The following is a 71,559-nucleotide window of genomic DNA, read 5'->3' as shown; positions in this document are numbered from 1 at the left end:
GCTACAGAAATGGTTACATCATCAAGGAAAACTTAGACTAATTAAACAAAGCAGGCTCCTAGATATGAAATGTAAGGATTATACACAAGGAATCGCTCTTACAGATGGGTTGATCTGCTTACCAACCATAGATGGGATTTTCTACCTGTGGAGGCAAAAGGTTAAGGTCTTTGCAATGCTGCTTGTCATAGTCACGTGTGCCAGGGATCGCCCCAGTACAAATTCTAAGAAATTCATTCCCGGTGAGACAGTAATGGGCAAATGCCAACCCTCCATCAAATATCTGACTCAAACTAGGTAATGAAACTGATTTCTTAACGATCTTTCTATTATTTCTGCTGAATTTTGCACCATCTTCAGTGTTATTCAAGACTTTGTTAAGCTCAGAATACTCAATAAATCTCTGGGTGGCAGCTTCCCATGAAAGGTTATATCTTTCCTCAGGAGTAAGAGGTTGAGGTTCACTTTCTAGTGCTTCTTTCACTCTGGCAATGAAGTCCTCAGATGTTGTGTAAGTCAAACAGTTGGGAAATGACCTAAAGAATTCATTTGATGGGTGTTCCGCACATACTACAAATTTTCCCATTGCAAGTGCCTCAGCAGTAGCTGTGCAGAGCACATCGCTAATACTAGGATTTATGAAGACTTTGTACCTTCAACAACAAAGAAATGTCCAAAGGAGGCCAACAGTTAGCATGGGAGGGTGGGTGTGCAAAAAACAAATTCAATCAAATTCATTGATTAGGTGTTCATATACCCGATAAAAAACATTTTACTAGTTTTGAGGTCTTGCCAACCTCCATTGTAATTTTAAGTTTAAATCCAGAAGGAAAGGAAAAGAAAAGGGGAGAGAAAAGTAGGGCGGGGGGCGCACACAAACAATGCAGTGTCAACAAAATGAGTTCTGAAAAATCCTTACCCGTGAAGAGAGTCATCTGCATGGTCTCTTCCTCTTAGAAAATTGAGATTCAGATCCAACCTCTTAGCTGTACTCTGAACTTCATGGGCATCCTCTCCATTCCCATACACGTCCAACTTGAAGCCATCAAGATCATTCTTGTGCTTTGCTAAGAGATCTATCAACTCCCTATATCCCTTTGCCCAGACCATCTTGCCTAAGAAATATGCTCCTTTTGAAAAGGCTTGCTGCCCAAGTTCCCTTTCTGCAGCAACCTTTTCTCCAATTTTCAAAAATTTAGGATTCACACCATGAACATTGCAAATCACAGACTTTGGTAAATTCTGAGTAGCAGCAGAAAGACGAAGAACCTGTATAAGGATTACAGAAAATTTAGTTTTTTGCCATGCAATAAACACCCTATGATACAGAAAGAAAATATATCAGAAATTATTTAGAACTCTTTCTGTTCTTAACCAGTTATTCACAAACCAAGCTACAACATAGCATAAACAAAAAACAAAAGTAACAGATAATTAGAATATGCAATAAAATAGACTAATACCTTGTGGCAATATGCTCTTGTAACCCAATTGTTTATGTGCTTTACGAGGAATGCTTGGATGGCCCCATTCTTCTCCCTCTTAATATATTCCAAGTAATTTGTGTGGACAACGCCCACAACATGGTTAAATTTATCAGTCCAACGCTTACCGTGATGGTACCAATTCAGGTGCTCTGGCTCTTCTAGGATAGCAATGTCAGCATCCTTGGACGGGATAAACTGAGAAGTATCTCCGGCAGGTATTATGCTTCTCCTTTCTTTTGAAAACTGAAAAATAACCAGAACAAAGATGTCAGATGTTAATTTAAACATTATATGATACAACAAGAAAGTGAATAAGCTGATATATTCAGAAGCTACCTTGCCAGGATAAAAAGAAATCTTAAAATCAGCCTTAAAGCCAATCCTTTCCTCGAGCCAGTTACGTATATAAGTTTCCTGCTCTTCTGGTGAGCTAAAAGTGAGACTGTTTGGATAAACTATTTCTTGATCTGATCTACAAAGCCATGGAACCAGTAGGGTAACATTTTGTTTTGCAGACTGCGCTAGATATGCAGCTCGAAACAGTGGATTTACAGCTGTTCCTGTCATCCAAGGAAGACTAGCAGTTGTGACAATGGCAACATGCCTTTTCCCATTGGATGGGTCATGCTTTGCATGGTCGGTCCAAAATCCACCCTCATAACAATGACCTGTACTTTGGAGGACACTGGCTATCCTCAAATCCAATTCATCATTAATGTTATCATTCCCTATAACAGAGGATTCCCCAGCAGATGAAGAGTGCCGTAAAAGTTGGTTCTTGCGTTTGCTACACAAGCTTTCCACTATCTTATCGCATATATCTGCAACCATTTAGAATAACATTAATAATATAAGAGAAGCTATAACGATTCAATACATTTTCAATTGTTAATAGAAGCTACAATGCATAGAGGATGTAAAATATTTGCTTGGTGGAGATGACAAAATAGGTAAGGGACATTTCGTGAGAGGAAAAAAATAGAAACATGTGGAATTTAATTTTTTCCAATCATGCAAACTAAAATCACGTGCTGATCTCCGCAATATTTTTTGAATAATTGAAATAATGGGCAGTGTTTGTTTCTAATAAACCCATCACTTGTCAATTAATTCATTTTTATATCCAGGTAAAAAGTCTAAAAGGCAGAGTACGGAAAATGGACCTTTCCCCAAGGATGATAGTACCCTAAGAGGTCAGCATCAGCTATCATCAATGAGAAAGGATGCCATCTGTTTGATTGAGATTTTTTCTTGCTATTTAAACGAATTTTTACATCAAATGTTGTATGCTTGAACAGGGCAAAACTTAGATACAGTTCCTTAGGTACCCCTTTTATAATTCAGCCACCTGTCTAATACTTGACAGAGCAAACGTCCGACTCTTCCTCTGTTTTTTTTTTTTTTTCCTCCTCTTTCTCTTTGATGCTTTACTTAAAAGTTAAAAACTAAAAACCATGGAAAACCAGCAAGAAAACCCAGAACCACAACCTCCCTAGCATCTCACACTCTCTCAAACTTCTAAATTTTTGAAGAAATCAAGATTTCAGATGGATGGAGGGGTTGGCTTGTGCATATCGTGTCTTCAGTCAAACAGTTTGTTAAACGCCTGATCTCCGCTTCTCTCCATCCCTCTCTTTTCTGATTTTTTTCGTTTTGTAATTCTCTTTCCAGATCTAACATACTCTCAGACTCTTACCCGGTGATGCCTTTTGATTCTACTGGTAATGATGGGAAAGGTGTTTTGTTTAACCTGATATGGGGATTCCATGGTGGCTTTTGATCTCAAAGATGAGAACTTTAGACATGATTTCATATTAGAGTTGTGCAGTGGCGACTCCAGGAATTTTTTTCAGGGTGTTCCTTAAGAAGTATAAATTACATAATCTAATAATTTGTTATATTGTTGTTTCATAAATTATAAAATTATTAATTATTATTTAGCCTAACATAATTTAATTTGTTTGTCTTTTATAATATATTGGTTAATTAAATTATTAATTATTGCTTATTAGTTGCTTCCCTTAATTAATTATTAGTTAATTAAATTATTGTTTATTAGTTGCACTAGTACACATCCTATGTGCATTTACTTCCCTTAATTCAAATATTCCACTGGCCCCATGTGCCCATTCACCTCACCCCACTCAACAGACAAGTCTCATACCTCCAATAAAAAGCATTCAATTTTAATTAAATAAGTTGTAATAAACCGTCAACAGGGATTGAACAAAAAAATAAATGCACATACAAGGAAAAAAAAAATCATTGTTGCATTATGTACACAACACAACACTACAATTCACTAACTTTATTATATCTCAACTCCCAATTAATTTCAAAGTTTCAAACAAACTCAATTTTTACTTTAAAAAAAAAAAAAAAGACACTAACAGACAAGCATAACTATTTACCATTAAAAAATCTGCTATTCATAGCACAAAAACACAAAGAAAAAAAAAAAAAAAAAAAGAGACAAAATTCAACTCATAGAGCACAACACGTGGGAGGAATGGAGGGTATCAATCCACCACTAGACTCTAGACACTTCTACCACGTGTTGTGCTCAAACTCACCAGAGACTTAAACTCACCAGCCCCGCCCCTAGACTTATATCAATCCACCACTAGACTCTCTCAGTACACCAAATTCAACTCAATACTCTCTCACTCTGTGTCTTTTGTATCAGACAGTTTAAGAGATTTTTTTTTTTTTTTTTTGTGCTCGTAGCTCACTTGCTCATGAGAGAGAGAGATACCAGATTTGGTGAGTTTGGGCTAGGGGCGGGGTTGGCGGCTCTGCTGCTACCATGCTGCTGCTGCCTCTCCCTTCACTGCTTTACTTCAACCATCATCCGCTAAGTCTCTTGGTTAGGCTTAGGGTTTTATTTGTTTGTTTGTGTTTTTTCTTTTTTAATCTTTGATGGAATGACAGATTAGTTTTGTTTTAAAATTTTGAAAGGCCGGGCTATTTGTTTTTGATAAAATTTGGTTGATTGGGTTAAATTTTCTTTAGCTTTACTATTTTTGTGATTTATGTTGTTGTGCTAAATTTTTTGGGCTTGCTAAATTTTCTTTTATAGATTAGATTCATAAATTCTTTTTATGGCCTTTTAAAGTGCCAATAATATTGTTGGGCTTTTTGTGGGTTTGCTCTGTTACAAATTTTTTTTTTTTTTTTTTTTTCAGATTTTAGTTCAAAATTTTTTTGGGCTTTTATTTTTTATTTTGCTTGAAAGTAAAACAAATAATTTTTTATATATTTTATTTGAGGGTGTTCCTAATTTTTCTTGAGGGTGTTCCTAATTTTTTTTAAAGGATAAACAAATAAATTTTTTATTATTATTATATATAATTTTTATTTTTTTTCAGTTCAGGGTGTTCCTGGGAACACCCTGAGCTTAACGTGGCGTCGCCACTGGAGTTGTAGATTCTAAAAAATTACCACAATCATGTGTGGGTTAAGGAGAATTTCTTCCAAGAGAAAAATAATGAGAAAAAGAAGAAAGAAAGAGACCGTTTTCATGCTTCCAAGAAAAAAAAAAAGGAAAAAATAGAAGCAAAACTAAGGGTATTTAACGCCATTTGCTCTGTTAAGTATTAGACAGGTGGCTGAATTATAAAAGGGGTACCTAAAGAACTGTATCTAAAGTACTGTATCTAAATTTCGCTCGCTTGAATAATAAGATGAACAAAAGAAGATCAACAGAGCAGGGGGCCTCTCTTTTTTTCATTTAGTTCAGAGTTTTAAATTTCTCTTCTTCAGTTTTTGATGTTAATTAGTCACAAAAATATCCAACCATATCAGGATTGTTTCCTCAGATCTCGCACCAACCTTGCCCAGAAATAGATACACTCTCAGTGGCCTGCAAAATCTTTCATCCTCCTAATTATGTTATTGCCAATGAATAAGATTGGGTCAGACCACCTTAAGGAGTTCCAAAAAGAGTTTCCAAACAACCCTAAGTCCTAAGATCTGAACCAAAAAGCTGATTGCAGCTGCCTATTAATTGACCTGACTATCCCTCTCTCTAAATGAAATTGAGTAAATGTCGAAAAAGACATCCACCAATTCACAATATCATTCACAAATGTACAATTGCAATGCATCCATTAGATAAGAAATGAGGATGGTCCCAAATATCCATTCCCATTCAAGAGAACTAACATTTGTCAGGGGTGATAAAAAAAATCATTCATTCCATGCCAACTAGATTTTGTTAAATCTAAATGATATCTGAGAAATAATATCTAGCAAAAAATAGAGCACTTTTCAATTCTACTGATTGGCTAGAAAACATTAATGTCTAAATATGCATATATATTAAACCCTGAACATCAGGTGAAATTGGGGAAAAAAAAGCCTATGCATCTATGCATTTCAAGGTACCAGATTAACAGAATTAAAAGATTTGTTTTTACCTTTTTTAACACCAAGTTGATCCAAAAATGGACCAGATTGCCTTACAAAATATGCCAAAAGTTCTGGCACATCAAGTGGTGGAACCTCCTGTAACAGAAATAAAAAAGAAAAGATCTCAGCATGGTAAATTACTCCATTTACCAAAATTTCAAGTTTCGTTCCATAGTTTATGCAAATGTTGTCCCTCTATTAGGCCAAAAAGCAAATATCAAAGACTAAATTCTTTTTTTTTTTTTTGATAGGTAGTAGAAATTTTATTGATAAAAAAGGTATGTGTTCACGATGATGAACACTCTAAACTTGAAACAAATCCATAAAACAAAAGGAGTAAAACTAATAGAGAGAAGAAAAGCACGAATAAAAATACATTGCGTATAACCCAAAACTCGAGACCACTAAAACAAAGTACCAAAGAAGAGATTTTAAGAGATCTAAAAAGATCTCTCTTTATCTTCAAAGGTACAGGTATTGCATTCCTGCCAAACTAACCACATTAGACACCCCGGAACCATAGTCCAAATCTTTGACTGGTGCTTTAATGGGGTGTAAACATGCCCAGGCTTGCAGCTGGAACCTAAGCAGTCTCATGACCACAAAACAAATTCCCTAACCCCAACACAAACAGAAAAGTGTAAAGTGTAGCTTACCATTGTTAAAATTTTAGAAATGCCCTTGAGCACAGTGTTGTTTAGTTTTTCAGATTTGAATATTGTATTGCTCAACAACATTATTTTTGTCTTCAAACACATGAACGTATGGACATGCAAGGTATGATGCAGCTGACACATTGATGATAAGATGCATTCAAATACTTGCAAGTCTGCAAGACTATAACTGAAAGTAACTGCATAAAACAAAATGGAATCCTTATAAACCTTGACTCGCTTTCTGAAACAACCACCTCTAAAAACTTGGATGTAATATTTTTATCCAAAAAAACAGGTTTCAAAATCCAATGCATACAAAAGATTCTTCTAGCAAGGTTACATAAAGAAATGAAAAATAGGAGGATCCTTATCATAGCCACCAAATACACTAAAATGGCATTCCACAGTACTTGAGTCCTTAGGCTCCATTTTTGCAGCACCTCAAACAATTATGTACCCTCCATTGTCACTACTAAAGTATAGTTCAGATAAGATGCATGAAATGTGACAGCTATGGTATGGAAAAAAGCATACCAACTCAATGATGCTTTAAATATAAGAATGATCACTATGTTTGGCAGCAGGGAATTGAAAAGCACCATTGGAATTGGATAAAAGTGAGGGCTTCACTACATGAATTTCATAATTTTCTACATAGGAGGCCTCCTTTTTAATGCAATTAGAATTCCAAACCTCAAACTGCATACCACTAAAGACAGCAGAAAAATATTTGAGGAAGACTCAAGAAGAAGATAGAATGCTTGATTCATATAAAATTTATGAAAAGCATGTTGCTTATTAACACATGAAGCCAAAAGAAATCATCCACATGGACCTACCTTTGATTCCTGAGACTCCTTGCACATTGCTTTCTGCAAAAAAAAAATTATATATATAAATATCAGATGTTGTGATGTATGGATATATTATATATAGGTTTAAGTCTATATGCACACATTAACAACTTTAGACAGAAAGCGTACAACAACCACAGAATATATACAAGCCCCTAGAAATAATTATTCAAAAAACTATAGGTAACTTTGTACAAGTTAAAGAGACATGTCTAACAACTCATTCACAAGAGAAAATCCACTTATTAAGTAGTCAAAGTATAACAATAACATTTGTATAGTTCCAAAATCCTCGAAAAAGCTTTAATTAAATAATTAAAACAACCTCTCATGGCATCATAGATAAGACGTATAACATTCACTACTTGCCACATAATTTAAAAATAAAATAAAATAGAACAAAAAGTTAAAAACCTCCTTTGCTAGGTGGAAGCATTAGCTCCATGGTTGAACACTTGGTTGAGGGATCTACATCTTATGATGAGTGCATATGTCACAGGATACAACAACTACTTCTTTATCAAGCTTCAAGTGATTTAATGCAACTTAATACACATTTCTGTGCCTATAAATGTTCTGCAGCTCCCATAACATATATTACACACATGTAACAAGTGTGGAAGCTCATAGCAAGAACCCTGAAACTGCACCTAGAGAGGACATGGGAACTAACTAATATGACCATCAATATACTTTTTCTCCATTTTTTGTTCTAACATGACTTTAAAAAAGGTCATACCCAAAGCTTCCACTTTTGCTGGGTCTAACATGACTTTATACAACTAAAATAGTTAAACACACCACCATCAACTACAAATTAGTTAACAATCACATGACTATTGAGAATAAAAGAGCAATACACCCTTTTAATCGGTAACCTCTCTCGAGCTCCAAATTTCAAAAGCTTACTTTCACCAATAAGACACAACCATCTGAACCCCGAATTTGAAGTTCTAAGCGACTTTGAAGTTCTCAGGTGAATAATTGGAAACCCATGCATACCCAAAAGCTTTCAAAACTCTTTGTAGTAGTAACAATTTGAATATAGTCAAAAGAAAAAAATCTCTATTTGACAAGACGTCTTCCTATACCTATACATTTCATTGGACCCAGAATGATATATTGAAAAAATTTCAAGTATACTAAAGTGAATATACTACACTTCATTAGCTCTATAAAAATCACAAGCTCAACTTTCCATAGCTTTGCTTCACTTGTTGTTTCAATTTTTCCACTGAATCACTAATTCAGTACCGACTTATTAACAATAAAATAAAGACAACTAATATTTTATAGAAATTCATGCTCAAAACAAAGAAAGATAGAACATACCAAGCTTGACTTCAATTTCTCCACAAACTCACTGTTCTTCAACCCACCGAAAATCTCGGCCGAAGAGCTTCGCTTCTCGAACTCTCTGAGTCTCGTCTTCAACACACGAATTGGCTCCCAATCGCTAGACTGTGCTGCTTCGTCTCCTTCAACCTCACTCTTCCACACCCCCCAAAACTCTCTGAAACTCACCACGTTCCTCTTCCTAACCCTATTGAAATCAACAACTCCATCCCCATCCTCCACCTCCGCCACAATCGCGTTCCTTATCGCCGACAAATCGATCCGAAGCCGCGACCTCGGAGTCCACTTCTCCAGAACCTTCTTGCTGAAATCCGGCGACGAGTACGCCCGCCGGAACTCCGAGAGCTTCGGCTGGAGCCTCTTCACGAAATCGATCTCCGCCGGAGGCGATCGAATCGCCGACACAGAAAACGAATTCGAAGCCGAGTTGATAAAATTCTCAAGCTCTCGGTCGAACGACGTCGCTAAGTTCTTGAACGAGTTGGCTCGGTGGCGCATGAGTTGGATATCCGCGTCCGCCGAGTCACGAACCTCTCGCCAACCTTTGGATATGAAGGAGAACGCGCTCGAATTCGACGAAGAAGAAGACGACGTCGTTGCTCGATTCTCGCTGCCCATCGCTGACCCTGAAAATGCTAAGGTTTCTCTTCGTTCTTTGAAAATTTCTAGGGCTTGAAAGAATTGAATTCTCTCTCTCTCTCTCTCTCTCTGAGAAAGAACGAGAAAATGCTGAGAAAGAACTAGCATTGTGTTTATGTATGTGGTTTTTCTTTTTCTTTCTGGATTGTACACGTGTGTAGCCACGTGGGATGGGTGTACTTGTCGACGAGATTTGCGGGTGCTGATGTGGAGGTAGAGTCACGTGATAAGGTGAGGTGGCGAAACGTGATTGGGTGAGGATTGTACGGGATTGGGTATATTCTAATAGAAAAGAATATGCTGGACAAGAGTGGCGGGGATCGCATGTGTGGCCTTTACTTTTGCACCTAAATTTTGATAGGACCGAGTGGTTGAAGCTAAAGATAGATCTATGAGCATAGCTTAATGGAGAAGACGACTAAATGAGTTAGGACTCTCTCGTCTCACGTTTCATGTGAACGGTGGATCTCATTAAAAATTTTTAATTTTTATGCTCATTATCATATAAGATCAATTGATGGACCATTGTCTAACTTTATGGTCAGTTTAGATATTTATTATTTGTTAAAAATTGAAAATTTATTACTGAAAATACTGTAACAAAATATTAATTAAAAGGTAAAACATTGTTCACTTGCTACAGTTCACACATTTTTGTATTTTGACTGGTCTATGAATAGTGTCATAGGAATAGCCAAAAAACGCAGACATAGCAATAACACAGACACGTTGCTAAACAAACACACACTTAATATTTTTTTTTTTTTAATTTAGATGATAGTCAAACTATCAACATTTATTAAATCACATTTTACATGAAAATTAAATTATTTGACTTGACACAAATAAAATCGATTTGTAATTAAATTTCTATTCTTAGTTCCACGAATATCCATGACACAAATTTTTTACCTACCCGTCATAACTTTTTTCCATATAAATCTAATCCTTTATTATAGGGTTGAAATTCTAAAGTTGTAAAACATATGTGACCAACCTTTATATGTGTGGACTTTTCTTCATGTATGCAGTATACTTAAAGAGTTTGTCCCGAATCTCCAAGCATAACTTCACAAAGATACCATTTGATGCATTAATTTGGATTAGCTAGCCATATGGTTAGCTACATTAAGTCAATACTGTTTGGAAAATACTTTAAATTATCATAGATTAATCATTTTCCTAAATATTGGATCACATATTAATTTCATATACAAAGTGTATTTAGAGGTTGGATCTTGATAGGGGCACAATAGAGATACAAAATCTCCCAACATATATATAGCAGCTTCACATGGATGCAATTGATGAATTTTGATTGAACATGGTTCTTCACATCAAGTTATTACCATTTGTATTAATCTTTAAAAAAAAAATTAAAAAAGTTACTACCATTTCATGGGTTATGAATATATAATTAGATCACATGTTATGTTATATAAAGGCCTTACTCATGCATATACCTTATATAAAATTCTAAATTAATAAAACACGTGATCGATAACGTATAAATTAGGCCATTTGCAGTACTTGAATAATTGGGTTAGGCACTCGCTGTCTACATCACAAGGTGCAATTTCTTGGGTCATAGGCACACGTAATTTGCATATGATTAATTATATGCATAAAATAATTTGACTAGCTCTTTTCTTTTTCTTTTTCTTTCTTCTCTAAAAAAAAAAAACAAAACCATGCATTGGATAGACCAATCCGGCAAAGTATAGTGGTTGGCAATTATTACGTGTGAACAACAATACATGCTTCTTTGAGGACTTGAGGAGCATAAAAACTCTAACAAATAACAACCACTGCACATAGCATACACCATATATAGTATATCCTTGCTTGCACTGCCTGTTAGAGAGTTTGTATCAGAATGAAAATCGTGCTCAGCCACATAGCGTATATGCATCTTTCTAATATAGCTTGCAGTAATATACAAGTAAATCCTAAGTTCTCCAAAAGCAAAACTAGTCTGTATATGACAGTAACAGCAACAACAAAGAACAACCCTAAAAGCAAAAATTGGAAAAGCAACAAACTATATATTTTGTCCCTTTGTATGACCCTCTAGTACTCTCTAGTCTCTCTTCTAAGTTATCGCAATTAATGTTAACAACGGCCAATGAAAGACGTTTAGGAATCAAGCAAGAGAATCACATAAGTCTTGGTTGTCCTATGACTATATATACGACAAATTTAGTCGACAATTTTGAGGCTATCCATTACGTTCTATTCCCATCCAGAAAAATTCATATACTGCTAATTTGATTTGACATGGATGAATGGTTTTGCTAGCTGTTTCTCTCTGACTTGTGGGCTTGCTGCGAATGTGAACCCACCCTATTTTGTATCCTATGTTTTTCACCGCTCGTGTCATGATCCAGGTAATTGCTTTCATTCATGGGAATTCACATGTCCCGATGTCCCCTGTCCATGTGACCGACGGTCCCCAAGCCACATCCAACTTGACAAGATAATCTGGGTTCTGAAAAGCCCCAACCCAAAGTATAGAAACGTTATCTAATGGGCCTCACCTGATTATGAAGGATACAAGGAGGAGGTATACCCGTTACAGGAGCATTTACAGTAATGTAACTAAATAGCTATACTAAAACACAAAAAAGTGAGTTGTAGTAGTAAAGTTATAACTAAAATTTTTTACTTTTTTGCTACAGTGCACATCTATTTAATGTGCACTATAGCTAAAAAGAAAAATAATTTTTTATTCTCCCTCTTATTAAAATATTATTTTGTCCTTTTTTTTTTTTTTTTCTTTTCTTCTCAAAACTCTCACAACTCTCAACTCTCTTTCTCAACTTTTAGACCTCTCACGCCGCCGCCTCCCGACCCACACTGCTGACACACGCCACCACAGACCCAGCTCGCCTGCCCAACTCCGACCCACCCCTTCTGCCGCCCCAACTTGCCATCCCAAGCCCCAAGTCCCAAGCCGAAAGAGAGATGTACGGATAGAGCGATGAGATCAAAGTGTAATCGAAAACCAAAGCACGGCGAGGATGTTGACAACATGGGCAGCATCGATGCAGGGTTGATTCTCCACTGAACCCACAGTAACATCAGCTCCAGCTCGTCGCAGAACGTTAATGGTAATTAGTAACATCGCTCGTCCCTACGGTGCCATGGTCAACGACAGTGGGAATTTTGGGTTCATGGGTTTTGGATTGCTGGGTTTGTGGGTTTCCGATATATATATATATATATTTTTTGCTGGTGTTTTTGGTTCTTCTTCGCATGGGTTTTTTGGTGTTTGATTTTTTTTTGTGGGTTTGGTTGTGACCGTGGATTGTGGTTGAAATGGCGGTTTGTTGCTAGTGGAGTGGTGGTGGAGGTGGATGTAGTTAGCTGAAAGGTTTTTGTGGGTGGTTGTTCTTGGCGGTGGTTGTGAATTGTGTCATTATCAGTTTGTGGTGTTTTTTTTTGTTGTGCGATGTATTATTTTATTGTAGTAGATATATTATTTTATTGTAATGTTTATATTATTTTATTGTATTGAAAGCTAAAATAAATCCACTGCTGCAGCATGTTTTGTAAAGTGAATAGATAAAATAAATAAAGTAGTTTTTTGTGGTGTCAAATAACTATAAAAATAGCTCCACTGTTGTGGATGCTCTTAATAGGACTCACAAAAAAAATGGTGGTTCCCACCAATTGTGAGGGGAAGGAAATATACACCCAGGGTATATTTTTCCATTGAGTACAGATCTTAAGATCAAAGAGTGGAGATCCAAATATTATTTTATTTTTCATAATTGCTAATATAATTTGTCATGCTTGGTGTTCAATAAAAGTGGTGTTAATGGTGCACCCACTTAAAAACCACCTTAACAACTCTGGCATGTTAGAAATATTTTAGTGAATAAACAAGTTTTATACAATTGATAATTAATAACTCAAATAATTTACAAGAATATAAAATAAAAAAGAAGTCTAGAACAATCTCACAATGCTATAGAATCACGCTACAAAAAATATTGTCTTTAAAGGTTGATTTGTGCCACTTAGAGCAAAACTCAGTGTGATTGGTACTCTTGGTCAAATAACCTCTCAGGATTTGATTATAGCATAAACCTCCATGATGGATGCACTTCCACTCATGGAGGTTTAAGAACAACTTTCTAATATTGTCTTTCCATAAAATTATAGAAAAATATGTGGGAGAGAAAGATAATAGAAATTGTGTATTTGGAAATATAGAGTAATAGAAAAGACTTGTACGAAAGGGTGTAGTGATGACTGATGGGTACTATACAGGCTATTCAAGACCATAGTTGTCAAAACGTGAATTGTATCGTGAATCGATTTTTAATTTTTCGTATCGTATATTGTATCATATCGTATATCATAAGATACACAAACACTTAATAAAATTTATAAAAAAATTATAGATATACATATATAAAGAGTATATAAGTATATTTATTATAAATTTTGAATATATTCAGTTAATGGCTAATTTATTCATCACTTATGTAATAATATTTAACAAGCTAACTAAATAAATAAAACTAACACGTGTTTATAACATATGCATTCAAATTACTTAAATTCAAAAGTGATAATTGTGGGGCCAGAGAACTTGTGACCCCGGCCCACTTTGCTTTAGGGCCCAAGACCCGAGCCGAGGAGGGATATTGCCGAGGCCATACAGTGAAGATCCAAATGGCCTAGAGATATAGCCGAGGATGATTCTATCCTCGGCATCCCAATGCGCTCCTGAAAGAAAAGGCAAGTATGGTATATGAACAGTTTAAGGAAAAGCTGAACACCTCCACATTGATGGAGAAAGGACCCCTGGACAATATGGCGACAAAGGACAAAGGAAAGGCTGCCATTACTGCAATTAAATAATCTGCGCTAGACAGAGCAATGCTTTTCAGCTTTTACAACCACTCCCAACCACTTTGGGTATGGGCTGATGGGACAAGTATCAGTCCTGGAAAGCTGAACCTACACATGGACGTTGGAGGAAGGGTAAAGGCTAATATAAAAAGAGAAGTAAGCAATCCAGAAAGGGGGCTAGGAAAAAATGCCAAGAACCAAAACCTCTCAGGCCATGCCGAGGAAAAAGATTTTCGAGCAAACATGGTTCACCTCTGTATGAGTACCATGACTAACCACCATCCGATGACCAAGGCCTAGCCTTTCAAGCCCACGCTCTACAAATTTTATTGTTTGGGCCTTAAACGTGCGAACCCAATACCAGTTTGGGGTCGTTACAAATTGAGTCCTTACAATTAGCGTCGTCTATGGGAAGGCTTGTGCGTTGGCACGGGCAATGGATCGAGCTCCTGTCAAACAAGGGCCTGCGAAAGCCCCTCCATCACTTCCAGCAGCTCGTTGTTGTTACCCTAATATGAAGTTCTACTAGGGGCTACTCTTCGAAGCACTAGTGGCACGGGCAGTTCTAGAGGCTTCCAACGTCAGGTCAACGCCCCACACCTTGGCCGAGGGGCTAATCCTCGAAACTTAAAAGAAAATTCTAAGTTTTGGACAGAACCAAGGTATTGCATGGTCCTCAGACTCAAACCTATGGGGAAACCAACTACTTAAAGAAAATTCTAAGTTTTGGACAGAACCAAGGTATTGCATGGTCCTCGAACTCAAACCTATGGAAAAACCAACTACTTAAAGAAAATTCTAAATTTTGGATAGAATCAAGATATTGCATGATCATCGAACTCAAACCTATGGGGAAACCAACTACTTAAAGAAAATTCTAAGTTTTGGACAGAACCAAGGTATTGCATGGTCCTCAAACTCAAACCTATGGGGAAACCAACTACTTAAAGAAATTCTAAGTTTTGGACAGAACCAAGGTATTGCATGGTCCTCGGACTCAAACCTATGGGGAAACCAACTACTTAAAGAAGATTATGAGTTTTGGACAGAACCAAGGTATTGCATGGTCCTCGGACTCAAACCTATGGGGAGATTAGTCATTAGAAAATGGATTAAGTCTTAGACAGAATGGAAATCCCATCCTGTCCTCGGCTCCCCAGCTCTAGGGAAACTAATGTAAACGAGTATTTAGGCCCAGTACAATCATACCTCGATCCTCGAACCGGATGCCAAAAATGGTTAAGGCTATGAATGTTGTCAGGAACATGGCAAAACACCCTAGCGCTCGGTGACCTTCTCGGATAGTTCATTTTGGGTTACCCATCCTCGGATGATCACCTCATATGCAATACAGAGCATTCAACTGTTATCTTAGTTAGTCTCGTATGTATAACCTTTTTCAAGTTGGCATTATTGTGCTTGTTAGTCTCAATGAATTCAAAATAATAGCTTTTTGTTAACAAGGGTTTTGGCCCTAAGTATCGTTCAGAATTTAAAAAAATAAAAAATAAAAAATAGCACATCCGTTCACAATATAACTATTGCAGAAAAGAAAGAATACTTAGAATAAAATAAAGCCATCTTTTATTAATACAAAGAAATAGTACAGCGTACAATGAAGAGTTTAATCAAGCCTATATCAGAAGCTAACTACAAAAGCAAAAAGGAAAAAGATACAAGGGAACGATAAATCCTTCAAAATTCTGCTCTTATGGCGACTAAGCGTGTTAGGATGACTCCATTGATGGAAGGGGAGAAGAGGCAGAAGAAGAAGCAGAAGCACCAGGATGCCCCTAGTGATGGAAGAGAAGAAGAAGCGAAGGCAAAAGGAGGCACCAGAGAAAGAGGAGAGGAGGAAGCGGGGATGCCTAGTCCCCGTGCCAGCTCTGACTCCCATTAGGCCAGTGCCATGTTAGCAGCGCTCAAGAGAGAGCAGATGGTGCCGACGATGAGCAACCCCAATGCTATCGCACCAAAAATCTAATACGACCAGCACCTACTTCGGATTTTGACTAAAGGAAGAAGAGGCTTCTTTCCCGCCTTGTCAAGGGGGAGAAATGCTTTGAGTCTCTGTCTCCCTTACCCTGATCGGGCTATCTTGAGTCTCGGAGAGACCCAGTGCTTCTGGAGAGGGTGTGGTCCCCTCACCGCCATCTTCGCCCCAACCATATCACTCCCTAAGGATTAATCCCACTGGCAGTGAGGACTTTGAGCACAGCAGGTGGTTTAGGAATTTGAAAAGATTGAGGGGTTTGTACGTCAAGGAAATGACCTCCTACCTTGCTTCTTATATGGAAGGCAAGTCTGGTGGCATTTAATCTGTACAAATTTCTAAGAAAAGCTACAAACGAGATAATTCCCACTCAACTCCCAACGCCGTCTACAACCGTTGGATTGGCGTTGCCTCGTAAAGGGAACTTATTAAAGACGCGCCTCATGTAATGAAACGGCAAAAGCACGACGTGAGTAAAACTCAAGGAATGTCTCATAACCAGGAGCATCTCCCAAGCAAATGAAGAGACACCGACATTAATGAAGAACAAAGTTTGGCAAGCCGTGACATAGGCCCGACGTCACCAAAACCCTCCTCTCCGTCCGAGGGGCCGGACAACAGGATTTTGAGGGGCTATTGTGGGGCCAAAGAACTTGTGACCCCGACCCACTTTGCTTTAGGACCCAAGGCCCGAGCCGAGGAGGGATATTGCCGAGGACATACAGTGAAGGTCCAAACGGCCTAGAGATATAGCCGAGGATGATTCTATCCTCGGCATCCCAACGCGCTTCTGAAAGAAAGGGCAAGTACGGTATAGGAATAGTTTAAGGAAAAGCTGAACACTTCCACATTGATGGAGAAAGGACCCTTAGACAATATGGCGACAAAGGAAAAAGGAAAGGCTGCCATTACTGCAATTAAATACTCTGCGCCAGACAGAGCAATGCTTTTCAGCTTTTACAACCACCCCCAACCACTTTGGGTATGGGTTGATGGGACAAGTATCAGTCTTGGAAAGCTGAACCTACACGTGGACGTTGGAGGAAAGGTAAAGGCTAATATAAAAAGAGAAGTAAGCAATCCAAAAAGGGGGCTGGGAAAAAAGACCAAGAACCAGAGCCTCCCAGGCTATGTCGAGGAGAAAGACTTTTCGAGCAAACATGGTTCACCTCTGTATGAGTACCATGACTAACCACCGTCCGGTGACCAAGGCTTAGCCTTTCAAGCCCACGCTCTACAAATTTTATTATTTGGGCCTTAAACGTACGAACCCAATACCAGTTTGGGGTCGTTACAAATTGAGTCCTTACAATAATATATTACAAATGACCCAAAAATTAATTTATTTTCATCATATTGGCTAATCAATCCTATCTAAGTCAATGCTATCATCATGTTTATCATTTTGGAAATTTATTTCTTCATCATCACTAATATTTACTATCTCTTCTTGTTCTTTTTATTTTAATAATTAAAAAAAAAAAATTCTTCTTGACATTCTAGTTTCTAGGACTTATAACAATAATGAAAAAAAATAAAAAAATAATTATATTTTCAATTAATATCTTATTCATAGTATAGAAAATAAATTTGTAAATATTAAAGTGAAGTGTAAGTGTGTAATGTGTTGTCTAAATTTTGTAGAAAAAAGAGAGGGAAAAAAAACTTAAGAATATGTTATTTTATTAGGTTAAATTAAGTAATCTAATAAGGACAAAGTTTAGTTACAAAATTAGTTGTAACTTAAGGTTACAAACTCACTCAATAAAATAAATACTACAACATATTTTGAAAATCTAACCGTTGGATTGCATGTTCTTTACGCCCTTAATACACATATTAAATTTTGTGTCAATCGTGTATCATTTACTATGTGATCTGTAAGGTTATATTTTGTGCATAATTTTAAATTATAAAAACTTGCAATTTAAAAAATTTATTGATGACATAGCTATTGATTTTTAATTTTCTTGAAATTTTGCAAGTATGGAGGATATAAGAAGAAGATGTAATCCAATGGTGGATTTGTCAAAATTCACATCCAATAAAAAGATATTAAGTAAGTTTATAGCCTAAGGCTACAACTAATTTTGTAGCTAAACTTTGTCCATCTAATAATTTTGTGTTTAAAACAAGTCTAACAACTTGTTAGATTCAAATAAAAGTACAAATTTTAACAAAAAATCTCATTTTAAAGCATTTTTCTATATATCGTACGATACGTACGATTTTACGATACGATATGATACGATTCATACAATACACACACTATATCGAACGATTCATGAGCACTTACGATACGCTGATAGGATACAGTACTTTTTACATATGATACATATCGCATATCGTACGATACTGACAACTATGTTCAAGACAATAATAGCCTATAACTATTGGTTACTAAAAACTCATAAAAGTCCAACAGCTAAATTACCCATTACTATCCAACCACTATTTTTCTCATCATTGTCCAACGGCTATTTTATCCTTTATTGCCCAACTTCCAATCTAGAAAATAAAGAATAATAAAAGTGTTTGAAATACACACCCACACCAACATGGCATTATTCTAAGAGAGAGAGACTATCATACCTATCACATCCTAGCAAAATCGATTAGCTACTTATAAAAAGATTAGAAATTTTGGATCCAAATCTGACAAAGCCCACCTTACTTTTTTTCTTTTTTCTTTTTTTGAGAAAACCTCACCCCTCTAGGATTCAATAATGACTTGAATATAATTTTCATATAAGTCAAGTTGTTTGCTTCATTTACTTAAACTCACCTTTTATTTCAATTTTTTAACAAATAAGCTAGTCAAACGCACGCTTAAGAATCCACAAATCAGTATCTTATTATCATCAAATGCTTGAAAGTTGAAACTTATAAGCACTTTGGTAGAGATGGTGGTTCATATTTTGAATTAGAAGTAATGTTGGTCTCTAGTATATTGTAGATGCCTCATGGAAAATTCAATATATTGGGTTAGGTTTCGTTGGTGGCACTACAAACTAGTCGCTAACCCGTGCGATGCACGGGAAAACTATTAGAAAATAATAAAGCATGCATATATTAAAAGACAATTTAAGTTCATGTGTGCTTGCAAGGGATACATACCTAAATAGTTCTTGCGGTAGAAATAAAAGCCTTATCTTTGAGATAAAGAACTGATGTAAACAAACTAACCTTACATAAAACAAATTAAAAAAAAAAAAAAAAAAAAAAACATAAAATTGATGTCACGGGAAATTCAGCCACATAGTAGTAATATATAAATCTCTTAAAACCTAAACCTAAACCTAAACGTAAGGACTAAATATTTATGCGCCTTCTCTTACTTTCCAGATATATTTGGTTAAAAACATAAAACTGATGTCACGAGAAATTCAGCCACATAGTAGTAATATATAAATCTCTTAAAACCTAAACCTAAACGTAAGGACTAAATCTATACCGTGAGTTGTAGATCTTGAATGCTATACCGTGCGTTTAGGGCTTCCTACATCTGGAGAGAGAGAGAGTTTGCAGAAACCAAAGAAAATCTCTCTATAGCTTAAGAAACACAATATACTAAAATCAAAGAGATAAAATTTTCAGAGGACAAAATATTATAGATAATTTAAAAGAATTTTGGTTTAATTCTTGAACATCGCAACTCCATAAAATTCATACTAATAATAATATTTTATGATAGCGCAGTTAGAATTTTGGTTTAATTCTTGAACACTGAATTGGAGATTGATTATATGAGTATTCAATGGTGAACAAAGTACTATGTATTAATTAATATATAAACAAAACTAACCTTACAAAAGCAGAACTTTATAAGCTAAAATCTATACTGTGCATTGTAGATCTTGAATGCTTTAGGGCTTCCTACATTTGGAGAGAGAGAGTTTGCAGAAACCGTGACTTTATATTTCTTAACTTGAGAGAGGGGTAAGGTTGCTAGGATTTTGTAGATCTTGAATGCTTTAGGGCTTCCTATGTCTAGAGAAAGAGAGAGTTTGCAGAAACCGTGACTTTATATTTCTTAACTTGAAATAGGGGTAAGATTGTTAGGGTTTTGAGGAGTTATAGTTTTTATTTACTTATTTATTTTTTAAGGTTGCTAGGGTTTTGAGGAGTTATAATTTTTATTTATTTATTTATTTATTAAATATTGTGCTGACGTGGAAAATTGTGGTGCCAGTAAAGGCTTCGGTTTTATATATATATATAGACTAATAGTGAATCCTTTACTAAGATCCAAAATCCACAAACACTTGCACCGAGAAAAGTTGAAATCTTAACATAAAAGATTCTCACTCGCTCTCTGTCGTTGGTTCTTTAATTCAATTGTAAAATCTATCATGTCCTCATTAAATTCTTTTTGGGTTCATAGACTATATAATTATATAATGAAATAGAAAACACCCTCTTCTTTTAAAATCTCCATCATTGATAACTCAATTTTAAATTTAGGACTCATTTGTATATTTTGTCTTTATTTTTGCTCTTTCTCTTCAAGTATTAAAAGTCCAGATTTATTCATTTAATTTTATGTTGAACACAAGTCAAACTAAAGCTCATCATCGAACGAGATTACACGCTCAAACTTAATTCATTTTCTTATCAAACAAGTTCAAGCTTATTTACGAAATACTTGATTAATTTATTCTTTTCCTTTATATAGTAAAATCATTACTAAAATTTTTTAGTCTTCACAACACAAATTTATGAATTTTGATTAGGAATAAATCGTATAAATTATCAACAAACTATAAATAATAATTTGATATGATATGAACCTATTTACAAACTAACATAATCTAGTCTATAAAAATGTATCTTTACACAATATTTTTCATGCAAAACTCTGATTTTTTTTTTTTTTTAATATGCAAACCACACAGAAGATTACCGTTAAAGTCCAATTGGGCTGGACACATATAGGCCCAGAAACAACAAGCCCACATTTATCGACGCGCAAAAAACACGATGAAACGGTCACTTCAACAAATACTGCCACGTGTAACTCCTATAAGAGCACAATCGTCATTCCATTAAAAAAAAATAAACGCCAACTTCGAAACTCGTCACACACGGGAAAAGCGGTTTCTTAAAGAATCCAATTCCGAGGGAAAACAAAATTTCACACACAGAGAGAGAGATGGGGCTGCTTTCTAACAGGTATTTTTTTTTTTTGAAATTCCCTTTTTTTTTTCTTTTTCTCGGATTTACGCGTATATGAAAACCCGTTTGTTTACCGAGAACTCTTGGGGAAAACAAAATTTGGGGTCTCTTTGATGCTGTAAAAAGATTTCAAATTCACTGTTGCTTGAGTTTTCCACTGGGTTTTCTCGGCAACCAAACGGGATCAAGGGGGTATCATCGTAATTTATACAATTTGTTGAAATTTACAGAGTGCAAAGGGAGAGCCTGAAACCAGGGGATCACATATACTCGTGGAGAGCTGTTTATATTTATGCTCATCATGGTTATTATCTTCTTCTTCTTCTTTTTTATTTATTAATATGATAGAATTTCATGCTTATAAGCTTTGGATGTCACTGAATGATTTGATTAATTGCTTGAAAGTTGAAGCACATTTGTATGTATATTTGTGTGAATGAAGAAAAGATTAATTTCTCTTTGCTCTATGAAGATTTGTAATTTGTTATTAGCTATGCGGGTACTGTTAATTGTTAAATGGGTATAACTACAAAAAGAAACAATATTCATCCATTATTGGTATTGTGTTTTTTTTTTTTTTTTGTTTATCTTGACAATATATTGATTCTGCATCTTAACAAAAAACAGGTATCTATGTTGGAGATGAAAAAGTCATTCATTTTACTAGACGTGGCCAAGAAGTAGGAACTGGGACTGTGCTGGATGTCCTCTTGACTAGCTCAGGACCAGCCCGATCTCGTCAGCCCTGCTCCACTTGCACTCCACCAGAAGAAGGGAGTGGGGTCGTGTCCTCATGCCTGAACTGCTTCCTTTCTGGTGGTGTTCTGTACCGTTTTGAGTATTCTGTCACCCCTGCTCTCTTTCTTGCTAAAGCACGCGGTGGAACATGCACTCTTGCCGGCTCAGAACCAGATGATGCCGTGGTCCATCGAGTAAAGTACCTGCTTGAAAATGGCTTTGGCTGCTATAATGTGTTTAAGAACAACTGTGAGGACTTTGCTATCTACTGCAAAACCGGGCTTCTTGTGGTGGAACAAGGAACAATTGGTCAGAGTGGCCAAGCTGTTTCTATTATAGGGGGGCCTCTCGCGGCTGCTTTATCTACACCTTTGCTTCTTGTTACCACCAATGTGTATGGAATGGCTGCTATCACTGTTGCAGTCTACTGTGCTAGTAGATATGTTGCTGACATTGGCATGAGAAAGGATGTTGTGAAGATGTCTGCAGAGGATCTGACGAGGAGGCTTGCGACAGGCTTACTTCAGGTAGTTGAACCCCAAATTTCAGCTACTCCTGCCCGTGGATCTCCCTTGCTTCTCACTCAATGATGTAATGTAATCTTTGTTTATTTACGGATTGTGTTTGATTGTGAAACAAGGCATTTGTTTCACTTGTCTCTTCTGGTTTGAATGTAAACCGTTTTCCCATTTGTTTAACTAGTCTGAATTGTCATCCACTGTTATTCTACAGTACTTTGAAAACTAAATTGGTTTGTGAACTAAACTGTGTTGTCGATAAATAATTAAGTATAACAATTGGAGAGTTGAATTGTGATGGTCCTTGGAGGGAAAAAAGGGGGAATCTCAAAGCTAATCGTAACGGACCCATAGATGATGGAACAAGCCCCTGGGCCAAAACCGCAGCTGTGGCTACTCCACTTCAACGTGCTTTAGACAGAATTGAGGGAACAATTCTTAACTTCCATTGTTACCTCAATGGGAGTGCTCGGTGCAAGCGACTGAGAAAAATCATTGGATCTATCATGTCAACATTTATTATCCTGATCATTGTCACCAATTTTACTTTAAATGCAACAAGACTGTCACTGTATAGGGTTGGATGAGCACCTTAAAAACTTGTACCCTCAATTTACCTAAAAGGATGGTGTGTTGCAAGAAACCCCACACTTTATAAAGAAACGGATCAGAATGAAGAATTTTAGAGGCAACCAATAGCACACTTAATATCTCAACTTGTTGGCTTGTGCAATTAGGAGTGGAGACATTTTTTATCTTGTGCAACTCACCACTCTACATTGCCCACTCACAATCTTATAAGTTAGCAAACTGTAAAATTGAGTGTGGGAATGATTGTGTTTGGCGGACTAGATCACGTTTCCTATCAAAAGAAACCTTTAAAATATCCTTTATAAGCGAAAAAAAAGAGGTATATTCTTTTCGAAAACTGCATTACAGTTCATTCCAAAGATTTCTCACTGATTTAACCTTCCTAGGTTCGCCAATCAACCCCATCAATTTATCAAAAGTCTGAAATGTAGATCATTAAACTATTGTAAGCTCCGATTCAACAAACTTCAATATGCCTGACACCTTGCTCGATTGAAATCCTTAGTGTTGTTCCTCTTTCATGTGGTGCTTGCCAACTAGTGTCGTAATTTGAAGGCCTCAACCACTATATTTTGCAGAACTCGAGTTATTTCTTTTGCGTCAAAAGTGTGGATGGCCTTTGTGAATATTTTCGATATGCCTATTTGTTAACACTTTCTTAAGTTACACTTTTTCAAATTACAGATATTTAAAATTTCACTTTCTTTCCCTTTCCCCCCTAAATACGGCATTTTCAAACATCCTCATTTTCAAAAAACTAAAATAAATTTGTACCAAACAGGTGATAACACACCAAAAGAGTCTATTTAAGAGATGCACAATTCATAAAAACAAATTACAAAGAAATAGGAATAACTCAAAGAAGACAACTAGTACAATTCATTTCTTGGATGAATAGTTTCATAATTGTGTCATGGGAACACTAAGAAGAAAGAATATAGATGGATAGTGATTACTTATAGAGACTACTCAAGAGAAAGATGTGTGATTTTTCGCTCCATAAAGTAAAAGAATAAAGATATATTTTTTCCAACAACTAACTGTAGGCGTATAATATGAGTTGTCCATTTACTGTTTACAAAAGTCTATCTTCTTGCATGCTCTTCTTATCTCTTCCTCTAGCTCAGGGGACAAACTTACTCCACAACACCCAATAATTTCAAATCTAGAAAATAGAAAATAATATGTCATTTCTTGAGGACAAACTTATGTACGACCATGCTGTAGGCATTTAGTTTGTTCAACTGAACCATAAATCCATGTTTTTCCCACCAATTATAAGTCGGGATTTTCTTAATCATGTTGGATTAGAAAAAGTATATCATGCATCCAATATAAGCATCTCCCTTTCACTGAGTGTAAATCAGACAATGATAAGGTTCACACTATGAGTGTGAAAAGGAGAATGCATATACAAAATGCATAGCATTAATTATTGGTATCATTGGAGTGCAAGGCCGTAAATGCTGCTCTTTAAGGCTTAAATGTTGTTATTCAAGAAATTCGGTTAATAGTAATTAATAAACAATTATGAAACATAAGGTTGACAAGATCAGATAATCTATCCCTTGATACAACTGTTATTTTACCAAAGATGCTAACTCGCCAAAAACAAAGGGGCTCTATAACAAAAGTGGGTTACACATAAGACTTTTCAAGACTCCTATTTTGGGCTTAGAACCCTGCTTCAAACATCATTGATGTTCGCACCCAGATTTCTACCGTTGTCAATAAACCTCTTAAGACAAGCAAAACAACGTTTATACAACCATCATTCTCGGGGTTATTTGTCACCTGAGCATATTTTCCTGTGTAAACCACAAAACTAATGAGGCATGCACTGATGGGAGTTGAAAAAAGGTGTGGCTAACAATGCCAAGGTATAAAATCTAGAGGATAGTCTTACCCCATACAACTTTCCTAGCAGATGTAACCAGACCCAACTCATTAACATTCACCTGAAATTCACAGTAATGGGGGAAACAACCATGTAAGCCTACTATGTTGACTGTTTTTCAATGGACTAAAGAAATTAACATTTACAGGAAAACAATACCTCAATGATGGTTCCCCTTGTCATCACACCAAGAGAGGTATACATCTGACCATTAGGATTTTTCTTTACTCCGATAATGTCAAGATTGAAAGTGCATTTGAGTTCAGGTTGTGTCACATGAGCTTTGGTGAACCGTAACCCTGAAGGACGGATAAAGCGCTCATACTAGGAGGGTTTTCTTGTAAAAGCAGAACCCACAAATGTCACTTTTGTGATCATCCACTTCCATTGCTTGGCTACAAAAGAGATCAGGCTTAAAGTGTCGGCAGCTTTGCTAGTGACTTGATTCATGTTTTCATCATAGGAAAACAAAGATTTTTTTTTTTTTTTTTTTGATAATTCGATAGTTGGGGCTGGGGGGGATTTGAACCCATAGTCTTCATTGACACCTCTTAGTCTCAAGCTCAATTGGTTGACGCCTCTTATAGGTGTCAACCAATTGAGCTTTAGGATGCACGAACGCGGCAAAATGGGTGTCGCACCCGCGTCTAATGTAGCCTGATGCAACAATGCGCGAGCAATGCCGCTGGCCGCGCATTAGTGCCGTGTCCAGTTTTTTTTTTTTTTTTTTTCATTTCCCAACTCACATTGACTCGACACCAATTCGCGCCGACTTAATCCGTATCAGGCGAAACCTCCGAAACACATCGATCCAGGCCATACCAGCACTGAACCAGCCGATTCAGGTCGAAATTCAAAAAAAAAAAAAAAAAAGTGCAACATGCACCGTTTGAACTTAATAACAAAACCCTAAACTATCTCAGTTCTCAAACACACACCATTCTTCAATCTTTAGCTCTCTCTCACTCTCTGTGCTCCCTAGTCCCCTCTCGACTCTTTGCTCTCCATCTCCCCTCTCTCACAAACACACTCAGTCACTCTCTAAGACACATTCTTACTCTCTTATTCTTTGCATGACTCTCGGTCTCAAGCTCACCTCAAGTCTCAAGTCTCAAGCTCACCTCACCTCATCGACCCACTCTCAACTTGGGTATCAAACTAATTAAAGCTTTCAATCTCAAGCTCATTATACTCTCACATGCTCTGACTATTACTCATTGTGAATTTGTGATCTGATTTTTTTAAATTTTTTATATAAGCTATAATGTTGTGACTTGGATTTTATTTTTTATTTAGTTAATAGCTATTATTTGTAGGTTAAATTGAATCTATTGAATTTGCAATGGATGAAGTTACTAGCACAGAAACTTCACCTTCATCTAATGAAGAAGTGCTAAATGATGAAGCTCCTCTTTGGCAGTATGTGACTAAAGTAGAAAAACCACCTGGTTCTACTATTAAATCAAGTGGAAACACACAATTTAAGTGCAACTATTGTAATGGAGTTTTTTTGGGATCCTATTCTACGGTTAAGGCTCATTTATTGAAAATTACTAATAAAGGTATTCAAGCATGCCCTAAGGTGACATCGAGCCATAGGTTGGAAATGCAGTGAATGCATGATCAGATTGAGAATGATAAGTTAGAGAGAGAACAGAGAAGTCAAATTCCCTTACCCCCACCTCCCCCAACCATGGGCCTATACCTATTCCTTCATTTCAAAGACAGGAAAGGAGTGATAGTACAAATCCGGTTGATGGTAAAAGGAGGAAGGTGACTATGAATTCTCCTTTGGAGAGAGCATTCCAAAATAATGCTAGACATGAATTAGATAGTAGAATTGCTAGGATGTTTTATACTGGTGGCCTTCCGTTTAACTTTGCAAGGAACTCATATTATCATAGTTCCTATTCATATGCTGCTACCCATAGCATTCAGGATTATGTTCCTCCTAGATACAATACCTTGAGAACAACACTTTTGCAAAGAGAAAGAGTTCATGTTGAAAGACTTTTGAAACCAATTATGGACTTTTGGCTCGAAAATGGTGTAAGTATAATTTCTGATGGATGGTCAGATCCACAAAGGAGGCCTCTTATTAATATTATGGTTGTATCAGATGGGGGTCCAGTGTTTATAAAGGCAATTGATGGGTCAAGTGAGTTCAAGACAAACATTATATTGCTGGGGTGTTGAAGGATGCTATAAAAGAGATTGGACATGAAAAAATTGTCCAAGTCATCACTGATAATGCTAGTGTGATGAAGCCTACTGGAGCTCTTATTGAAGGTGAGTATCCTAAAATATTTTGGACACCTTGTGTCATGACCCAAACTTGTACTTCAAAGTTTAGAGCATGATCGGCATGTTAATATCAAGTTTACCTCAATATTAACACGAACTAACCTAAACTGAAGGTACTTATCAAGAATTGTTTCTTGAATTCCTGCTTATTTTCTTGCATAAAAGCCAAAATATACAAATATGATGGAAACTTGAAATTTCATTTCCTTTGAACTTGGAAACTTATCACCTGACTGAAACTTAAGGTATCCGTGTAAATATTACATAGCTAAACGTTTAGTAAAACTCTTATTACAAACCTAACCCCAAAGACATACAACTGGGAAACAAACTAAGGTACTGAATTACATCTGTGCTCAAATGATCAAATACATCTTGATTCCTCCTATACAATAAAAGAGCTAACTGTTATACAACAAAACTCTACATTCTAACAAACGAGAAAACACAGAATCCTTGCCACCTCTAATACTCTCGCTACTTTCAGGAAGAACCTGTGCACTGAAATATAATAAAGTGAGCTGCGAAGCCCAGTAAGGTTTTAAAACTCTATAGGCTTTTAATAAGAATGCATGTAAATCAAATATTTTATGGATATGCCAGATTTGATAAAATAGCCTTCATACTGTTCATATTGTTCATAAAATAACTTAAGAGCTTTTAGATGAGAATACTTTATTTTCCTTTCATATAATAAATAAAATGACATAATAAGGAACTTAAATATAATTCAGTAATCTTATCTTTGAACAGACTTTCAAATACTTTATCATAACTTCTCATCAGACTTATAACACATTCAATATACATTTCTTATCATCATACTCTTCTTATAATTTCCAAATAGCTTAATAGCTCATTTATAATACATATTAGTTAATTCATTTGTAAGTCTGTCACAACTTTGAGAGGCTTCCAACACAGAGTGTCAGGCATCCAACATTCCCTACAGTGCCAGGCATCCAACATTCCCTACACTGCTAGGTAATTCCGGAATCATATCATAATACATATTTTCAACCATGGGAGTAGGTTGGCATCCTCCACAAGTTGGTTGTTACCAACAAGGGTGGGTACAGCAGAGCCAGTCCCACTTTTAATGACCAATCAAAATCTTCATGGAAATGCTAGTACTATAACCCCTATTGGCTGAGTTCAGAACATAACAATGGAATAACCCAAAAACTATATTTTTTTGATAAATTTGCTTTTACATAAATGTTTCACAACAATAGCATATCCACTTCATTCTTAAATATTATGTTTGTGATATAAATAATAGTATCAATATGCTAAAATTATTATGTATATAAGATTGAACAACTCACAAACACATATTTTACTTAAATCATGCATATATGTAATATCTATAATTAAAAGCTTTAATGCATAATATTTTTCTAAACAATTTTTATACTTATCAAAGGCACATGTCACAAATCTCTTATCTGAAAACAGAAGGCATGAGAGATTGTACAAGAGGAGCTCAAGTGTCCATGTTCTCGTTCTCGCCACCTAAATAAAAAAACCAAAACTTATTACAGACAAACTCTTCCTAATATATAAACTTATACCTCAATCACAACCTAACTCTCAAACTCAAGAAAATCTTAATTCCCATCACATAAAGTTCCCTAAAGCATATAATACAATTATCAAACACATTTTGCAACCTACTTTCTTGTATTATGATAGCAAATCAGCTTTGTACATTGTTGCAAATCTCGTTTACCATGAAAGAATAAAGCATGTTGAGGTAGATTGTCATTTCATTAGGGAGAAGATTCAAGATGGTGTTATCAAGACTTTCCACATTCCAACAAGGCATCAAATTGCAGATTTCTTCACTAAAGCTCTTGGGAAAAAGCATTTCTTTCACCTTCTTTCCAAGATGAACTTGATTAATATATACAGTTCATCTTGAGGAGGAGTGTTAAACTGTGTGGAAATGAAGAATGGAAGAAGAACTGCATAAGCTACAAGTAGTTTAGAATAGATATGCTTAAACTGCAAGTAGTTTTGTTTGTAGATAATTAGTTAAGATTTCTGTTTTGACAGTTGTCAATACTGTATTAGCTGGACTAGAAGTTAGTTATAGGAGTTAGTTGTTTTCCCTCCTCTGATCCTCATATATAAAGAATAGAGCTTAGTTATTTATGTATAGAAGAATTCTTTCACATACTATTTTCTCTCTCACATGGTTTCCTTGATTTCCACCATTGTTGAAGATGTATGTACTCAAATTCTAACAAAAACTACCTTAACAACTTTAGCATGTTAGAAATATTTTAGTGAATAAACAAATTTTATACAATAAATAATAACTCGAATAATTTGCAAGAACATAAAATAAAAAAAAAGAAGTTTAGAACAATCTCACATGTTAAACTCGATATGATTGATACTCTTGGTCAAATAACCCCCAAGATTTGATTATAGTGTCAACTTTTATGATGGACGCACTTCCACTCACGGAGGTTTAAGATCAACCTTCTAATATTGTCTTTCCATAAAATTGTAGAAAAATATGTGGGAGAAAAAAATAATAGAAATTGTGTATTTGGAAATATAGAGTAATAGAAAAGACTTGTAGGAAAGGGTGTAGTGATGGGTACTATACAAGCTATTCAAGACAATAATAGCTTATGGTTATTAGTTACTAAAAACTCATAAAAACCCAACAGCTAGATTACCCATTTTGCCCAACAGCTATTTTTCTTATAATTACCCAACGGCTATTTTATCTTTTATTGCCCAATATAAACTCCCAACGGCTATAAAATAAAAAATAATAAAAGTGTTTGAAATACACACCCATACCAACGTGGCATTATTCTGAGAGAGAGAGAGAGAGAGAGAGAGAGAGAGAGAGAGAGAGAGAGAGAGAGAGAGAGAGAGAGAGAGAGAGAGAATCCTACCTATCACATCCTAGTAAAATCAGTTCACTACTTATAAAAAGAGTAGAAAATTTTGGATCCAATTATGACAAAGCCCACCTTTCTTTTTTTTGGAGAAAAACTCACCCCTTTAGGATTCAATAATAACTTGAATACAGTTTTAATATAAGTCAAGTTGTTTGCTTCATTTACTTAAACTCACTTTTTATTTAATTCTTTTAACAAATAAGCTAGTCAAACGCATGCTTAAGAATCCACAAATCACTATCATTGAATGCTTGAAACTCATAAGCATTTTGTTAGAGATGGTGGTTCATATTTTGAATTAGAAGTAATGTTGGTCTCTAGGGTAGATGCTTCATGGAAAATTCAATGTATTGGGTTAGGTTTCGTTGGTGGCACTACAAATTCATTGTGATTCCTTTACTAAGATCCAAAATCTACAAACACTTGCACCGAGAAAAGTTGAAATCTTAATTCTTAACATAAAAGATTCTCACCTTGCTCTCCGTTGTTGGGTCTTTAATTCAATTGTAATATCTATCATGTCCTCATTAAATTCTTTTTGGGTTCATAGACCATATAATTATATAATTGATATAGAAGACCCCCTCTTCTTTTAAAATCTCCATCGTTGATTACTCAATTTTAAATTTATGATTTATTTGTATATCTTATCTTTATTTTTGCTCTTTCTCTTCAAGTATTAAAACCCCAGATTTGTTTATATAATTTTATTTTGAACACGAATCGAACTTAAACTCATCATCAAACAGAATTTACATCTTTAAACTTGATTCATTTTCTTATAGAACAAGTTTGAGCTTATTCAAAAAATAATTTATTAATTTATTCTTTTCCTATATATATATGGTAAAATTATGACTAAAATTTTTTTAGTCTTCACAACACAAATTTATGAATTTTGATTAGGAATAAATCGTATATATTATCAACAAACTATAAATAATAATTTAATATGATATGAACCTATTCACAAACTAACATAATCCAATCTCAAATCTATAAAAATCTATCTTTAGACAATATTTTTCATACAAAACTCTGATTTTTTTTTTAAATGCAAAGCACACAATAGGTTACCGTTAAAGTTCAATTGGGCTGGACACATATAGGCCCAGAAACAACAAGCCCACATTTATCGACGCGCAAAAAACACGATGAAACGGTCACTTCAACACATACTGCCACGTGTAACTCCTGTCGGTCTTTAATCCTTAGCCACGAAGGATTCCTGAAAGGGCACAATCGTCATTCCACTAAAAAAAAAAAAAGACGCCGACCCATTTGTGAAAATTCGAAACTCGTCACCACACGGGAAAAGCGGTTTCTTAAAGAATCCAATTCCGAGGGAAAACAAAATTTCAGAGAGATGGGGCTGCTTTCCAACAGGTATTTTTTTTTTTTTAAATTCCATTTTTTTTCTTTTTCTCGGATTTACGCGTATATGAAAACCCGTTTGTTTACCGAGAAATCTTGGGGAAAACAAAATTTGGGGTTTCTTTGATGATGTAAAAAGATTTCAAATTCACAGTTGCTTGAGTTTTACGCTGGGTTTTCTCGGCAACCAAACGGGATCAAGGGGGTATTATCGTAATTTACACTATTTGTTGAAATTTACAGAGTGCAAAGGGAGAGCCTGAAACCAGGGGATCACATATACTCGTGGAGAACTGCTTATATTTATGCTCATCATGGTTATTATCTTTTCTTTTTTTTTGAAATTTTGAATTTATTAATATGATATAATTTCGTGCTTATAAGCTTTGGGTGTCACTGAATGATTTGATTAATTGCTTGAAGCACATTTGTCTGTGTATATTTGTGTGAATGAAAGAAAAGTTTTTTTTTTTTGCTCTGTGAAGATTTGTAATTTGTTATAAGCTATGTGGGTACTGTTACTGATAAATGGGTATAAGTATAACCCGATCGATGTTTCTTTATTTTCCAAATAATTGTTTGTGGAATTCAAGCATTGGAAGGAAAAAAAAAAAAAAAAAACACTTTAGTTTTAAGCTGATTTGTGCTAACCGTTGAGGTTAACATTTATGATTTTCATTTGATGGTATGTCGTTTAATGTACCTAACCAAGTTAAAGAGAGGGGGAGAATGATTTGTCAAGTGGTTTATGTGCCGCAGTGATTGATTCGTGAATGACGTGTTGTTTTTGGTATTTGTTGCTTGATTGAAATTTAGTAGTTTAGCATTAAGGGCCCATTTGGATTGAGGGGGAAGTGGAGGGGAGTAGAGTACTACACTACTCTACTCTCACTTCCTCCCTCCCTCCCTCTCAATCCAAACGGGCCATAAGATCTTATCTAGAACTGCATTGTATTTAGAGAAAGAGTGACTTTTTGGTGAGATGAGATTTCGAACAGATTTTGTATATAAGGGAACATTGCCATGTATTCCTTCAATCAGCATCTATAAGGTCTTTGGCAATGAGCTATAAAGTGACACTTGCTCCTTCCAAAAGATTGAAGGATGAAAGGTGAATTCTTTCCATGGCTGCATTGTCTATGGCTCTATGCTTCAGTCTGTATTAGGAATTATTGCTCCCTGACCCAGAAGTTCCTCCCGAATGCGCATTATGACACCATTTTCTCCTCTTCTTGTTAGTTTGTGACTGATATGCAAGTCGTATTCGACTTTTGGACTGTTTAGTTCTTATGGCTTGAATTGCAACGTTAAGAATTTTTTATTATGATAAATTTGCTAATAATTCCTTAAGTGAATATGCTGAGTATAGATTTTACCTCTTTTTATTTTGAGAGGGACTTTCTACCCGAACACAAGTTATTAGAGCTTATTTATTGGAAATCTGGGTTCGTGAAATTGTTTCTTTACCTCTTCCGATGACATGTCTCCAACTTGTGCTTTCCGTCTCCTAGTGTTTGCCTATTCCTTTATTTGGCTAGGCTACTAGAATTTGATATAACTACAAAAAGAAACAACATTCATCCTTTCCTGGTATAGTATTTTTTTTTTTTTTTTTTTATCTTGACAATATATCTATTCTGCATCTTAACAAAAAACAGGTATCTATGTTGGAGATGACAAAGTCATTCATTTTACTAGACGTGGCCAAGAAGTAGGAACTGGGACTGTGCTGGATGTCCTCTTGATTAGCTCAGGTCCAGCCCGATCTCATCAGCCCTGCTCCACTTGCACTCCACCAGAAGAAGGGAGTGGGGTCATGTCCTCATGCCTGAACTGCTTCCTTTCTGGTGGTGTTCTGTACCGTTTTGAGTATTCTGTCACCCCTGCTCTCTTTCTTGCTAAAGCACGTGGTGGAACATGCACTCTTGCTGTCTCAGACCCAGATGATGTCGTGGTCCATCGAGCAAAGTACCTGCTTGAAAATGGCTTTGGCTGCTATAATGTGTTTAAGAACAACTGTGAGGACTTTGCTATCTACTGCAAAACCGGGCTTCTTGTGGTGGAACAAGGAACAATTGGTCAGAGTGGCCAAGCTGTTTCTATTATAGGGGGGCCTCTCGCGGCTGTTTTATCTACACCACTGCGTCTTGTTACTACCAATCTGTATGGAATGGCTGCTACCGCTGTTGCAGTCTACTGTGCTAGTAGATATGCTGCTGACATTGGCATGAGAAGGGATGTTGTGAAGATGTCTGCTGAGGATATGACGAGGAGGCTCGCAACAGGCTTACTTCAGGTGGTTGAACCCCAAATTTCAGCTACTCCTGCCCGTGGATCTCCCTTGCTTCTCACTCAATGATGTAATGTAATCTTTTTTCATTTATCTGGTTCAATAACTTGTTGGGATTATGGTCCCAATTTACGGATTGTGTGCCTCTTGCCGTTTAATTGTGAAACAAGGCATTTGTTTCACTTGTCTCTTCTCGTTTGAATGTAAACTGTTTTCACATTTGTTTAACTAGTCTGAATTGTCATCCACTGTAATTCTACAGTACTTTGAAAATTTAATTGGTTTGTGAACTAAACTATGCTGTCGATAAATAATTAAGTATAACAATTGGAGAGTTGAATTGTGCTGGTCCTTCGAGGGGAAAAAGGGGGAATCTCAAAGCTAATCCTAACGGACCCATGGATGATAGAACAAGCCCCTGGGCCAAAACCGCAGCTGTGGCTACTCCACTTCAACGTGCTTTAGACAGAATCGAGGGAACAATTCTTGACTTCCATTGTTACCTCAATGGGAGTGCTCGATGCAAGCGACTGAGAAAAATCATTGGATCTATCATGTCAACATTTATTATCCTGATCATTGTCACCAATTTTACTTTAAATGCAACAAGACCGTCACTGTATAGGGTTGGATGAGCACCTTAACAACTTGTACCCTCAATTTACCTAAAAGGATGGTGTGTTTTAAGAAACCCCACACTTTATAAAGAAATGGATCACAATGAAGAATTTTAGAGACAATCAATAGCACACTTAATTTCTCAAATCTCAACTTGTTGGCATGTGCAATTATGAGTGGAGACATTTTTTACCTTGTGCAACTCACCACTCTATATTGCCTACTCACAATTGCATAAGTTAGCAAGTTGTGAGATTGAGTATGAGAATGATTGTGTTTGGTGGACTAGATCACATCTCCGCTCAAGAGAAACCTTTAAAATACCCTTTATAAGCAAAAAAAAAAGGGTATATTCTTTTCAAAAACTTCATTACAGTTCATTCCAAAGATTTCTCACTTATTTAACCTTCTTAGGTTCTCCAATCAACCCCATCAATTTATCAAAATTCTAAAATGTAGATTATTGAACTATTGTAAGCTCCAATTCAACGAACTTCAATATGTCTGACACCTTGCTTGATTGAAATCCTTAGTGTTGTTCCTCTTTCATGGGGTGCTTGCCAACTAGTGTCATAGTTTGAAGGCCTCAACCACTATATTTTGCAGAACTCTTGACTTATATCTTTTGCGCCAAAAGCGTGGATGGCCTTTGTGAATACTTTTGATATGCCTATTTGTTTACACTTTCTTAAGTTACACATTTTCAAATTACATATATTTAAAACTTCACTTTCTTTCCCTTTCTCTCCTAAATATGGCATTTTCAAACATCCTCATTTTCAAAAAACTAAAATAAATTTGTACCAAACAAGTGACAACACACCAAAAGAGTCTATTTAAGAGATGCACGATTCATAAAAACAAATTACAAAAAAAAATAGGAATAACTCAAAGAAGACAACTAGTACAATACATGTCTTGGATGAATAGTTTCATAATTGTGTCATGGGAACACTAAGAAGAAAGAATATATAGATGGATAGTAATCACTTAAGGAGACTACTGAAGAGAAAGATGCATGATTTTTCACTCCATAAAAGTAAAAGAGGAAAGATATATATTTTCCAACTAGCTTTAGGCATGTAATATGAGTTGTCCATTTACTGTTTACAAAAGTCTATCTTCTTGCATGCCCTTCTTATCCATACCTCTAGCTCAGCACACGAACTTACTCCACAACACCCAATAATTTCAAATATAGAAAATAGAAAATTATATGTCATTTCTTGAGGACAAACTTATGTACGACCAAGTTGTAGGCATTTAGTCCGTCAACTTAACCATAAATCCATGTTCCCCCCCCCCCCCCCCCTCCCCCACCCAATTATAAGTAGGGATTTTCTTAATCATGTTGGATTAGAAAAAATATGTCATGCATCCAATATAAGCATCTCCCTTTCACCAAGTGTAAATCACACAATGATAGGGTTCACACTATGAGTGTGAAAAGGAGAATGCATATACAAAATGCATAGTATAATTATTGGTATCATTGGAGTGCAAGGTCGTAAGAGCATTCACGTTGAGAATGGTATATACCATATGTTGAATTAATTTATCATAAAAGCCCAAAACAACCTCTGCTTGCGGACTTCTAAAAAGCTACTATCGCAAAAATATTTGGAATTGTGCTACAGTGCAATTCTACATTTAGAATCGCACTGTAACTCAATTCTGAAACAAAATATAATATTTTATTCATTTTACTGTTTGCTTTATCTAACTCCTCTCTCTCACCGGTAGTCTCATCTCCTTCTTTTTTCTACTTTTTTTTTCTTTTTCTTTTTTTTTCAATTTTGTTCTCTCATTCAATCCCTCCCCCTCTCTCGTCCCTCTCTTCCCTTTTTCTTTTTCTTTTTTTCTCCTTAAATCAAGGGTTTGATGTGGTGGAGCTCATAGGTTTGATGGTGGGTTTGGATGTCGTGGGTCATATGGTAGGTTTGGAGGCATGAAGCAGGTGGTGGGTTTGGATGTCGTGGGGCAAGTGGTGGAGAGGCTGTGATCGACATTTGGAGGGTTTGGTGATTCTGTCCTTTGATTTTCACTGTGGCTGTGACTGGTGTTTGGATTGGTTGGTTGGATTGCTATGGGTTTGCTAGGTTTTTAGTGGATACTTGGTGGTTTTATTTTGTTTTATTTTTTTGGGTTTTTGTTTTTGATGGGATTTTGTTGGACAGAGGGCAGTGGTGACGTGGTGGGCATTGTTTGTCTAGTTGTGGCCGGTGCTAGAGGTTGAGGGAGAAAGAAAGGAAAAGGAAGAGATAAAAAAAAAAAAAAAAAAAAAAAAAAAAAAAAAAGAGAGGAGGAATAAAAAAGAATATTTAAATAAAATGGGAAAAAAAATAGAGTTTTGGGATGTTAGGAGTATTGTAAAATAGTATAGTATAATTGATAAAGTAGTTTTTTGAGATGGTAAAATAAGATGAGATGCAATTTTTGGATGTGAATGCTCTAAATGCTGCTCTTTAAGGCTTAAATGTTGTTATTCAAGGATTCTCAAAAAAATAAAAATGTTGTTATTCAAGAAATCCGGTTAATAGTAATTAATAAACAATTATAAAACATAAGCTTGACAATATCAGATAATCTATCCCTTGATACAACTGTTATTTTACCAAAGAGGCTAACTCACCAAAAAAAACAACCGAAAACAAAGGGGCTCTATAACAAAATTGGGTTACACAAGACTTTTTAAGACTCCTGTTTTGGGCTTAGAACCCTGCTTCAAACATCATTGATGTTCACACCCAAATTTCTACCGTTGTCAGTAAACCTCTTAGACAAGCAGAACAGCGTTTATACAACCATCATTCTCAGGGTTATTTGTCACTTGAGCATATTTTCCTGCGTAAACCACAAAACTAATGAGACATGTACTGATGGGAGTTGAAAAAAGGTGTGGCTAACAATGCCAAGTTATAAAATCTAGAGGACAATCTTACCCCATACAACTTTCCCAGCAGGTGTAACCAGACCCAACTCACTGACATTCACCTGAAATTCACAGTAATAGGGGAAACAACCATGTAAGCCTCCTATGTTGAGTTTTTCAATTTACTAAAGAAATTAACATTTGCAGGAAAACTGTACCTCAATGATGGTTCCCCTTGTCATCACACCAAGAGAGGTATACATCTGACCATTAGGATTTTTCTTTACTCCAATAATGTCAAGATTGAAAGTGCATTTGAGTTCAGGGTGTGTCACATGAGCTTTGGTGAACCGCAACCCTGAAGGTCGGATAAAGCGCTCATACTTCGGGGGTTTTCTTGTAAAAGCAGGACCCACAAATGTCGCTTTTGTGATCATCCTCTTCCATTGCTTGGCTGCAAAAGAGATCAGGCTTAAGAGTGTCAGCAGCTTTGCTAGTGACTTGATTCATGTTTTCATCATAAGAAAACAAAGATAATTGTTTTTTTTTTTTTTGGTTGATAATTCAATAGTTGAGGCTGGGGGGATTTGAACCCTTAGTTTTCATTGACACCTCTTAGTCTTAGAGTTGTCAACCAATTGAGGTACAAAGCTCTTGGCCAAAGATAATTGAATTTTTAATCTTGCGAACACCACTAAAATTGGCCACATCTGAGAAATTCTACAAACTAATCTATGATAAGATCAACCACAATAGACACAATTCTTTACTTGCATTGAAAAATCCACAAAATCCATACACACAAATCCAACAACAAATGTCCTAGAGCTAGCCAAAGTACTAGAGTATAAAAGTTAAGAAATATAACCAATCAGCTATCAAAGTCAAAAGATTCAAATAACTGAATTTTGTGAACTGCACACAAACATGGGTACTGAACTTTGCCAACTAATAAATAAAGGTGAGAAAACTAAAATGAATCATACAGTATCTTCATACAAATTACAAGGTAAATCTTCTGGCATTTCAAAATTACATCTTCTTATCATTAGACCAAATTGAACAAATAAGATTAACACACACAAAAAATTAAAAAATTAAACCAATCACAATTTCAATATCAAGAAAAATAAATAGAAGACATGAAGAATGTGAGTTTAGGAAAACTTACTCTTTCGTTTACCAGTTCTGAGCACTTTGAACATTTCATCTTCAGCCACAGGCCTCACCTGAGGAAGAAAAATAAATTCCAATCATGAAGCTTGTTTGATTACAGGTAATACAAAAGCCCAATTAAGGGATATCACAGCATAACCACCCTGATTCACCCACCCAAATATATACCTGCCAATGCACGCACTCACGCACACACAACACAACTACAAACAAAATTTGTGGAGGTGCAAAATAGACATAATGATGCAAGAAAAGTTGTTCTTACCTTGGGTAAAGGGACTTCCCATTTCCCAGCCTTCTCTTTCCTCTTTTGCTTGATGGTATTGCTGAGAACCTATTAACATGTAATGTCAGATTGATAAACAGAAAGGAGAGTCTAAAAAATGTCTTTGAGATTAAAGGTGTAACTATACTTTTGCTCGTGTAGTGTTTTCACGATCCAGCAGATAGGCAGGAACAGCTCCTTTTGAAACATCATCATCCACTTTGCGCCTGGTGGAGGATTCCTCGTGCATAGCTAGTCTGTTTTCCATGCAAAAACAAAACATATTAAATTAACTATAAATGAATAACAGGTAAAGATAACTTGTTCATTATGGAAAAATATGTGATTGATCATGAATCACAAGTTGCGTTAAGAGGAGGGATATAGCAATGTTTAGAGCAACAATTGGTTTTCAAATTCATACTGGTTGAAGGGCAAGTGATTGAGCTGACACGTGCATATATATACTTGCAAGACTTAAGTGATTTTATAAGGAACTTCCATTAACAAACGGATTGAGAAAATAAAGAACTTCTGTAGCACAGTGATGCCATCCAAAAAAATCACCATAAATATTGTATCATTTTTATATTCCCAATTTTTATACATAATTCATAGCTGGGGAGAAAAGATTTGAATTCTAGATGTCTTTGTTGGAATCACCAAGAAGTGCCAATTGAGCTACGAGGCTCTTGGCATATTTCCAATTTACTATGCCACCAAACAAGAAATATCCATCACCAAGATCATATTAGCAACTGCTGAAAATTTCAACCAAGATATATCAAAAAATCCTACAAATTCTTGGTGATTAACACCACTACCATATTCATAGTCAGTGTCAAAACATAGGGTGCATTTTCGTACAAGTTGTTGGAAAACTGTGTTTTGAGTTTAAAATGAGCATTTGTTAAAAAGCTAAGCAGAGTTGTGTGGTTGCAAAACAGCTTTTAATCTCCCAAAACGCCTAACCAAACGGACCCATAAAATGGTTTATCACTCTCAAAAGACCCAATAACTAATCTTTACTACAGCACCAACATTCATGCCCAAAAATTTATATCACTCAAAATAAATAAAAAATGAAAAAAAAAAAAAAAAATCACAGCATGCCACATTAACAGCGAGAACTTTCACACCCATTCTAATAAAAAATAGAGAAAGCAATAAGAAAACCACTCACGTTTTCTTCATCTGAGCCTTCTCAGCATAACGCTTCTTGGCAAACATCTTGCCCTTAATACCCAGAGCCTGTTTTCATTCACAATTCAACCACAACCCCACCAAAAATTAATCAATAAAAAAACACACAAAAAACGATAAATTTAGCTCTAAATTCAACAAAAACATTGTTTAAAAAAAAAAAGAAATGGACCTTCTGGGCAATCTGAGAGCGCTTGTGGACTTCACGAGCTTCCTTCTTGCGCTTGCGCTCGAAGTGATCAAGGCGGTACCCATATCTCTTTCTGTGAAGATCTATGTAATCTCCTTGAGGCTAAAACAACAACAACAACAACAACAAAAATTAACAACATCAGTACACACAAAATTATCTATGAAATCAACAAAAGGAAACTGTAAAGAGAGAGAGAAGGTTGAGAAAAGCGAACCATGGCGGCGACGATGAGTTGAGAAGCTTGGTTTTACAGAGATTGATTGTGAGCGCAGAAAGAAAAACCCTAGTCGGTGGTTTTGTTGTAATGGATCCGAAACTTTACGTACTTGTCCAGATTGAAGGTTTGAGAAAACAAGAAGTGGGCTTCGGATCGACCCATTTGTGTTTGGGGATCTTTTATATGGGCTCTCCGGCCCAATGGAAGAAAGCAACAAAAGAGTTAATGGGGGAATTTGATAATGAGCACATTCTCAGCCCATTGGTCTCATAATATATATTTAATTATTTCATTTATTAAATATATTTTTTTCTTCTCAAAAAAAAACAAAAAAACCTGGCCTATTATGATGATAAATATTAGGGACATTTTTTTTTTTTTTTTTATAATAGTGTTCACAATTTGACCATTTGTCAAGGTAGTAAATTGTAATTGAAGCAACATCACTTTTACATTGATTTATTATTGACAAAATTTTGATTATGTATCATTTACAACATACCGCGATACACATAAAAATTATATCATACCACATAAATAGTATAAAAAAGAAATGTGATAATTTTTGCGTCCTTAGATTTATTGTTCAAAATTGCTCATATTTTAGAGATTGCAAGCTTTTTGGAACGGTAATAAAACATGGTATTTAGAGCAAGATGTCATAAGTTCAATCTATATTTCCTCTACTTTACCTCTCATTTAAATCTCATGTGTTGAGTTTCACCTATTAAACGGTGATTTGAGTCCATATGTGAGGGGGAGTGTTAGAATTATGTGGCATTGTGGTTAAAAAATTTAATTTACAATTTCCCAATAGATTAAACTTTTGGGATAATTAGTCTTTTATCATTTTTAAGCCATGTTTGCATTGTGCTAGAATTTTTTTTTTTTTTTTTTTGGGTCCCAGACATAAGCCATGTTTGCAGTATTATAACCAACAGACAGGCCAGCAGGCATTTGAATTTTGATCAATTTGTTGTTGTGTACTAGCATATGCCTTGAGTTAGAGAAAGCAATTGGAAGAGAATTTAGCAAGTGTAATAGTACAGAAGGAGATAGAGACCTAGCTGGAGTTCTGGGTATTGGGGCCTGAATGTTGAAGCTGTGTGTTAAATTTCATGTCACTTCATTTAGCAAACCCAGAAACGAAATGACAAGTGTTTGCTTTCCAGCAGTACATATGTACCCCCTAAGCTTGATAGCCATGCATTTTTTAGCAGATAGTGTGAGAATCTACTTCACAACAAAGCTTTCTGGATGAGATTTATCATTTGTCTCCACTCTCCAATAATTGACAAAAAGATTGGTGGTCTTAAACTCTTCATTAAAGATGATTCTACTACTCATTTTCAATCAGTAAGGGTTGCATACTTGCAGATAAGCTAACTACTGATATGAGGTGTAGGAATTATTCTCTCTTAGCCCCCACTTTCTTATCTTATTATTTTCCTTTTTTTCCAATATTTGAAAGGTTTATCCATTCCTCCCACTACCAAAGCAACGAGGCAGTATCTCACTGGTTGCTCCATAGAATGGGCTCATAAGATAATTACTTTAATAAAACAGAGAAATTGATAGAAAAAGATTTTTAAAATGGTTTTTCTTATTGGGTGCGTACACTTGCCTCTTTGCTTTTTCATCCTTTTTGTTGCGCATATTATTCCTTAACCTAGTTGATTTATTTTGAACAAGTTTCTTGGCCTACATTCTTGATCAGTAAGTCTTTGGTCCAGATATTAGCTCCATGGACCAAATCAAAGGCTGCGCATGTAGATATACATAATTGATTGTATATTCATCACTTTTTTTTTTGTGAGTGTTGTGTGTCCACATGTAAGTGTATTCAATCGTTAAAAATTAATAATTATCAAATGCATCTAAAATATGCATTATTGCATTCATAATACATAAATTCTATAAGATCCACAATATGTGAAAAAAAAAATGTATATAGTGAATACTTAAGTCTTCCAAGATTTAAATTATTCTTCCTGATTGTAACGATAAAATTATCCACAAAAAAAAGAAAAAAAGAAAAGCTTTTTGTAATTGATATTTTATAGACTTTCCTTCCCCACATGTATTTCATTTTCAATCTTTGATGGCAAATCATTACAGAACCTCATGCCCCCACTCCGTCATCAATTCCTTTCCTATGAACAATGTCCTTTGAGGTTTTCCTTTTTGGATTTTAGGTAGGAGAAGAAAACAAGGGGTGTGATGTGGGGGACCTTACTCTCATCTATAATGACAGAGCTTGCTAGCCATTTGTAAGTATCAATGAGGACATGAAACAATTTGCCCTCGTTCCTAGGGCGGAGGGCTTCATGCATGAAGCCCTCACATGATCTACACCTAATAAAAGTATACTCACAACTGGTTAAGAAGCTCACTCCATTGAGAAAGATGACCAGGCAGTCTCTCAAAAGCTACGTATCAAGTCCCTTCTCAAAAATTCACCCAAAAAAAATATATATATATAAACTAAAATACATTTAGATTATCAAATGGGAATGCATATAATTTTTACTTATTAAATTTGGAGAATATTTAAATCTTTTTATGATTGCTTATTGCTTATTAGTTGAAAGTGACCCATTTGTGGCCACTTATAAAAAAAAAATATTTAAGTTAGTTAAAGACTTAAAAGTATGATTGTACCTAAAAAAAAATTTGTGAATCTTTAAAAAGTTATACCAAACAAAGTAACAGATAAGTTAAAAAAGTTAAAAAGAAAAACCCAATGACAAATGGTTATTAATTAAGAAAATCTGGACGGTAAAGACTCTTGTAGCTTATTTGGTTAACACTTTTTGTTATTTTTAATAAAAACATTCAGGATTTAAATCCCCCCACCCACAACTATCAAATTATCAACAAAACAAAAAATCAGAAATACCATTTGTTTGCCAAACCAAATAATTTTTACCCACCAAAAAGAAAATTTTGAAGCACCCTTTAGAAAGTCCATGAAATGAAAATGGATTCTACACTCAAAAGCATATTACACACCATAAATAGTATCCTATTAAGTAAGTAGAGCTCTAAGCAATAGTTTTGAAGTTCAAATATAACCAAAACTTATGATGAATGAAAAAAAAAAATTACAAGAATGTGTTTTTCAATTTCAAGAAATACTAAGGCCCCTTTGGTTGGAGTGATTTTTGGGGGATGGAAAAGGAAGAAGGGAAAATAAGGAGGATTTTAAATAGTGCCCTTATTTATTTGGAGGTGATTTTGGTGGAATTTATGTATTTTCTCCCCCATAGGGGCTTAGATGGGAAATTACTTGTCTGCCCCTCTTCTCCCTCCATATTTGTTCTTCTTTTCTTTTTTCTTTTTTCAATGTTAACATTTAGTTGTTGTTTTTCCCCCCTTTCTAAATAATAGGGTTTTTTTTTTTTCCTTATAAACTAATTATATATATTACTCAAAAAAAAATTATATATATGTGTGTGTGCATGCGCACGCGTGTAATAGAAGTATGAAAGTAAATTTATACAAATATTATTTTCTACCATTTTATTTTTCTTCTCAACTAAACAATTTTTTTTTAACCCTTGCACTTTTTCACCTCCAATCAAAGACATGTGAGGAAAAACAAAAAATTTTCTATCCCTCAACCAAATGAAACCTAAACAAAAATATGAAGCTATTGGTATGAAAAATGTACAAATCCTTATAATGTCATGAACAAATCATCTCAAGGATAAAGAAGAAATAAAAAGTACTCAAATTTATAATTTCTAAATAGGAAATGAAGAAATCATCTTTTCTCCTAGTTAAGGAAAATTTAGATATATGAACGTCTAATTTCAACGAGTCTTTATAGTTATTAAAACTCATACTGATTTACTTATATTAAACAGATCTTGTGAATGGTCTAATTGGAATATTGAATAATTTCTCAGAAATTGGAAACTCTTCTCTTCAAAAGGCAGTGCTTCACTTTCTATACTCTCTTTTTCTCCAATTTTTTACAATTTCTTTTAGTCACAATTAGGTTTTATTAGGACAACGAAAAGTCGAAAACGACTGATATAGAAATTGACGGATAAAACAAAGGGTAATTCACCGACCCACCAATACTCTTGTTAAGTTGAGCCTTAGATGTTGTATTCATCTTTTCTAAAAATATAAAAAAATAAAAATAAAAAGGAAAAGGTGTTGTATTCATCAAATCACATAAATCATATCTGCAGATGAAGCAATTAAAATTGGACCACTACCTTTCACTATAAATTTTTCTTTTTCTTTTTTTATAGGACACTACAAACTTTTTTTTTTTTTTTTGGTAACAGGACACTACAAACTTTTTAATGAATGGAAGAGTATAATAGAAAAGAATGGGGGGCCTCAAACTTTACTCTTTGGACCCAAGTTCCCTCTAACAGTCTAACACTACAAACAAAAAGCTTAGCATAAGATATGGGACCCCAATTTGTCTGTGCTTTATGACTCAATCAAAAGCCAACTTTGCACCGTCAGGGCATCATCAAATATATAGAATCATTGGGTGAGAATAATTTAATCCCAAAATATGATTATCAAAAATAAAAAAAAAAGATGATGAGAAATGAGAATATAGACATGGATCCCACCTTTGTTTGTATATTGGTGCAATATGTCCAATCCATACAGATATATGTTCCAAAAAAAAAAAAAAGCTCCCTCCAACATTGAAGTTGATAGATGCCCAACCATTGTTGTGGGAATAAAATATTGGAATAATTTAATAGAATATTCATGGATTCATTTGGAATAAAAAGGAATAATTGCATTTTTTTTTCCATGAAAATTTGGGGCAAATTTGTGTTTAACAAGACACCCTTAAAATCTTTTCAGACGTCAGTTTTTCGAAGATACATATTAGTGCAATTTTGTTTCTAAGAAAATTCTAAAAAATCTTCCTATGAATACCCATCTATCTATATTGTACAAAATATGGTTTTGATGGTTGCTTTTGGAGTATTAAAGTCAAGGAGAACACTCCTAGAAATAGGGCTATGACCATAACAAAACTTGGTTTCTAGTCTTAAATCGCACATGGATCAGATATTTGATAATTGTGTATGTGGTGTAAACTTGGTGTGTGCCTTGAATTTCTCTACCGACGAAGAAACTTTATTATTGTTATGTACATATATATTACCAATCAAGAAAAGGTGATCAAGACCTTTAACTATTCTTTAATATCCATACAGTTTTCATTTCATTTATAATGTGTACTGCTACTATGTCAATTTCAAACACTCAGTCACATCTGACAATAGTTTTGCTACTTATGAAGACCATTCAAAGACATCTTTCATGCTACTTAGCGGGGCGGCTTGATACATTTGGGGGCCTAAGATGAAAATTGATCATCTTGTTTTAGATGCAAAATTACTACTAATTAAAATGAACTACGAAAAATTTTTTTTTTTTTAGAAATTTTAGAAACAAAAAAAATTTGACAAAAATTTTCATACTTGTTGATGTGGTAGATTGATAGTGGTAAGTAAAACAGTGGTGTTAGTGGTAGACAGATAAAAACTAGTAAAAGTTTGCTAACTAAACTCTTATTATTATTCTTTTTTTTTTTTTAGAAGTGCAACATTCACAATATTTTTTATAACAAATCCTAGATTTTAAACTGCTTTTTGTTTTCTATTTAAAAATATCACTATAATTATTTTTTTGTCATCAACAATAGGCTGTAACAACCTGCTACTTAGTATTAATTGTAAAAATATTGTGAAAAATATTGTGGACGTTGCATTTTTCTCTATTTTTTAATTTGTTTTTCATCTGGTAAAAAAAAATTATTTTATTTATTGATTATAAATAACCCTATTGGTTAAAATTTGGGGACCTATTTTTTACTTGGGGCCTTAGGCGACCCCATTTCTTGCTCCACCATTCAGCCAACCCTGCTACTTAGTATTCTCCACAAAAAATAAATAAATAAAAAGGAAAAGAAGAAAAAAGAAAAAAAAAGAATAAGACATCTTTCATGCATTAGGATTTTGCTGAGTTTTGCATTACCTATATAAATTTGCGATCTTGCTATTGCTTGAACTGCCAAACAAACAACATAGAGATGATCTTTCTTTCTATTTATGGATTATTCAATTAAAAAAAAATCTTTACAATTGTTTCCCAAATTTTATGAATCTTAATTTAATTGGGTTTGGAATTTTCCTAATTTAGAGGACTTTGTACTTTACAACTCAATAAAATGACAAGTAAAGAAACTTCACACCAGATAAAATGAAAATTTTAATTACTTCCATCAATATTAGTCGTTAGTAAAATTTACGACAATTTCTTTCTTCTTCGGCACAATTGTTTTCCTTGATTCCCTTGATTCGAACCCAATGTCTTTGACAAATCGTTGTATTCTCGCTAGATGTTGATTTAAATGATCTATGTCTCCTCTCTTCCTTTGCGTCTCCTTCTTTTTATTAATTACAAATTTTTCCATTTTCTTTCACAAGAAAATACCACGTCTTACCTTTTCCTTTCCTCTATTATTCCTTCACATTTTTACTGCTAATTCATTTCAGCACCAGTCACCTGAAACAACATGCTTATGTTATGGCAAAAGTTACATTTGGTGGAAAACGCATCATGCATGACATATGAAAATGCAACCTAACACATTGTCCTGGCCTTGAGGGAAAGAAAAATCCTTTTGAATTCTCCAACCAAACAAATGGCTAAGTTAGTTTGTAATTAATAAAAACCTTTAAGTTTTAACCAAAAAAAGAAAAAAGAAAAAAACCTTAAAGTTAAAAAGCATTTTTCAAATCAAATTAATGACAGCATTCAGTTCTATATGATTTTGTAGAGCAAAGTAGCTGCCACATGAGTTCATATGTACAATCTTAATCTTCTTCTTCTTCTTCTTCTTTTGAAGTTGGGCATTGAACATCATAAATCTGGGTCCATTTGGGAGGAATCCTTCGAGATTAATAAAGAAAAGAGACAGAATAATTAATTTTTGCATCACAATTTGGTCAAGACGTTAAGCAGTTTCCAGCATTTATTTATACATTGAGCAAGCATTTTGCAGCATCTAATAAAACATCAACTTTGAGGGCTATGCATATCTTTAAATTTTATAAAATTGTCTTTAGGCTTAAGATAGTTCACTTTACGTGTTTATTTTAATGCATGGAGCCAACTCTTCAAAAATGTTAAAATGCTTTAATTCGTTTGAATCTAGTTTGCAGTCAAACGTTTACCATAGCACTTTAGAGTTTAGACTGAAAATTATTGACCATTGATTGAGCAAGCAGTCTCTAAAATAAGAACAAAGTTTAACTTTAAACTAGTTTGGAGCTATCTAGTTCAACCCCTAGGTGCGATTCATAAGACTATCCATGTGTATTATTTAAACAAATCATATGACTCATTAAAAAAATCATGTACTTTTTTATTTTGTAGAACAAAAAAATGCATACACATGGTTTCTTAGTGAGTTGGAAAAAAATAGTTCCAAAATGGTTTGGAGCTAAAAAAAACTTTTTCTCAAAAAAATTTTTTTTTATTAATAAAAAAAAAAAAAAAAAAAAAAAAAAAAAAAAAAAATTATTATTAGCTCCAAAAAGTTTTGGAGCTAATAGACTTTTTCTCCTTTTAAATAAATTTTTTTTATTTATTTTTTTGTTAGAGATATTATGTTTATATAAGTAAGCCCAAGAGGCCTATTTTTATTGTAAACTAATATATGTCTAATCCTAACTTTCTCTTCCCATATAACCTTACTTATGATTTATTGTAACGGTACGAATTGAGATTATAAAGTAAAGATGTAGCTATCAAGTCTTTCTTTCTATGGATGTAGCCTATGTTATTAGACCGAACCACATAAAGCTTCTGTTTTCTCTCCTCTTTATACCCTCTTAGGCCCACTCATACAAACCTAATAACTCTACCATTTATGAAACAGTAGAATTGTGTTCCAACTTCCAACAATCAACACCTATCAATTATTTGCCACCGGTGGGAGGTCGGGAAACGCATCAGTGAAAACACTAATGACCACCTGTTGTTCTTTTTCCTGAGTCTGCTAATAAGTACTCGACCCTTTGGAATGTGGTCCTTTTCTCCTTTTTTTTTTTTAGAGTCTTGGACTGGCTGAGATGTCAAACCAATACCATTAGAAAATAAAAAGAGATTTCTTCTTCTTCTTCTTCTTCTTTTCCAAAAAAAAGAAAAAAGAAAAAAAGAATCAAGTTGTAAAAATATTCAGCTATCACTAGAGCATAATGGTATGCATAAAAATGGTAATTGCGGCACAGTTGGATGAGCTTGTGAATGAAGGTCATGGTACTATCCTGAAACTCCTTAGTACAACCATTATCGACGAGTTGCACTCCAAAAAGGAAAGCTCTAGAATTTGAATCCATGGCTTACTTTCACTTAAGTAAAGGGCTAGACACCAATAATCACGCCATGATAGCCACAACGTAAATTCATGCTTTATCCACCAGAATGAACTTTGAGCAATCTATATATTAATTAAAAAGAGAGTTTTTCTTAGAAAGGTTGCTAACTTAAGCATCAAAGAACTTAGGTCATGTCATTAAAGTTTTCATTCTTGTATCTTAAAAGTACTTTGTTGCTAGGTTAACCATAGTGTTTAATTTTTGGTATAAACGAGAATCTAATGGTGGTTACTTATTTATCAACAAGATACTTTACCTAATTGAAAGTTTGGAACTCACATCAAACCTTTACCTAATGAGATAAACTAATGTATGAGTTGTAATATAATTTAGTCAAATACTAAACGTTGAGCTACTTAAATGAAGGCTATGAAACTAACCTTTCACAGTTTTAGGTAGCCACTTTATTTTTGAGATTATCATAACCAATCGTTTGATATTCTCGTATTGTCATATTCCTGGTGTTCAGTCAATTCGAAGCAGGTCAAAGACTACGTTATATTGCATGCGCCATAACTCTGCTCACTAGTCACTACTAAGGAAACGTCGTGGCCGGTGGCCCGTGGGTTGATTATTCCCATTCTAATAATAATTAGTAATGTGCAATTTTATTTGAATAGACTAACCAAAATTGTACATAATCTAATCAATCTTCCTAGTTGAAACTCATGAAAGTTTAGAGATTATCCATTATTGAATCTCATGATTTGACTTCTCAGTGTTGGGTTCTACTTAATTCAACTGGTAAAGTTTCTAATGATTGAATAAGAGATATGAGATTTAATTCTCGTTTACACCAAAAACTTATTAATGTCTTGGTCTAATGACAAAAAACACATTCATTAGAAGTAGAAACCATAAATTGAAATTCTATAAAATAAAATAATAATAAAAGACTTCTCAGTGTTGCACAATCTCCTCCATAAATTTCTAAATTACTTCCTAAAAACTAAAAATTCCCAACCAAATTATTAACTAAACTAAGGCTGTGTTTGGTTCGTGTAAAAGTATTTCCGGAAAATAGAATATTTTCCGGAAATGTTATTTTCCGAAAAGGAAAATGTTTTCACGTGTTTGGTTGCATTTCAAAAAAAATTTCGGAAAATATTTTCTGATGTTTGGTTGTGTTCTTGAAAATACCATAGAAAACACATTTTCACATTTTCTACTTGTTGCTCACATTTTCTCACATTTTCTTGGTTACCAAACGATTATATAATATCATTTATTCATCAAAACACAAACAAAACCCAGCAAAAAATCATCAAATCCGGACAAACGAAGGCGAGATTACGATCGGAGAGATCACGATCGGCGCGATCGTGATCGGAGCGGTCAGCGCATCGCGATCAGCGGCGCGATGCGTCGATCACGTTCGCGAGATGCATCAATCGCGATCGCGCGAAGATCGAAGCAGAGATAGCGATCGCGATCGCCATCGGCGCTACCGCACGAGCCGGTGATGTCGGCAGACGGTGATGTCGTGATCTCTCTCTCTCTCTTTCTCTCTCTTCTATTTTCCAAGGTCGGAAGTACTTTGAAGTGAAAATAGAAACGGAAAATCATTTCCGTTGTTTTGGCTCTCAAATTCGGTCAACTGGAAATGCTTTTCAGTTTGACCGAATTTGAAGTAATAACCAAACACACCTATTTTCCGGAAAATCATTTCCGGAATCACTTTGAAGTCGATTCAAACGCAGCCTAAAACTCCAAATATTTACCAACAATTAAAAAATAAAATCAGTGATCATCAAATTCTTTTGGGCTTAAAATTATGTCTATCTATGACAAATTGACTGAGTTGCATTTTGTCAAGTTTTTAGTATTTAAATAAAATTTAGCTACAATTCTAATTTTTTTTTTTTTAGAAAAAATAATAAGCTAATATCATTTTGATATTTATTTAAAGTGTCTCATTAACGGACATCTTCAGAAAATTTGTTAATAAACCATTTCTAAAAAGTTTTTATACAACTTTTATGAAAAAATATTAATTAAAAAAGAAGTCCAAGAACTAGGTTAATTTTTTTCTCCTATAAAAATTTTCTAAAAATATTTCTTAAACTAGAGTTCTTAAGACATGTTAACTTTTCTCTTGTTTAAATGATTGATAGTAAAATTTAATTCACTCATCTTACAATGAGCAGTATAATTTTAACAATTCCACGTTCCACACTAAAACCTTCATAAAAATCCTAAAAATATCTTAATTCAAACATATTATAGTCCTAAACATATCTTAATCGAACCATATCCTAAAAAGATCTTAATACGAACATAATCATAATATTATTTGGATCCAATTTTTTAAAGAATTATTTAAAGCCCATTTTTGAACGTCATCCATTTATTTTATATATATATATATATTAAAAGCATCATAATGGTTAATCGTGATCCACTCATCCTTCACATGCACTTTATGTGATATGCATAAAAAGCATTGAGTTGCATAAAGCGACAAGCATGCTTGAAAGTGCAGGTGTGTAAGTAACAGCAAATCTAGCAGTAAATCACGGCCTCACAAGCGCCGAGGTCATTTGCGTAATTTCATGTATGCCGGACACGTAAAGATTTGAATAGTGCTCTTCGTGCGTAATTTTCGCAGTACTTTTGGGCACGTCCCCCTATTTACAATGCTGCCACTGAGTGACTCTCATCATTCATTATCTTCTTCTTTTCAATTATCTTATTTTATCATTAAAAATGCTATATATATAGAGAAAGTTTAATGAATCCCTAAAAATATTAGGTTATAAAATATTTTTATATAAAAAAATGTGTAATTAATTTTTTTGACAACTTTTTATATTTTCTAGGTTTTTTTTTTTTTTTTTTTTTTGTCTAGTGTCATAATTTTCCATAAATTTTTTTGAATAAGTTTGTTTTTAAAACATGGATTAACAGGAAAGTTTCTTATTTTATAAGTATTTTAAGTAGAATTGGAGATATATTTTTATCGAGTTGCCCTCAAGTTTTTTCCTTATTAAACGAAAGGTTTAAAAGTATTTCTGAATCTCTTAAAAGTTCAGTACAAAGACGGGAATTCTCTTATGGATAATATAGATAAATGTAGTATCAAAACTTTTATAAAATAGTCAATTAAGTATTAACATAAATTAAATTGAGAATCATATGCTTCAAATTTATCAAAAAGCAAAATAGAATTGAGACTCATTGAAGGCATGTCATAGATATAGGTTCCCAACTCAAGTCTCAAGCTTGATAAAGGCATATGATTGATTTTTTTTTTTTTTTTTTTTTATCTTAAACTTTGATTATTTTGTAAAGAAAGTCAAATGATTATACGGGAGGTTATAATTGATAGAGTAAAAATTCGTACACTCAAAAAAGGGGTAAAGATTGAATATGTATTAGGGGTTTGACTGAATCATGAGGTGCTTACAATCATTGCAACTTGAAATATATAACTACAAATTCTAATTCTTAGTTACATCTTCAATCTAATTATTCTTTTAAACTTTATTTTTTAATTGAACCATTTGGAAATAGAACTTGATACGCACATGCACCAGAAGTAAAAGAAATTGACAAAAAGTGCAAACGTGATTGATAGTTCACATTCATTGTTATCAACAAGGATGTCAAAATAGAAGACCTGTTTATTATTATTTAACTATATATATTTGTATTTTTCAATGGCTAGGCACGTTTAAATCAAAGGCCGGTGACAACCCACGTTGTCTGAGACTGAGAGAAAGTATTAAGACATATTTCGGTGAGATTTTAGGTTTAAATTAAGCAAATAATATTTTTTTCAAAAAAAAAAATCAAATAATAATTAGTTTAGTCCTGCCTTTTAAGCCTAACAAAAAGAAAAGCAAACTCAAAATCTATATATATATTTTTATTCCTTTTGGATTTTGGTCATACGACATGAGTATCCCTATCTAGCTTGTTATACTTGCTTTTGCTTACAGCATATATAGTCGGTATAATATATAGTATATACCATGCACATTAAATTAGGAGAATTCATTGTGTCAATAATTTTTTTTTAACTCTTTTTTACTTTTGCAGTTTTTGGTTATTGCCTTTTAAGGGAAAAAAATGTGGAGAAGGGTGTAAATTTGTTTGAATACTGTCATATATATATATATATATATATATATGAGTTCAGTTAATGTATGTCTTTAGAAAGTAAGTCACTTATTTATTTTTCTATAAAAAAAAATAAAAAAAAAAATTTAGCTTCAAGCTACAGTATGCAGCCAAAAATAGCTGCATACTGTAGCTCTGAAGCTAAAATTTTTAGCTATGCCTTCATTATTGTTGAGCAATTTTTGTATTTTGGTGAATCTAAAATAGCAATATTGCTATTTAGCTTCACTATTACTAGTGCTATAGGACATATGTTAGTAAAATCCTATATATACCATGCACGTTAAATTTGAAGAAGGGTTTGACTTACTTCCAATACTTTTTTAACTGGATATGTCCTTTTATTTTAAATATACAATAGCAAGTGGTAATGAGTTTTAATCACCACATTTTCTTTAATTAGTGGATAATATGACAGTTTTTCATTAAAACAAAATGAAATTTCAGTTAAAAAGAATAGTTGAGGTAAGTCAAGCCTTTAAGAGAATTCACTGTCTCAATAAAGATTTTGTACTCTTTTACTTTTGCAGTTTATGGTTATTGCCTTTAATAAGGGGGAAAATGTGGAGAATAGTGTATATTTGTTTGTAATACTGTTTTTTAAAGTATGTATTTGGGCTGTATTAATGTATGTCCGTAGAAAGTAAGTGGTTTTTTTTATTTTCCTATACTCAAGCTTTACATTTTCTTCTTTAGCTTTTTTATTTTCCTATACTCAAGCTTTACATTTTCTTCTTTAGCTTTTTTATTTTCCTATACTCAAGCCTTACATTTTCTTCTTTTCCTTAAGACAGTAAAGACTAAAGAGTCATTTGAACTCCAAGAGGAAGAGGATGAGTGATTATTTGGTGGAGTTTATTTATTTATTTATTTTTTAAAATTGATTATTTTAAAATCTTAAATCTATAAAAGAAAAAAAAAAAAAAAAAAAAAAAAAAAAAAAAAAAAAAAAAAAAAAAAAAGAAGAAGAAGAAGAGATTAATCAGCTCCAATATCTGTCTCACCAGTCACTACAAAAGGATGACCAGGACATACCATTTGCCGCCAATGAGGCCATGTGGTCAGCCTTGCTTCTTATTAGCTCTTAAAATTAATGCTCTAAATGTTATTTGATTATTACCAGAAAATAAAAAATTTGTTTTTAGAGACACCAATTTAGGCAGGACAAACTTGACAGCAGCTTGTTATTCTTACTTTTGATCTATTTAATAGTGGTTGCTGCAGGATGACCTACATTCTGCTTATCATTAATGGACAAATGTGGTATACTTTTGGCTAAGTAATAACTTTCACTATCTAATTTGATGCAAAATTCAATTCTCTTTCTATCATGTAATTTTTAATTTATTCATTTCAGTCTCATTATTTTACTTTTACTTAATGTAGTCATTCTATTTATAAATTTCATCACATTGTGTTACTAGGTGTCATAAAAATAGACATTCTCCTCTCTCTCCGTATATATGTTAAAAATACTTAGTATTCTAAAAAAAAAAAGATCATAAAATTGACATCATTTTGAAAATTCAAAAATACCAAAATTACATTGTTTTGAGACACTACAAGTACAACATTTCTATTAAAAGTGGGTGCAAGGAGTATATTGAAGACGAATGAAAGTTATACTATTGAAATTAATAGATTAGAAATTACAATAATGGGAAAAAAAAATTAGAGAGTGTAATTTATTATTTGACCTATACTTTTTTTATAGTTTTTCTCTAAATAGGAAATTATTTAATAAATATGCCTCACTATATTTTTGCCAAGTAAATATGCCTCCCTTTTCAGTTTTCACCTTGCATTATGGTTTTTCCTAATTTGAACGGATACTTTCACAAAATAGTGATTTGTATCCAAGCGTTTGGCCGGCCATTAAAGTCAACTTTCATTTTGGTGATACACTTTCAATCAAAGATTCAAAGTTTCACATTGAAAATGGTTAAGATACTATTAATTTTATTATTACAAAGTTTACAATATTCATAAATTTTTAATAAAAAATTATGTGATTGATTCTAAATCATACTATAATATCTATTTATAATAATTTTTTTCATATAAAAATTAAAATATAATTTTATTTATATAATAAAATTTATAATATTCCAGACATTGTTAACTTCAAAATTCAAAGGTCACAGCTAATATGATTTTTTTTTTAAGTTCATACAAAATACATGTAAATAAATAAAAATTTATTATGTATTTATATTTTTTAGTCCGATTTCTATGAATGGCAGCTTCTATCAGACAAAAATCCAGGTCACGGAAATCTAGAGACTGCCATATGGATCAATCCATTCGATTTTGACCCAAAAGTACTATAAAAATCATTAAACTAACATTTTCAACAACAAAAAATATTTCTAATTTTTTTAATAAAAAACTAAATAAAATAAAATAAAAAAGTAATTGGAACGATACCGTGGCTCACCTGTCACCAGAAACCAGACTTACACAATTTCCCTTCCAACCTAGAAGACAAAAATGCCCTTTTATAGCCAAAGCCAAGTGTGGTGTGTGGCAATTCACTTTCAAAAATGGCAAAATCTTCATGAGAGATAGTAAATAGTAAATAGCTTTTTTCCTTATAAAAGAAGTAAATAGTAAATAGTAATTACCATATTCAATCAAAAATTAAATAAAAATAGTATTTACTATATAAACGAAGCGTAAATTATTACTCTTTTCCCAAAAAGATGCACACTACGGACCAATTCACTAAAATTTCTCCTTTTGCTCATTCTCATTAATTCGCCCCATTCTGACATTTGTGTACATTTTTATTTTCAGAGTCTGAGACACATTGAAAATTTCTCATCAAAGATCCATATATTGCTCTTCTAAAACTTGGTCATCAAGCTTGAATCTTTTACTTTTTTTCCTTTCAAAGATTTGTTCTTTAAGTTCTCTCACCACTCTTCAATGACTTTCCAACCATTCTGAATTCTCAATCCTGTGTTTTTTTTCATCCAAGATATTCTGATACCCATCTTGAAAAATCACCATTAATGCTGAAAAGGGAGCTCCTTTTTTAGTGTTCTCAACTCAATTCTTTGCTTTTCCTTTGATCTTTCACTATTTCTTGCAAGATTTTTCAGATGGGTTTCTTGGGAAACCGTCATTAATGCTGAGAAGGAAGTTCCTTTTTTTAGTACTCTCAACACATTTCTGTGTTTTTCTTTGAACTTTTTACTACTTGCAAGATTTTTCTGATGGGTTTCTTGGAAAACCGCCATTAATGGTTAAAGGAAGTTCATTTGTTGGTGTCTTTTGTGTGTTTTGGGCACTCAATGTTGTGTGATGAAGCATGGTGCACCACCACAGATCTCCTACCATGGAACCAAACAAGCTTGTGTTTTTGTTACTGTTACCACTTCTTCTTTCACTCCTAGCAGTGGCTTACAGTACCACTGACCCCAATGACCTTGCTATTCTGAACCAGTTCAAGAAAGGGTTGAAGAACCCAGAGCTTCTCAATTGGCCAGATGCAGACCCATGTGGCTCAAGCACAAAATGGAATAACACTGTGTTCTGTTCAGGTAGCAGGGTGACCCAGATTCAGGTCCAAGGTTATGGCTTGAGTGGCCCTCTACCCCAGAATCTGAACCAGCTCTCCATGCTCCAAAATGTTGGCTTTCAAAAGAACCTATTCACTGGTGCTTTACCATCTTTCAGTGGCTTATCACATCTGCAATATGCATACTTGGACTACAATCAGTTTGACACCATTCCTGCTGATTTCTTTAATGGGCTCTCAAGTTTGGAAGTCTTGGCATTGGATTATATCAATTTGAATGCCAGTACTGGTTGGATGTTCCCTACTCAGTTAGGGGACGCAGCACAGTTGAGAAATCTTTCTTGTATGAATTGCAATTTGGTGGGTACTTTGCCAAGTTTTCTTGGGAATTTATCATCCTTATCAAACTTAAAACTCTCATTCAATAATTTATCTGGTGAAATCCCAGCAAGTTTTAACAATCACATGAGCTTGCAGATGTTTTGGTTGAACAATCAGCAAGGTGGTGGTGGATTGACAGGTCCAATTGATGTGGTGACTACAATGAGCTCGCTCAATAGTCTTTGGCTTCATGGGAACCAGTTCACAGGGACAATTCCAGAGAGCATTGGGAATTTGAGTCTTCTCAAGGATCTCAATTTGAATGGTAACAAACTTGTTGGCTTAATTCCTGATAGCTTAGCTAATCTTGCATTGGATACTTTGGATTTAAGCAATAACATGCTAATGGGGCCTATACCGAAATTCAAAGCTAAAACTGTGGCTTTTGGTTCTAATATGTTTTGTCAAACAACTCAGGGGCTTCCTTGTGCCCCGGCAGTTGTGGCACTTATTGAGTTCCTTGGTGGGTTGAATTACCCTTCAAGGCTTGTTTCTTCATGGACTGGTAATGACCCTTGTGGAGCGTCTTGGTTAGGACTGAGTTGTAGTTCTGGCACTGAGGTTAATAACATAAATATGCCTAATTTTAATCTCAGTGGCACCTTGAGTCCGGCGGTTGCAAGGTTAGGTTCTCTTATTCAAATTAGACTTCAGAATAATAATTTGAGTGGTCCAATTCCAGGGAACTGGACTAGCTTGAAATATTTGACATCTTTGGATGTGAGTGGGAACAATATTTCCCCTCCATTGCCATCATTCAGTAGCACTGTGAAACTTAACCTTGTTGGGAATCCATTATTAAATGGTGATCAATCTCCACCGTCAGGAAACACCCCATCATCTGGTGGTTCACAATCCCCATCAAACAACCCCTCCGGTTCTAATGGCAATGGCACTTCAAATGCAACAAAAGAACCAAATAGTTCTAAGAGGTCCATTTTGGTTTCGGTTGTGGCCCCTGTTGCAAGTGTTGCAGTTGTTGCTTTTCTGGCCATACCTCTATCTGTCTATTTTTGTAAGAAGAGGAAAGACAACCCCCAGGCTCCTAGTTCAATTGTAATTCACCCAAGAGATCCATCTGATTTAGATAACACAGTCAAGATTGCTGTCACCAATAACACCAATGGAAGCACTTCTACAATGACAGGGAGTGGTGCTGGAAGCAGAAACAGCAGTGGAATGGGTGAGTCTCAAGTCATTGAATCTGGAAATCTGATCATATCAGTTCAAGTTCTTCGAAATGTAACAAAGAATTTCTCCTCTGAGAATGAACTTGGCCGTGGTGGCTTTGGGGTAGTGTATAAGGGAGAATTGGATGATGGAACAAAAATAGCAGTGAAAAGAATGGAGGCTGGTATAATTACCAACAAAGCGTTGGATGAATTCCAGTCTGAAATTGCAGTACTTTCAAAGGTTAGGCACCGCCATTTGGTATCTCTTTTGGGTTATTCCATTGAAGGCAATGAGAGAATTCTTGTTTATGAGTATATGCCTCAAGGGGCTCTCAGTAAGCATCTATTCCACTGGAAGAGCTTCAAAATGGAGCCTCTCTCTTGGAAGAGGAGGCTAAATATTGCCTTGGATGTTGCTAGGGGGATGGAGTATCTCCATTCTCTGGCTCACCAGAGTTTCATACACAGAGATCTTAAATCTTCAAATATCTTACTTGGGGATGATTTTAGAGCAAAAGTTTCAGATTTTGGATTGGTGAAGCTTGCTCCTGATGGGGCAAAATCCGTGGAGACCAGGCTCGCTGGGACTTTTGGATACCTAGCACCAGAATATGCAGGTATATTCTAACTTATTGCTTTCCAATCTGTTACATTGAACATTGATATGAGTAGGAGGTACCAACCTTTTTTCTTTGTTTATTGTTCAATACCTGAAGCAATAAGTGTTAAATAGAAACTATTTTACCTCTCTTAAAACTATATAACAAATTTCTAATTCAAACTCAATAGCTCAAAGATTTAGCTAGCTGAACCCTCCTTGTAGGATCAAAAGGCTTCATTGTATTGAGTTTAAGGCAGTAATAAGCAAAATGCCTGTAGAAATCACTTTGGATTTAATCATATTATAAGAGTATCTGATATATGCTTCAAATGTATAATGTGGAATGTTGAAGTTTTTTCCATATATCATATTGCTTTCAAACCATTCTAACTATTAGTTTCAATTCTGATCATTTACTAAACTTAATTGCGTTTTGTGTAAGTTTCAACCACGGATTTTAAAATGTCAGGTTCATTTCAACTTTGAGCAGGACAAAAATCTGATGCTCAAACCAGAAATGAAATCTTGATGAACAAATTATAGCCCCTTCAATTTATTCAATAAGTAAACAGCATCTCTTGAACCAGAAGTCACCTAACTTATTAGTCAACCTGGTTAGATGATTAACATACACTGATGCATGGTTACTTATTTCTTGAATATGCCGGAATGTCCATGCAATTTCTCTGTTTATTGTCTGAAATTAGTGCGTGCAAATATCCTACTAAATCCAACGTTTATGTCTTGATTAATCCAGTGACTGGAAAAATCACAACCAAAGCTGATGTCTTCAGTTTTGGGGTTGTACTAATGGAGCTATTGACTGGATTGATGGCACTTGATGAGGACAGGCCTGAGGAGACCCAGTACCTAGCTGCATGGTTCTGGCACATAAAATCAGATAATGAAAAACTTATGGCTGCGATTGACCCAGCCCTTGACATAAATGAAGAAACATTGGATAGCATCTTCACAATTGCTGATCTAGCTGGCCACTGCACAGCCAGAGAGCCCGGTCAACGGCCAGATATGGGGCATGCAGTGAATGTTTTGGCCCCACTTGTGGAAAAATGGAAACCATTTGATGATGACACCGAGGAATATTCCGGCATTGATTACAGCCTTCCCCTTAACCAGATGGTGAAGGGTTGGCAGGAAGGAAAGGACTTAAGTTATATGGCTTTAGAAGACAGCAAGGATAGTATCCCAGCCAGGCCTACCGGATTTGCAGAGTCTTTCACTTCTGCTGATGGTCGGTAAAAGAGGTACTTTGTTTCCTAAACATGTTCTTTTGATAGGTGTAGATATCATGTTGTGTTCTTTCTGTTTGGGAATTCGATGCCAATATGTTTTAATGCCATTGTTGGATTTATGGTGGATAAAGTTGGAGATTTCCGATGCTTGAGATCTCATGTGTAGGCTTTGAGTTTCAACTGTGAGTTTTTACGTGCTAATGTTGATGTAGATAGAGAGGAATGATGATTGGGAATGTTTGACAATTATATTTTGTTTTCCATTTGAAAGATCTTCATCTGTGAGTTGCATAATGCTAGCATTCTTTTTGGCAAGATGAAATTCACTCTTTGTGATATATACTGCTCATCTCATCAAGGCATCTGAAATTCTCATTTGAATTCAAATGCCCTCAGATGAGCACATGCTCTAAATGAGATTGACATTGTCCTTTGGATGCATGGAAATTGATTTTTGATCCTCAGAAACTACACAATGTCTCAAACGCCAGTTTATGTGTGGTTGAGGACAAAGCTATGATGGGGGGTGCTGAAACAAATTTCATATCTTAATTACATAAATTTTGGATTGTCCCTTATAGCTTTATATTTCTTACCATTATAAATAATGCTGGCAAATAACATTTGGTTTCCAATATATTGATTGACTGAAATCTGGTCAATAGCTACTCCTCTCTTTCTGGCAAGTAGCATTTAAAGAATTGTTTGGGATAGTGGAGAATTTCACACACTGATTAGTACCCTTCAGGTTATTAATTTGGACAAGCTGGTCAGTATTTTGGTTAATGAGTACCATGGATGAATGGGCAAAATATTAATAAATAAAGTCAGATCAGCCCAGATACATGCACCCAGAGTGAGAGAGAGAGAGGAGTTGATGTTATGAACCACTCAAAGTCTTGGTGAAAAGCAATAAAACCTTACTAAATACTTGTTTTGGTGTGAGCTACATTTTTTTAGTAATTTTAGGTAAACTTTATGGTTAGTTGTAGGTGTTAATAAGTAAGCAAAGATGAGAACCTATCAATTCATAGGTATACTTTGCATAAACTTCAACATTTATGTCATATTACCACTATCTATAGAAAGGACCACTTAGCATAAATATTAAAGTTTTAAGGATAAAACACCTATCTTCATGATAAAAAGAGAATCTGCTTTTAACCAAAAAAAAAAAAAGAGAGAGAGAATCTGCTAGCTAGTCTTATCCTTACTACTATTATTTTCCTAGACATTGATCTTATTGATATGATGTGAACATTTATTAGTTGGGTAACATTTTGAATCTCAAAGAAAATGTTTGGAGCTAATAATTGTTGTCTATATGTGAAAAAGCTTACCAACACACACTATTCTCCATCAAAACCACTGGTCCCATTGCCACAGGAAAACAGTGTCAAATAATGACAATCATAAATCGAATTCATCTATGTTTTTTTTTTATGGTTTTTAGTAACGTGCAAGTCATTTTCAGTTGCATTATTATTAAATAGTTCAACACACACACACAACTTTTCCAACAAACCAAACACAAACTGATTACGTGACTGACGTGATTTTCGTGTTTTTGTGTAATGTTTTGTTTTTATTTGATTGATGGTTGACACGTAGTCACCAGTCACTAGTCACTCTCTTACAGTACTAGTTTCCTATTTGAAATTCTAGCAAAATTTGTTTGGTTTGGGACCAGGTGATTGGATCGGTTCTTCTGTCCTATTTTACGAAATTGAAATTGTCCCATGAAGAATTTTAAAAGCTTGCATCAAGATGACTAACAAGTCACATCTTTTTTTTGAAAATTGATTTTTTCTACTATCGTGACGTGGACCAGCATATTTTATTTTATTTTTCTTGACTTCTACTTTATGGTTTTTTTTCCCTTTTATTTTTTTATAAAAAAAATTATTTTCAGCTTATTTAGTTTATTAGTACAACTTTGTAAAGATTATTTTTTTACCCTAGATTTTTTTTTTGGTCCTAACTTTTCTTTTAAGCATAACATAAAAATAAGCTTCTTCAAACAAGTATGATTGATTTTTAAATAAGTTTTACTAACGAATGATCTTAGAGCATACATTAAATAAACTTTTTTAAGAACAAGTGACTAATTTTTTTTTTTTTTATAGTTTTTTCAAACTCTCATAAAAAATTCCCTAAAATGAAAAGTAAATGTAAACTATACAATAACATTCCCTAAAATGAAAGACTAATGAAATATTTCAATACAATTTATTATCATCATGTTAAGATATCAATTGATTTATATTTTATGTAGGTGGGATTTAATCACCCATAGATTATTCAAACAAATTTATCGGTTAAATTAACTTGAACCCATTTATGTATTTTTTTTTTTTTTTGGTAAAAGCTTTGTAATTGAATTGGCACCTTCACATGCACAAAGTGCTTGGAGGTCTAAGGGAGAAAAGGTTTGAATTGCGAAGTTAGCAGCATGTTATAATTATTTCTAAAAAAATATATATATACTTTTTTTTTTTATAAACTCATTTACATACTCAATTAGACTCTAACCAGTCAAGAGTTTTGTAATTCAACTATAACATAACCCTTTTTATATTAGTCTCTTTCCTTACTTAAAGGGGCGTTTGGCTTAGATTTTTTTTCCCTAAGTACTTTTGTATTTTTATCTATTTTTTTAGAAGTAAGACAAATCAATGGCCGGTCACAGTGTGAATCGTGTGATGGGTAAGCGTGTCTTTTCTCACGTCTCCTGTGTGCTCATTTTAATAGGAGGATACTAGGATATTTTTTTAATATTGAGCTACAGTTTATCAGTATTAGGATTATAGATTTAAGAAAATAATCCCAAAGGGTTCCCCTTATTTTGTTATTGGGAACAAAGTGGATATTCTTATAATTTTCCTTTCAATTTTAAAATCTTTTATGAAAAAAAAAAAAAAAAAACATAGAAAATTCAATCCACGACTACAATATCCGTTCGTATATATAGAAAAAAATTATCACTTGAGTTATGCAGTATATCATATACTATGTACACAATACAATAAAAATTGATGTCCGCGTGTCCGCGGACTTTACACCTTTTTTTTTTTCTTTTTTTTGGGGGGTGGGGGGCGGCAAGTTGTTACACTCCTTACTCCAAGCAGGTACCATTTATTAAAAGTTTAGGTAATAAATCAAATAATAATTTTGGGTTTTTTCAAATTCAACCTTAAATTTTAAAAAGATCCAATTGCCTTAAAAAAAAAAACAATTAAAACAATGAAATTTTACGAATAGTTTTTATCCACGATCCCAATGGGTAGCTAACTAAATAAGATATTTTTTTCATGTTTGCCAGTCAAAGGACATTTCAAACTTATAGGTGAGGTATGAATGTTGAATAAATTCTGTCCACGTCACTTAATTAAACCCGTTTGTGTTAACAAAACCACCAATAATAGATTTGATTGGTCAAAAAGTTAAAATCCATAGCACAATTAATTGTTAGGTGTGGCTTCTGTCTAGTGTCTTGTAACATTAGACATGTTGCGATTATGACACGGTGTTTAAAAATAGACACGTATTATGATCACAGCGGGTCCAGTGCACTGGAGGCACTGGACAGAAAATGTGCCCTTAATTGTTTAAGTATCCGTTTGGTATGATTAGTTTTGTCAACTTATTTTACTATTTAGCTTATTTTTACTATTATTTATGGGTTTCACTGCATTTTTTAGTACTATTCATAAGTCTTATTATACTATTTCAATTAACGTTTACCTTTATCGATAGTACTTTTAGCAAAAAGTTTTCAATTTCAGCAAAATAACCAGATCCCAAACAAACCTTAAATCATAAGTTAATGAATTAAATTACCATTCATGTCATAGCCCGGGATAGTATTTGCTAAAACACCTTCAATATTCTTAAAACAGCACACTTTTACTAATTAGTTGTCATTGTTTTTCTTTCTTCCTGAATGGAAATATCAACATTTAGATGATGTAGGAGCAATTCAGAGGCTCCACCAGTAATCCACACCTTACAGACTCAGTCATTTCAGTAGGACCTCTCTTAACAAAAAAATGATTTGCTATTTTTTCATCGACCCTACATCCATCATCCATCATTTGATTCATTTCGCATTTTAGCTTTTCTTCTTTTTTTTCTCTTTTATTTACAGTAAACGTAGACATTAAGAAATCGAGGAGGAAATAATAACAACTTTTTTCAAAATTTTAATGTCTTTATGTTCCTTTTGGGGTCTCGAAAAATGCACATCAAGATTGACTTAATGCATCAAAGAGACTGAGCACCGAAAGGGCAGGAGGGATCAAAAAAAGAAGAGCAGACATCTCACCATGTGAACAAGTATTGGGGAAATCAAATCACTCAAAAAACTTAACTTTGCTATAAAAGTGGTGATACATAAATTCTGAAATTTGAAATTGCTAAATTAGCTTACACAATGATGACCAAAATCACTTGGGGAAAACAGAAAGAAACTTTTGTCTTACAACTACTTTTTATAAGGAGTGCAATGAATACTGATCATAAATTCATAATGACGTCTCATCATGTGAACAAGTATTGGGGAAATCTAATCACTCAAAAAACTAAACTTTGCTATGTAAGTGGTGATACATAAATTCTGAAATTTGAAATTGCTAAATTAGCTTACAGAATGATACCAAAATCACTTGGGAAAACAGAAAGAAACTTTTGTCTTACAACTACTTTTGATAAGGAGTGCAATGAATACTGATCATAAATTCATAATGACGTGTGGTTTAGAACATCCTTTCCTTCCTCTACCATCATCCACACCTACCATCTGAAATTGGATAACTCTAAACTAGAGGGAAATTTTCAAACAATAACATCTAGTAATGCAACCCTCAATTTCTTCAAGGAAAAGCTACAGAAAATGAAACATTTTCACAAGAATATCGATAAGATCTGTGTGTATGCAGCCACGAACGTGTATGCATGTGCATCATATTGGTCTATGGAAAGAATTCAGTCTCAGAACCCCTCTTCTGTGACCAACTGATGCTGATAAATTACACTTGTTGCTATCAAATCTAACTCAGGACAGTAAGTAAGCAGCTACACTTTACACTTTACAGTCTATAGGATTTGACAACTTGATAGAAAACTGCATGGCCTTCTGCACCTTGGGCACAGCTTTCTCCATAAACAAGATTTATATGCAGCAGCGCACATGCAACTTTCAGGGACAGAGCTGAAGTTTCTCTGAGAACAGACATCTGAAAAGAAAAAGGTTTGTCCACATTAGACCTGGTATCAACATAAACGACACTACATGGGACTATTTATGAGTCCAAGAATTAGCCTCTCCAATAAAATTGTATATAATTTCTTTGATATGAAAAATTGGTAATAAGGTGTTACATGAACAACTATGTTTTTTTTTTTTTTTTTGTGATACATCAATAGTTGGCAGTGGGGGGATTTGCACCCTGGGTGTCTCTATTAAAAACACCAGGAGGCAAGAGGTGCCAACCAGCTGAGTTACAAGGCTCTAGGCATATATATGTGTATAATTGCTTAATGCTTGTGCAATAGAAGAGAATTGTTTCAGTCGATTTCCAGAAGATTTAATTGTCAAGGCAAAGTATACGTGCAGCTCAATTTTTAACATAATCAAACAAATCTATGAAACCAGCTGGTCTACTTTTCCAAGGTAAAAAAATAAAAAATAAATCTCAATAGTTTTAAATCGTGGACCTGACTGGCCTGTCCGACCAGGTTAACTATGAACTGGAGTTCAGTCTCGGTTATTTTTTTTCATAGAAAAACACATTTTACATAAAGTGAGTAAACCCCTTAAATTGCCGGTCAAACCAGAAAATTACACTAAACAGTTTGCCAATTAGACTGGATCAAGGGAGTATATATTTTATAAAAATTAGAGAAAAGAACGCTGTGGGGTTTTGAACCCCTGCCCCCCAGATATATCACACCGGTCATTAAGGTATTTGACTTTATATCACCTATCTAAATCTGAAAAATATTATATTTATTTTCCTTATTAATAGACAAAATTCAGCAAAGAAAAAAAAAGATTAATAGACAATAGCTTTTCATTTCATTATACCACCTCTCTCTAAATGTATTAATTTGAATTTGTAATCTTTGCTAAATTTATTTGTAATTTAATACTTGTGCTTTTACATGTGAATGTGCTATTTATGAATTTATTTTAAAAATAACTTCATTTTAAATTAAAATAATTTCAACCTGAAAGACTACTAAAGAGTAAAGAAAATATTCTTTTATGTTTGTTTATTCTTTATTATTTTCTATTAACCTTATACTGATCAAAAAATTATTTTCAATTAACCTTATATAAAAATCTTGTAAATTAATTTGAAAGCTGTTTAAATTTCTTTAGATACTTTTTAGTCAATTTTGCTAATTTTTACAAATTTAATATCCTTATTTGTATTTATAATTAATTACTAAATTAATTATGCGTCATCAGTTTGACCTCCGGTTGAATCCCAGTCAAACCTTAAAACCTTGAATCTCTCCCTCTCCCAATTCGTAAACAGTTTGGTTTTTAAAACATTGACAATTTCATACATCCTGCTAAACAGAGAAAATTCAACATGTAGTTAGAAGGTGGAATGATTTATTACTTTTGATCATTCTATTTCCTCATCTACTAGGCCTTGTGCACTTACCTGAGTCAATATATGTGACTAAGCTTCCTCTGAAAAGCAACCAACATGATAAGCCTGGGAAAGATCAGAACTGGTGTCCTTTGCTGAGGAAATCAGTTGGGTGGATGAAATTTTCAATGCAGAAAACTGCCGGTAAGGACGATGAACAGGAGGTAACAGTAAAGACGATTTTTTGTCCATTGATAGTAGCCGTCCACACTTACTGCACCACCAACAACATAAAATTTAGAAGTCAAACACCATCAAAGAAATCTTAAAAAGTGGGAAACAGAGTCACACCTGCAGACTTTTGAAAATAAAGTTTGATAACTACAGATCCAATGCTACAAAAACAAAAGCAGAAAGTTATAAATCTTAAATATGTATGATAAGATTGTACAAAAAAAATAGTAGACAATATAATTAGCCCAATAAACTCAAAGAGATGGTACCAGAAGAGAATGTAGAGCAGTTTCAGCTTGATTTCCAAGGAAATACTGCAGAGCCATAGCAGCATGCTCCTGCAATAGGAAAATGCTAAAATAAGTAGGAAGTTTTAACCACCTGAACTAGGAGAAAGATAAAATGACCAGCAAAGGCTATTACCGTGATGCGTCTAAATACATGATAAACTGAAAAACCTCTAGAATGTATGTAGTTGCCTCCCTGTTAAATACAGTAGAAATCAAATACATTGCAGCTAAGCACCCTCAATAATAAAGGAAAAAGATAATAGTAAAACAATAAGGCTCAATAATTATAAAAAATAAAAATAAAAAAAGTACAAAGACAACATAAACATAAGCATTTACAATATGAAAGCCAGGGAAAAACTAAAAGCTTCAAAATAGAAGACAAAATAGATCACAATATGTAAAAAGATAAAGATTTTGCAAAATAAAGGGGAGGACAAAAGATATCCACACTTCCACTGCCATGAAGACAAGTAGTCAGTTTACCGTTTAGCCCACAAATCTAACAATCTTCAAGTAAAATCTCATATGGCACTTAAAAGAGAAATCAGAATACTCACATAAAATGTAATCAATCTTAACTTGTGATCCGGATATTATCTCAGAGATGAGGAATGGAACAATGAATCATATGGGTCTCCGAGTAAACAGAGAATAGCATGATATGATATTTAGTTAAAAAATTAAGATATCTGGATATACAAGATTACCTCATCTGGAGAGAAGAAAGCAACTGAGTCAGGGTCAATAGAACCAGCTGGATGCAGAGATACAACTGCTCTGAAGACAGATGGAAACAGCAACTCAATTACAGCAATCTTCTCTACAGCAACCACACTCAACGATCCTGCTCTTAGTTTATTTGAACTGTGATAATTATGTTCTTTAGATGTTTCCATGGAAGCCTCATTAGTTGAAGAGGGCAGCAAAGAAGCTCTTTTCAACCAGTCCAATCGCTCATAAGTGAAAATTTTCAAATTTGGCACTTCTTTTTCCAAATGCATTAGAACATCTGATAGTGTCTTAAAACCGCTTAGCTCTTCTTGATGATTTTCCATCGGTACTTGGGGACCACAAAGTTTCTTTGAAGCTGATTTGGCATCCTGATCATGTAATCCATCATCAAGGTGAGGAAAAAATCGTCTTTTCTGATCAGTGAAGGCCTTGAGAGCTAACCTGCAAATATTCAGAAGCATAACTAATCAGTAACCAGTTGGTGCATGGCCATTGAAGAACATGCAGTGGCAATTTATTAAGACTAGAAGGGGTATGTGCTAAGTAATATATTAATAATAACAATATATTGATCAGTTTAACACTTAAAACAATTGCTCCTTTAGTATGAGCATGGCATGACTAAAAATATAAATTCCTACATCCTCAAGAAAATATGTAAGAGCAGATCAATGTAGTTTTTTTTTTTTTTTTTTTGATAAGTAGCAAGATCAATGTAGTTGTATCTTGTATGTAAACCTAATGCAATAGCATTATGAACCAAGAAGTCTCCAGGCAGAAGCCCCATTCCCCAATTGATTAACTGATTCAGACCAAACGCAGCATTGGTAGAATGCGGCCTTGTCGTATGGTCTTTCTTTCACGGTTTTTTTTTTTCTTTTTTTTTTGGCCAGCAGGAGTAGAGAATGCACTACAGCCAAACTTTTATGAATTATGGATCTTCTTCGATTGATGGATAACAACAATAAAGTGGGATAGCAAGTCCTATGCACAAATTTTAATAGTGGTTTCTAATGCACAAGAATAGAAGCCTTTTTCTTGAGTTGCAGAAGTATGCAACAGGATAAAGGAAACAGATTGAGAAACTTTCTTGAGTCTGGCTATTTGCTAACTTTTTCCTGCTAATGTGAAGCAGTGAGAGGTCAACTGGTTGTTGGACTGAAATATGGTGTGTTCCAGCAAAGCACTGGGTTGTTGGTAACTTCCTTCATATTCATAGAGATAGGTAGAATACATGAGCCTCTCAAAACGTTTGAAAAAGGGCCTTATTAGTTGTTGCATGCATAGGCATGGTAACATCTGAGCAACCTGAGAGAGGGACAGAAATTTCATGATTGAAAGCCACTTGATCCTTTTGATAAATAAAACCAAGGGGTATAGATTGAGACCCAATAGCCCTTCCGGTTCTAGCTTCACCTGGGCTTGATTACTGATCTTTGGCTTTTTTTTTTTTTTTTTTTGGGGCTATCCCAAGGTAGTCAAATGCAAAAGGTGACCTTAAGATGCCAAGACCTTGTATTGCCCGAGGTGTGAGGCGACAAAAAGGCGCAAGCCCAATTAAAACGAGGTGCCAAATTCTAAATATATTTATTATACATATAGAATTTAAATCATATGTTTATAATGAATTGAAATACTATAATCAATTGTTTTTGACATGTATTGCATGAAGAAATTAGGTCTATTAATGAATTTCAAAATAAGCTTAATACAGTTTAGGTTCCACGGATTATTCTAACAATGGGTTTTATAACAAACTTCTATAAATTCAATAGTATAACAATAAGTTTTACAACAAGCTTCTATAAATTAATAATCTAATAATACTTATATAAAAAAATAAAATAAAATAAAATAAATCTAATAATTGGTTTTACAACAATCTTCTTAAAATAAATAAACTGAGGCTCTCACTTTAGCGCATTTTTCCAATTTTAAGGTGCTCACCTTGCTAGCCTAGGCTCTAAAGGCAAGTGTCTTAGAACCTTAGAGGTGCCTCGCCTTGCCTGAGCGCCCGGCTCACCTTTGATTTCCATGGGCTAACCCAAAATGAGGAAAAACCTATGAATGGTTGGCAAAGGGCAACTCAAGGATGTACAAATTCTCGGCTTGAAAAAAGGTACTCTGGCTGGAATGTTGCTATTACTCTTCCATCCCTCTTTTTCTTTATTAGTTTTGCAAAGGAGTTTGGTAGGTGCTAGGCATTGAAAAATCAGTATTGGTCAATATCTCAGACACCCTATAAACAACTAGTATCAGTCCATATTCAACTGATAAACCAGCAAAATCCTCTCACACATGTAATTTTCTAAGTATATAAAAATTCCAATATTCCTTGTATCATTTTTGGAGATTGCTTTAACTAAGCATCAATATTACAACTATATTCATCAGTGTCCAAAAAAAAAGGAAAGAAAAAAAAATTTAAAAAGAAAAACTCTTCTAGGTCATAGATTAGAGTGTATTAACAGACCAGTGGAGCTTATGTTCTGTTCACCTAGAGGTAAGGCTCAAAAGGAAGAGCTGGATACAGGGTTCTGAATCTCATGCCTCAAAGTTAATGGTGCCTATGAAACACCTAACATCTTAAGAATAGGCTAAATCAAAAGAAAATCTTGAATACCATTTTCAATTGTTTTTATTAATTTTTCAAAGTCAACACTTGATTAACCAACACTCATTACTCAAAAGTTCTCAAGAGACAGTTTGCTCTAGCAAAAATTAGGGAGATTTATAGCCTATGAGCTACAGAGAAATCTATTGATTTCGTCAGCAACTTTTGATTAGCATCCCATATATTTTTTTTTGATAAGTAGATTAGCATCCCATATTTGACATGAAAGAAATACAGATTGTTATGAATCATAGGTTCCTTCGGTATCAAATCATTTTGAATATTAAGCTAAATCAAACAAACAACTTGAATACCATTCAATTGTTTTTTTGATAAGTAGAAGTAATTTTATCGACAACAAACTACTTTATGCAAAAAAGTACAAATTCAATCTCATTAACTCCCTCCAACCATTTCCTGATTTACATTTTCCCAGTCCAATCACGATGATTAATTTAATGTTCATCAAGAGTTTGACCTAGCAGATTTTTGGAAGATTTATAACCTATGGGCTGCAGAGCAATCTCTTGCTTTCTTCAGCAAGTTTAATTAGTGTATCATATTTGAAATGAACTGAAGACAACATGTTCTGCATTCAAGGTTGTTTTTGTTTCAAAGTATTTAAGTGTAAAATCACAACTTATTTGCCAGTAAAAATTTTGCATGCCAGTAACCCGACAGATAAAATAAATAAAGAAAATAAAGAAAAGTAGTACAATTTTCAAAAGATAGAAACAAAAGCATTTACAGCTGATGAACTACAAAGCAATCTATTGATTTTGTCAAAAACTTTTGATCAGCATCCCATATTTGACATGAAATAAATACAAATTGTTATGAATTGTAGGTTCCTGTAGTATCAAATCGTTTTTGAATAATAAACTAAATCAAAAGAACAACTTGAATACCATTTCAATTATTTTTTATACCTTTCAAATCCAATAACAATAATTCTGAAAACCATTTCTGATTTACATTTTCCTA

The 71,559-nt window shown here is 34.2% G+C and overlaps 6 protein-coding genes across 9 annotated transcripts in view; 3 read left to right on the top strand and 3 right to left on the bottom strand.

The window, feature by feature from the left end:
• The window catches only part of LOC126692271 (digalactosyldiacylglycerol synthase 1, chloroplastic), a 9,677-nt gene extending 167 nt beyond the window's left edge, over positions 1-9,510 (bottom strand). The window contains exons 1-7 of the mRNA XM_050387808.1: positions 8,740-9,510; positions 7,393-7,425; positions 5,906-5,993; positions 1,824-2,308; positions 1,464-1,730; positions 920-1,269; positions 1-653 (exon numbers count right to left, since the gene is read on the bottom strand). The exon at positions 1-653 is cut by the window's left edge and continues 167 nt beyond it. Coding sequence (XP_050243765.1) covers positions 119-653; positions 920-1,269; positions 1,464-1,730; positions 1,824-2,308; positions 5,906-5,993; positions 7,393-7,425; positions 8,740-9,510 — 2,529 coding nt within the window. The 3' untranslated portion in view covers positions 1-118. The remainder of the gene's footprint in view (positions 654-919; positions 1,270-1,463; positions 1,731-1,823; positions 2,309-5,905; positions 5,994-7,392; positions 7,426-8,739) is intronic.
• An 11,784-nt stretch (positions 9,511-21,294) lies between these two features.
• Positions 21,295-22,936, top strand: LOC126692270 (protein LEAD-SENSITIVE 1-like). Its single transcript, XM_050387807.1, has 3 exons — positions 21,295-21,430; positions 21,664-21,737; positions 22,061-22,936. Exons 1-3 carry the CDS (start codon positions 21,411-21,413, stop codon positions 22,759-22,761), a joined length of 795 nt encoding a protein of 264 aa, XP_050243764.1. The 5' UTR covers positions 21,295-21,410; the 3' UTR covers positions 22,762-22,936.
• LOC126692269 (protein LEAD-SENSITIVE 1) lies at positions 21,321-34,364 on the top strand. Its single transcript, XM_050387806.1, has 4 exons — positions 21,321-21,385; positions 31,760-31,791; positions 32,023-32,096; positions 33,438-34,364. Exons 2-4 carry the CDS (start codon positions 31,772-31,774, stop codon positions 34,136-34,138), a joined length of 795 nt encoding a protein of 264 aa, XP_050243763.1. The 5' UTR covers positions 21,321-21,385; positions 31,760-31,771; the 3' UTR covers positions 34,139-34,364.
• On the bottom strand, positions 24,940-40,774 carry LOC126692268 (uncharacterized). Of its 3 annotated transcripts, none has more exons than XM_050387803.1 (9): positions 40,611-40,774; positions 40,376-40,495; positions 40,184-40,251; positions 39,149-39,257; positions 39,001-39,069; positions 38,731-38,788; positions 37,778-38,013; positions 37,630-37,681; positions 24,940-25,088 (listed from the first exon to the last, which is right to left on the bottom strand). In XM_050387803.1, the coding sequence occupies exons 1-9, from the start codon at positions 40,611-40,613 to the stop codon at positions 24,955-24,957; spliced, it is 849 nt and encodes a 282-aa protein (XP_050243760.1). In that variant the 5' UTR covers positions 40,614-40,774; the 3' UTR covers positions 24,940-24,954. The 3 variants fall into 3 exon arrangements, with proteins under 3 accessions (XP_050243760.1, XP_050243762.1, XP_050243761.1); XM_050387804.1 differs by lacking the exon at positions 24,940-25,088 and adding an exon at positions 37,181-37,531 and having other exon boundaries at positions 40,611-40,773; XM_050387805.1 differs by lacking the exons at positions 24,940-25,088; positions 37,630-37,681 and adding an exon at positions 25,290-25,443 and having other exon boundaries at positions 37,885-38,013.
• A 15,089-nt stretch (positions 40,775-55,863) lies between these two features.
• LOC126692267 (receptor protein kinase TMK1-like) lies at positions 55,864-60,394 on the top strand. The gene is made up of 2 exons (XM_050387801.1): positions 55,864-58,863; positions 59,605-60,394. Exons 1-2 carry the CDS (start codon positions 56,484-56,486, stop codon positions 60,105-60,107), a joined length of 2,883 nt encoding a protein of 960 aa, XP_050243758.1. The 5' UTR covers positions 55,864-56,483; the 3' UTR covers positions 60,108-60,394.
• Positions 60,395-64,654: 4,260 nt separating this feature from the next.
• Positions 64,655-71,559, bottom strand: part of LOC126692266 (mediator of RNA polymerase II transcription subunit 27) — an 8,774-nt gene continuing 1,869 nt past the window's right edge. Inside the window, exons 3-8 of one of the 2 annotated variants that reach the window (XM_050387799.1) lie at positions 67,937-68,402; positions 67,360-67,419; positions 67,206-67,274; positions 67,054-67,097; positions 66,775-66,976; positions 64,655-65,334 (exon numbers count right to left, since the gene is read on the bottom strand). In XM_050387799.1, coding sequence (XP_050243756.1) covers positions 66,793-66,976; positions 67,054-67,097; positions 67,206-67,274; positions 67,360-67,419; positions 67,937-68,402 — 823 coding nt within the window. In that variant the 3' untranslated portion in view covers positions 64,655-65,334; positions 66,775-66,792. Of the gene's footprint in view, positions 65,335-66,774; positions 66,977-67,053; positions 67,098-67,205; positions 67,275-67,359; positions 67,420-67,936; positions 68,403-71,559 lie in introns of those variants that run through there. The other variant, XM_050387800.1, reaches the window with a different exon arrangement.

Source organism: Quercus robur, chromosome 7, assembly GCF_932294415.1.
Source record: "Quercus robur chromosome 7, dhQueRobu3.1, whole genome shotgun sequence".
Lineage (NCBI taxonomy): Eukaryota > Viridiplantae > Streptophyta > Magnoliopsida > Fagales > Fagaceae > Quercus > Quercus robur.
This window is presented reverse-complemented; position numbering and strand designations above follow the sequence as displayed.

What these genes read in the sequence shown, in the direction of transcription:
- LOC126692270 (XM_050387807.1), top strand. Translation starts at nt 21,411, where the DNA reads ATGGGGCTGCTTTCTAACAG. An exon ending in ATGGGGCTGCTTTCTAACAG is followed by an intron (nt 21,431 to 21,663) that starts GTATTTTTTTTT and finishes TGAAATTTACAG; the next exon opens with AGTGCAAAGGGAGAGCCTGA. An exon ending in TTATATTTATGCTCATCATG is followed by an intron (nt 21,738 to 22,060) that starts GTTATTATCTTC and finishes AACAAAAAACAG; the next exon opens with GTATCTATGTTGGAGATGAA.
- LOC126692269 (XM_050387806.1), top strand. Translation starts at nt 31,772, where the DNA reads ATGGGGCTGCTTTCCAACAG. An exon ending in ATGGGGCTGCTTTCCAACAG is followed by an intron (nt 31,792 to 32,022) that starts GTATTTTTTTTT and finishes TGAAATTTACAG; the next exon opens with AGTGCAAAGGGAGAGCCTGA. An exon ending in TTATATTTATGCTCATCATG is followed by an intron (nt 32,097 to 33,437) that starts GTTATTATCTTT and finishes AACAAAAAACAG; the next exon opens with GTATCTATGTTGGAGATGAC.
- LOC126692268 (XM_050387803.1), bottom strand. An exon ending in CAGAACTGGTAAACGAAAGA is followed by an intron (nt 38,014 to 38,730) that starts GTAAGTTTTCCT and finishes TCTCTTTTGCAG; the next exon opens with CCAAGCAATGGAAGAGGATG. An exon ending in TGCTGGGAAAGTTGTATGGG is followed by an intron (nt 25,089 to 37,629) that starts GTAAGATTGTCC and finishes TGGTTTACACAG; the next exon opens with GAAAATATGCTCAGGTGACA.
- LOC126692267 (XM_050387801.1), top strand. Translation starts at nt 56,484, where the DNA reads ATGGTGCACCACCACAGATCTCCTACCATGGAACCAAACAAGCTTGTG. An exon ending in CCTAGCACCAGAATATGCAG is followed by an intron (nt 58,864 to 59,604) that starts GTATATTCTAAC and finishes TGATTAATCCAG; the next exon opens with TGACTGGAAAAATCACAACC.